Source organism: Leucoraja erinacea, chromosome 5, assembly GCF_028641065.1.
Source record: "Leucoraja erinacea ecotype New England chromosome 5, Leri_hhj_1, whole genome shotgun sequence".
Lineage (NCBI taxonomy): Eukaryota > Metazoa > Chordata > Chondrichthyes > Rajiformes > Rajidae > Leucoraja > Leucoraja erinaceus.
Genome location: NC_073381.1, coordinates 47,842,750 through 47,914,838, shown reverse-complemented (window position 1 = coordinate 47,914,838; position 72,089 = coordinate 47,842,750). Strand labels below are relative to the sequence as shown.

The 72,089-nt window shown below is 44.5% G+C and overlaps 2 protein-coding genes across 2 annotated transcripts; both read left to right on the top strand.

Annotated features, from left to right (window-relative positions):
* The first annotated feature begins 13,202 nt into the window (after nt 1-13,202).
* Nucleotides 13,203-18,292, top strand: mpg (N-methylpurine DNA glycosylase). Its single transcript, XM_055635537.1, has one exon. It carries the CDS (start codon nt 13,822-13,824, stop codon nt 14,761-14,763), a length of 942 nt encoding a protein of 313 aa, XP_055491512.1. The 5' UTR covers nt 13,203-13,821; the 3' UTR covers nt 14,764-18,292.
* A 19,010-nt stretch (nt 18,293-37,302) lies between these two features.
* fam167ab (family with sequence similarity 167 member Ab) lies at nt 37,303-51,696 on the top strand. Its single transcript, XM_055635533.1, has 3 exons — nt 37,303-37,559; nt 48,284-48,680; nt 49,815-51,696. The coding sequence occupies exons 2-3, from the start codon at nt 48,312-48,314 to the stop codon at nt 50,076-50,078; spliced, it is 633 nt and encodes a 210-aa protein (XP_055491508.1). The 5' UTR covers nt 37,303-37,559; nt 48,284-48,311; the 3' UTR covers nt 50,079-51,696.
* Nucleotides 51,697-72,089: the final 20,393 nt, after the last annotated feature.

Sequence of the window (72,089 nt, the reverse complement as noted above, 5' to 3'; positions counted from 1 at the left end):
ATCGATATCTGGCATCCCATACCGAACAATAATATCATTAAATACATCATGATTCAACATCCATTCTGTGTAGTCATTGAATTTGCATGACCTGGTGTCTACCACCATATTGAATCTGCCTGGCAAGTAGACAGCTGAAACCCAAATGTTTCTTTTAATGCACCAGTGCCAAATAAGGTTAGCCAATCTGTCAGAAGATTCCGACTTGATTCCACCCATGTGATTAACATACGCCAGTGCCGTGGTGTTGGCAATCTGAAGCTGAACATGGAAGTGATGCTTGGTGGTACAATAAGCCTTAAGTCCATAAAATGCTCCCTAAAGCTCTAAATAATTAATTCCATGTGATTAGAGGATAAATGCCTCATGCATATTCCATCTGCCTCCACAGCTAGAACGGTATCAGTAGCACCCCAACCTAGGGCACTAACATCAGTCTGTAAAACAACTGAAGGTGCTTCAATCAGAATTGTGCTGGAACAATTTGAAATGTTTCTTATCCACCACTGTACTTCAGCAATGGCTTCAGCTGGTAATTGCATGGGCCTGTTGAAATGACCTGCATGTATCCTGAGTGCCTGTACCTTTGCCCTCTGTAAATGTTGGTAATGCAAAGGTCCATACTGCACAGCTGGAAAAGCAAGCTGGCCACATGTCTAATTGAAGGTGATTGCTCCCCCATGAGCTTGATACAGCCTTCAATTAAATCTAATCTCTTGCCCTTGGGCAGAGTCACAGACATGTGAGTTGAATTAACTGTGAATCCCAAATAGTCAATTACTTTAACTGGTATTAATTTTGATTTAGCAGGATGAATGAGAAACCCCAATCTCTAAACCACGAGTTTAACAGCTGAAACAGATAACTCAGCTGCCTCCTGGGTTTTTCCAATTATTAAGATGTCATCCAAATAAGCCATTACAATATGACCGTGAACCCGGAGTAACCCCAGTACTGGTTATAGCAACTTTGTAAATACTCTAGGTGCTGAGGTTAACTCATTAGGCAGTGCTTTAAATAGCCATAATTGCCTCATCCAGCTAAATTTCAAATATCTCCGATGATCTTTATGAACAGGCACTGAGTAATATGCATCCTTTAGATCTATTCATGCCATATAACACCCTCTGGAAATCAATTGCTTGGCAGTAGCAAATGTTTCCATTTTGAAATGTTTGTACTGCACAAACGGATTAAGTCCTGTCAGGTCCAAAATAATCTGACTCCAACCATCTTTCTTTGGTCTAGGAAAAATATTAGATACGAATTGGTGAGTTTGATAAACTGTTCTCAATTACACCTTTTATATATAATTTTTCAATTTCAGCTTGAACCTCCAAATTCTCCTTTTGTGAGAAAATGAGTGCTCGCTTTGGTGTATGCTGTGTGGGTGGACACAAATTGGGAAAAAATTCAATTTGAAACCCTTGTATACTTTGCAGTATAAACAACTTTGATGTTATTCCATACCATTCTTTCAGAAACCAGTGTAATCTCCCCCCAACTGGTAGGTAATTCTCACTCAATATGTTTCGACAAGAACCAGACCCACCTACCTCCATGGTTACCGGTGGAATTCTTTGTCCCCTGGTTCTGGTGGGAAAAGGCATGTTTGCCCGTGCTCCTGGCCACTGGCGCGGGCTCTTGGAGAGGCCGGCGCTGACACAATTTCTCCTGCTGGAGTGTGTCTTGGTGGAGCATCCTCTCCATTAGGAGCTCCATCCTGGATAACCAACCAAACATGGTATCCATTCTCGGAGGGGAACCCTCCTGACCGGACTCGTCCGAGTCTATCGGCCGTGCAGACTTTCTGGTGGCTTTACGCCCCACCGGCGCAGCCACGGTGCCCTCAGACACCAAGTCTGCAGTCGCTGGTCTTACTATTAGCGACTCGGTAGATGAACTAGGTGACCGCCCGCTACCCGCACTCCCGCGGTCTTTAGTTACTTTCGCAACGGCTCGCCTTGCTCTCAACGATTTCTCCATGCTTGGACTTGCCCTCCTGTAACAAGATTTATCAAGCGCAGAAACGACCTCCGACTGAGTTTGACACTTATCTGAGGCTTTTAAAACTTACCGCTGGAGGAGCGCTGCACCTCCCAGCCGGTTGCTGCGCCATGCGTCAGACATCAGACATGCGGACTGGCGGGGTTCTTCACGGAATCACTCACGTGATTCCAAAGTAAAATCTATGTACCTCTGTTTTAAAATATCTAAACATGTGTTTCATTGCCCTCTAAAGCCGTTCCAATTATTCACAACTCATTCTTGCCTTAAGTGGGTGACTTATTATTTTTAAACAGTGATCCCCTAGTTCTAGATTTTCTTACAGGAGGAAATACTACCTGCCTGTCAACCATGGCAATACATTTCAGGATCTTAAATGTTATAATTAAATACACTCATCTAAACTCCAGTGGACAAAGTCTCATAATACAACCCTCCCATGCCAGTTACCAGTTTAGGTCACTTTATCTGAACTGCTTCCAACGGATGCCATATTTCTTGAATGTGGAGACTTATACTGCACATGGTACTCCAGATGTGGTTACAACAATTTGCTGTAATCCACGCATTATCGCTCTACTTTATATACTAATTCAATAGCAATACATACTATCAGTTCATTTTCTTAAATACTTGTTGTACCTTCATATTAGTCATTTGTGAATCACGCACTAGGAGCCCCAGAACACTCTATATCTCGTTCTGCATCTGTTGCCATTTATATAATATACTTTTTTAATTTTCATTCTAAAATAGACAATTACACATTTTCCAATATATCCATTTCCTAAATCAGCATCCATTTTTTAACCTATCTATAACCCTTTGGAGCTTCATCGTATCCTCCTCCTAACTCACTTACCTATTATTGATGTAGTTCTAACGGGAACACAGCTTTTATATTATAGTTTACAGTTAATCTTGGAATAAGACCAGACAGCAAATCACTTACAAGTGAAGAATATTAAGACTGCACAGGACATAGTAAAAAATAAATTGTTTAATTTAGAAGTGCAACAATACAGTGAAAAGTGCAATGATACAATGAAAAGTACAAATCCCACAATGATGGTCACTGTGTTTTAGTGAATATTCTATCTACAATAGAAAATTATATAATACCCACCACTTCCAACATGAGACAACTGGCACGTATGCCCATGTGAACATGGATTATGCATTTCAGTATAGGAGTAAAGAGGTTGTTCTGCTGTTGTATAGGGCTCTGGTAAGACCACATCTGGAGTATTGTGTACAGTTTTGATCTCCTAATTTGAGGAAGGACAGTAAAAGCCTCTTTAGATATGTTAAGGGAAAAAGAGTAGCAAAGTCAAATGTGGGTCCCTTGAAGGCAGACACGGGTGAAATTATTATGGCAACAAGGAAATGGCAGAAGAGTTGAATAGGTACTTCGGATCTTCGGTTTGTGGCTTCACTAAGGAAGACACAAACAATCTCCCAGATGTACTGGAGGACAGAGGATCTAAGGGGGTAGAGGATCTGAAATAAATTTTCATTAGGCGAGAAATAGTATTGGGTAGGCTAATGGGACTGAAGGATGATAAATCCCCTGGGCCTGATGGTCTGCATCCCAGGGTCCTCAGGGAGGTGGCTCTAGAAATAGTGGACGCATTGGTGATCATTTTCCAATGTTCAATAGAATCAGGATCAGTTCCTGTGGATTGGAGGATAGCTAATGTTATCCCACTTTTCAAGAAAGGAGCGAGAGAGAAAACGGGGAAATACAGACCAGTTAGCCTGACATGTGGTGGAAAAGATGCTGGAGTCAATTATTAAAGAGGTGATAATGGGGCATTTGGATAGCAGTAAAAGGATTAGTCCAAGTCAACATGGATTTATGGAAGGGAAATCATCCTTGCCTAATCTTCTGGAATTTTTTGAGGACGTGACAAGTAAAATGGATGAAGGGGTGCCAGTGGATGTAGTGTATCTAGACTTTCAGAAAGCCTTTGATAAGGTCCCGCATGGGAGACTGGTGACTAAAATTAGAGCACATGGTATTGGGGGTAGGGTGTTGATATGGATAGAAAATTGGTTGGCAGACCGGAAGCAAAGAGTAGGAGTGAACGGGTCCTTTTCAGAATGGCAGGCAGTGGCGAGTGGAGTGCCGCAAGGCTCGGTGTTGGGGCCGCAACTGGTTACCATATATATTAATGATTACAAGGATGACACAAAGCTGGGTGGCAGTGTGAACTGTGAAGAGGATGTTAGGAGGTTGCAGGGTGACCTGGACAGGTTGAGTGTGTAGATGGTTTATGCATGCAACCTATAATGTAGCTACCTCATCACCATACACACGCCCTCTCATATCAGTATAACTATGATCTCCTCCCTTCTCCTCCTCCCATTGTGTCCTGGTACGCCTGAAGGCTGGGTGCAGCCAGTGCTGGGACGTGTGTGCCATGTGCTATATTAAAGACTCTAGTAAAGGTTACAGTGTGTCAGACTAGACCCCTTTACATGGTGTCAGATAGTTAGTTAGACTCGCGCCTCCCGTTTACCGGTTTTGTTTTATATTTTGCCCAGTATTCCCTATCAGTTTCGATGGCCTCCTCGTGCAGGAAACCCTCTCCGCTTGTCTTTGATGCGGACATTGCGGAGCGATGGGCTACTTTTGTGATAGACTACACTCACTTCGTCAATATTGCGCACAGAAATGACCCTGCTGCGGTCCGTGCCTCCCTCCTGCTTAATCTAGCAGGTCCCGATGCCATGAAGAGAGCTCGGGCTTTCGTTTATGATCCAGCGGTCCTGGATGACAACGGCCGGCTCGTCGTGCCAGCTGAATCTGCCGACGACCCGGTATGTCTTTTGCGTAAATTTGCCGAGATTTGCGACCTGCCCTCCAACCGCATATTGGAGCGGGCTAGGTTTTTCTCGCGGAAGCAACAGCCAGAAGAACCTGTCGAGTGTTTCATCGCTGACCTGCGCTATCTTGCTCAGCGGTGCCGTTTCGAAAATATGTGTGACCAGCTCACCAGGGATATTCTAGTTACTGGCATGCTAGACCAGAAGTTATGTGCTGATTTGCTCCAACGACCTGACCTGACCCTGACTCAGGCAATGCATGCGTGTCGCATCGCCAAGGTGGTAGCCCCTGCACATGGGGTGAGGGGGTCTGACAGCCGCGCAGTCAATCTGACTGGTGTAACTGGTGTTACAGGGCCACGACGTTTGCAGGACCGCTCCCGCCCTACACCGCGGCCCGTCCGTCCATCTCGGCACCCGCGGGCACCTAGGTGTCCCAATTGTAACTATGCCCACCCCGTGCAGTCTCAGTGCCCGGCTTTCGGAAAATCCTGCAATTACTGTAAGAAAATGAATCATTTTGCTGCCGCATGCCGTTCCCGTGGGAAAGTTCCACCAGCTACTAGGCAAATCCTAAACAACCTTCAGCAACTTGATAGTGAGATGGACTCTCAGTCTACTGCAGACACTGCCCACGACTCGGCGATCGAATATTCCATGGGAGAGTCGAGTGTTTACACTCTCCTTCACAGCCAATCTAGCCTCCCCGATCCTTCTGTGCTCATTACGGTGAACAACAAGTCCTTCTCTGCGAAGCTGGATACGGGTGCAAAAGTGAATGTTATGTCAACATCACTGTTCAACAAGATAAGAAATAATGAGCTGTTGACTGCCAATCGCTCTGTTTTGCGTGCCTATGGGGGCGAGGAACTAACACCTGTGGGGAGGGCCACTTTCCACTGTGTGCTGCAGAAATCATCCTGTGACCTGTCGTTCTTTATTCTGGATTGCGACTGTGTCACTTTGCTGAGCAACCAGACCTGCCAGGATCTCGGTCTGGTGTCTTTCGACCGGACAGTTCACGAGGTTCAAGCTGTGATGGATCCGCTATCCGAGTATCCAGACCTTTTTGATGGTAAGCTGGGGAAGCTGCTGCTAGTGTACAAGATTGCAACTGACCGCTCCGTGGTGCCTGTAATTCGCCCGCCGCACAGAGTGTCGTTCACCATGAAGGGCAAGGTGGAGGCTATGCTAAAGGACATGGTCGATATGGGTGTTCTGGCGTCAGTCAGCAAGCCCACCGAGTGGGTCTCCACCATGGTCACCACAACGAAGAAAGGAAAGGATGAGATACGGGTGTGCATCAACCCCAAGGAATTGAACTTGGCAATCAAGCGGCCCCACTACCCAATGCGGACCGTTGAAGACATCGCTGCCCAAGTCGGACAAGCAACGGTGTTTTCCGTCCTCGACGCCAGGAGCTCATTTTGGCAAATACCCCTGGACAAACGCTCCTCTGACTTAACAACCTTCGGTACACCCTTCGGCAGGTTTAATTTCTTGCGGATGCCGTTCGGCATCAACTCCGCCAGTGAGGTATTCCAGCGCTCCATGGAGCAACTGTTTGCAGGTCTGCCCTGTGCGATTATTGTGGACGACATTCTGGTCTACGGCAGAGATGTGGCTGAGCATGACCGCAACCTCCGCAGAATCCTGGACCGCGCCAGGCAGGTAAATCTCAAGTTGAACCCGTCAAAATGCCGTTTCCGTGTACCTGAGGTCCCGTACGTTGGCCACATTTTCACGGCAAAAGGGTTGAAGCCCGACCCGCAAAAGACGAGCGCCATCTCTGAACTGCCTGCTCCCACTGATATTGCCGGTCTACAGCGCTTCCTGGGCATGCTCAACTACCTGGGCAAGTTCATTCCTGACCTCAGCGAGCTAAGCGCACCCCTGAGACAGTTTACTAAAAAAGACATTGTCTGGTCCTGGTTCCCACACCACCAGCAAGCTTTCGACCTATTGAAGAAAAAGCTGATCAGCACACCCACTCTCAGGTTTTTTCGATTTGCAGCGTCCGGTGGTGGTAACGTGTGACGCCTCACGTTTTGGTCTGGGTGCTGCTTGTCTGCAGCCGCACGATGATGGTTCTCTACAGCCGGTCTCCTATGCCTCTAGGACCATGACGGACAGGGAGCAGCGCTACGCGCAGATTGAGAAGGAGCTGCTGGCAGTTGTGTTCGCTGTTCAAAGTTTTGAGACTTCCTTTTTGGCAACAGTTTCACTGTCGAGACGGATCACCAACCTCTGGTGATGATCCTAAACAAACCCATCCACGTTGCTCCCGCAAGGCTGCAGCGGATGATGCTGCAGCTGCAGCGCTTTGACTTTAAAATCGTCTACAAAAAGGGCACCGAGATGCATGTGGCTGTCCCGGGCCCCCCGGACCTCACGCGACCAGCACCCCTTCGAACAGGATGACCTACAGGTTCTGAACATTAATTTCGTCCCTTCCAAGCAGCTCCAATGCCTGGCTGCACACACCGCCGACGACCCCGATCTACAGCAGCTTGCCGCTGTCATCAGGCGTGGATGGCCTGTCAAACGCACCTCTTTACCTGCTGGCGTTCACCCCTTCTTCCTGGTTCGTGATGAGCTGGTGCTCATCGATGGCATTATCATCAAGGGCCACAAAGTAGTCGTCCCTGCCTCACTATACGACCTGTACTTCAATGCTGCCCACATGGGGCATCCTGGGGCTGACGCCACCATCTCGCATGCCCAGGAACAGTACTATTGGCCTGGCATGGTGAAGTACATCAAGGCCAGAGTGACCTCTTGCCCAGACTGCAACTCTCTTGCCCCGCATCAGCAGCGTCAGCCGCTGCTACAACAGCCTGCCCCTGACATGCCATGGTCCTCACTGGCTGCCGACATTTTTGAATGGCGTGGAAAGCACTACCTCGTTTTGGTGGATTCTTACTCAAATTGGTTCGAGGTGGACCTTCTCCCTGCCATCACCTCGGAGATGGTCATCAGCAAGCTCCGTCGCCACTTCGCAACGTTTGGAGCTCCTGTCCGGTTACAGACTGACAACGGCCGCCAGTTCACCAGCGCTGAGTTCAAAGCCTTCGCTACAAAGTGGAACTTCGATCATTACAGCAGCAGTCCAGAGTACTCGCAGAGCAATGGCCTGGCTGAGCGCGCTGTGCGCAGTGCTAAGCACCTGCTTGAACAGTCCTATCTCTCTAATGGTGATTTCTACCAGGGGTTACTCAACCTTCGGAATATATCCAGGGACTGTACCATTAAATTGCCGGCCTAACGGCTCATGTCCCGCGTTATTCGCCCTCCGATGCCGATTGCCCAGCAGTCTCTGGTGCCCAGGGTCCTGCAGCCTTCTGCCGTCCAGCAGCGAATTGCTCAGAAGCACGAAATCCAACGCCGCTTGCACGACAAGTCCAGCCGTCCTCTCTCCCCACTACTGCCAGGCCAGGTCGTCCGTTTGCAGACGTCTACCGGTTTCTCCAGGCTCGCTACCGTGGTTGGGGTCGACGATTCGCCGCGTTCCTACTTAGTGGACTATGAGGGCACTATCTACCGTCGCAGCCGCCAGCACCTGTTGGCGGTCAGGGAGCCGAAACCTCCTCCTGCTGTTCCTTATTCTCCTCCGCCTGCGGTGCCCCCCTCCAGTAACATGCCCTCTGCCCGTAACATGCCTCGGTCGGTTCGCGTCCCTCGCCTTCCTCCCTCTGCCCTTCCCGGTCTCCGCTCTCCGGTCCGCTCGCCTCCTGCCCGTCTCTCTCTCTCTCCACCTGCCGTTCGTTCCTCCCCTTCTCTCTCTCCTGGTTCCCCGGTGCCTGCCGGTTCCCCCTTGCAGCTGGGGTCCCCGCTGGCCTTCTCCTTCTCCCCTGTTCCTGTTCCCGTTCTGCCCTCTCTTCTTTCGGGTGGGTAGGGTGAGGGTGCTGTGCGCACTCGCTCGGGTCAGATTGTCAAAGCTCCGGATCGCTACGGAGACTTCGCTTCGTTTTGCAGGTCCTGTATAATCAACCTGCTGTTCTTGCTACTTTGTTTAAATTGTATGGGAAAGGATGTAGGTGGTTTATGCATGCAACCTATAATGTAGCTACCTCATCACCATTAACACGCCCTCTCATATCAGTATAACTATGATCTCCTCCCTTCTCCTCCTCCCATTGTGTCCTGGTACGCCTGAAGGCTGGGTGCAGCCAGTACTGGGACGTGTGTGCCATGTGCTATATTAAAGACTCTAGAAAAGGTTACAGTGTGTCAGACTAGACTCCTTTACAGAATGAATGGGCAGATGCGTGACAGATGCAGTATAATATAGATAAATGTGAGGTTATCAACTTTGGCGGCAAAAACAAGGGGGCAGATTATTATCTCAGTGGGGTTAGGTTAGATAAAGGGGAGGTACAGCGAGACCTGGGTGTCCTTGTACACCGGTCACTGAAAGTTGGCATGCAGGTACAGCAGGCAGTGAAGAAAGCTAATGGAATGTTGGCCTTCATAACAAAAGAGGATTTCAATATAGGAGTAAAGAGGTTCTTCTGCAGTTGTATAGGGCTCTGGTGAGACCACATCTGGAGTATTGTGTACAGTTTTGGTCCCATAATTTGAGGAAGGACATCCTTGTGATTGAAGCAGTTCACCAGATTGATCCCTGGGATGGCGGGACTTTCATATGAGGAACGATTGATTGAAAAGACTATGCTTGTATTCACTGGAACATATAAAATTATACTGCCTCTCTGCCACAGAGGGTAGTTGAGGCCAGTTCATTGGCTATATTTAAGAGGGAGTTCGATGTGGCCCTTGTGGCTAAGGGGGTCAGACGGTATGGAGAGAAAGCAGGTACGGGATACTGAGTTGGATGATCAGCCATGATCATATTGAATGGCGGTGCAGGCTCGAAGGGCCGAATGGCCTACTCCTGCACCTAATTTCTATGTTTCTATAAAAGGACTGGACAAGCTAGATGCAGGAAAAATGTTCCCAATGTTGGGCGAGTCCAGAACCAGGGGCCACAGTCTTCGAATAAAGGGGAGGTCATTTAAGACTGAAGTGAGAAAAACATTTTCACCCAGAGAGTTGTGAATTTGTGGAATTCCCTGCCATATAGGTCAGTGGAGGCCAAATCACTGGATGAAGTTAAGAGATAGTTAGATAGAGCTCTAGGGGCTGGTGGAACAAGGGATATGGGTAGAAGGCAGGCATGGGTTATTGATTGGGGACGATCAGCCATGATCACAATGAATGGCGGTGCTGGGTCGAAGGGCCGAATGGCCTCCTCCTGCACCTATTTTCTATGTTTCTAATTTAAATCTAATTACTTTATCCCAAAATCATTTTGACACATATTTCCCCGATCTTTTTGTGCAAATGGCAATTGAAGTCAAATATTTTCGTAAAATGTATTAAAGCGCATGCCGTTTAACCTACAGTGACAAAGTGATTTTCCCAGAGTAGGAACACACTGAGTGCTGGAGTAGGTCAGAGGGGGGGAGACTCTGTGTCTTCTTTTGTAAACCAGTATCTGTTGTTTGTCTCTTCATTCCCAGAGCGGCTTCTTGTGTTAATCTCTAAAAGGGATACCAGTGTGTGAAAGATACACTGACCAAGTCCGCAAACACTGAACAAATGAAGAGTGAAGAAAAATGGAGATTACGACCCTGGGTAAATAGATCTATTTGATTTGGTAGATAATTTCGGCAAAGCCAAGTAAGCCTCAGTTGTTGGGATTGTTAGACTGCCTCCGAGTTTAGCGAGACACTGTCTTCTACAAAACTGTTTTGGATTTTTCGACTCACCGTTTATGGGTGTTTTAGCAACTTGTGCGAACCCGATTCCCACCATCACCGCTCCTCACCACCTCCATGCCCGGTTTCCGATGGACTAGCCCCAAAATCACCTCCTACTAAAATTAGCCAGGTGGTTCTGAAGATTCCCAACCCAGTGACACGTCGGTGTTTCATCAACATACCTAACCACTGCATTTCATTCTCATTGCCTGAAATTAAATACTCGCAAAACTACAAGCTGCACAAAATAAAAACAATCCTACTTTTACCAATGCCTTCAAAACGTGTTTTTTAATAAACATGACAAAAGTAGCATGGGTAGGAGTTGTTTTAATTAGATGCAGGAGAGACGCACAAATGTCAGTATTAAATGTAAACTATCAATGCATCCTCGTTTTCTGGTGAAAAGCTAAAAATAAACATATCCATTTATAGGCAGAAATACGATGCAGCGGCATGTAGCATAGACCTGGAAATGTGAACCATCTCCAAGCGTAGAACAACACTGATGAATGTACCAGGTCGCCAGGATAAAGATGCAATGTGTACTGCACTCTCTAGAGGAACGTGGTCGTGTATGGACGACCATTGTTCCAATATAGATTTATTAACAATCAGCCATCCTTTTCATTTTGGCGAATATCCCAATATACAAGAGAGATTATTACCGCAATTTACGAGTCATCATACTATCTTGGGGCAATGTATTTACACTAAATTACTGTCAGTGCTGTGACAAAGCAGCACTCTTTCCACAGTAACGTGTCAAACAGATTTTGCAATGTCTCGGCGCGGATTTGAATTCAGATTTATCAATGGCAGAAATGAAAGCGTTAGGACGAGCCGATTCAATCTCCCTGACTAAAAATGGATCATATCGACAGCGTTGTCCATTTCCAATCCTATCCTATCAATAATAGTTAATTTTACATGATATTGCATTATATATTTGAAGTAATGGTGACATGTTCAATCAAGAACACGTTTAATCTCCTCCTTGGTTCCAGCTTGCTATCACTATCCAACTGCGTGATGGAAATTCGACGTTGTGGTGATGCATGGGTTGCTGGCGACGGTGCCCGTTTCACCCGTCGCTCTGTAGACAGGCTGCCTCTGATGTGTCGGAAGGTGCTGCCACAATTGCTGCATGCCAAATATTTTGGCCCGTTTTATATGCAACAACTTTTTTAATGATTGACCCAGTGCACTTCTTCACTGGCATGTTGTAAATCCCGCTGTCCTTATAATAACTTACACCCATTGCAGTCACGTGTGGCATTAGATGCAAGGAATCGGTCCCAAACGTTTTCGTTTCCTTCGCGTATATAGAGCTACATTCAGGAGAGGCAGAAGAAGAAGGCGGTTAGTGGGTGGGTCTGGTGCAGTGTGGATAAGCGCCGCCTGCCGCCAAACACTGCCGTCTCTAATCTCGTGGTAGGTAAAAAGAAAAGGCCAAAGGTATTGATTTCAAACGTTCAGCAACTAAATTGTGAATTCCACATGCAGGGAAGTACGGATTTTGGGATGTTAATACCATCTAGCATGAAGTTGTTTCAGTTCACCTTTGTAATTCTTATGCCAGGTACTTACATTTACTGAAATCTATATCGGTAATCACCATAGCTGGAAATGACCTAGCAAGGAAACTTAAATCTGAAAACACAGACATCTCTCTTCTGGGATTTTCAAAATGCTTACGTTTTGAACTGTTTTTGCTTTAGTTCGTATCGATGAGGTGCAGATTGATCCAAGATTTGACATTGAATACTGACTTCTTGAGATGCTTCTAATATGTCTGAGTTCTACCTAGTGCCACTCCCAGGTGGCAGGCTTTACCCTTTGATTATGTCATTTGACTATATATTAATTTCTTGTTTAGCATTCGCACTGCAAAGGGGAAATACATCTCATCAATTTGTAATTCAAAAACCTTGTATCAGTGAAAAACAGATTCGAATTTTCCACACTATATAAATTTTAATTAATACAAATGCAGTCAAGTAATGTAATTCTCTGTGTTAATGTTTAGTAGTGGTGATAAAGTCTCAAAACCCTTAAACATAAATGTTATGTTTCCCACTGAAGCCCACATTAATTTTCCAACCAACGCGGCTCTCGGGTTTGGAAACTCTGAGCAGACGGATGTGAAAGAACACTGTCAGAAATTACCTGGTGTGAATTGACCAGATATCTCGGAAAAGGCTGGAGAGCAGCTTTGTGCTTGAGGGGGCATCTGGGTTTGAGTGTACTGACTTCAATGAGGAGAAATGAGTATCTTGTTCTGACAAAGAAGTGCAAAGTGTACAACATCATGAGAGGAATAGATCGGATAAACACAGAATTTATTGCCCAGAGTAGGGGAATCGAGAACCAGGGGACATAGGTTTAAACGAGGGAGGGGGGGGGGGGGGGGGGGGGGGGGGGGGGGGGAGGGGGAGGGTTATTAGGAACCTGTGGGGTAACTTTTTCACACAAAGGGTGGTGGATGTATGGAACGAGCTGCCAGAGGGTGTAGTTGAGGTAGGTACTATCGCACCGTTTAAGAAACCTGGATAGGACAGGTTTAGATGGACATTGCGAAACGCAGGCAGGTGGGACGAGTGTAGATGAGACACGAAGGTACACAAAAATGCTGGATAAACTCAGCGGGTGCAGCAGCATCTATGGAGCGAAGGAGATGAGACACGTTTGTCGGTCTAGGAAAGTTGGGCCGAAGAGACTGTTTCCACACATAATGACCTATGACTCTAAGAATATACGCGCCCCTTTTACATGTATCATGGCAAGAGAATATGAGTATTGGAGCTCTGTTTAGCTAGTCCAACAAAGAGCAGTTCAACATAACCGTCCCTACATTAATTATCACCCGGTGACACAGTTGGAATCTTGAGCAAAACACAACTGGTTGAGTAACTCAACGGGACAGGCGGCATCTGCGGAGGGAATGGAGAGATGGCGTTTCGGGTCGGAACTCTGGTTTTGGCTAAATCATCCGTCTGAATTGGGAAAACACCAGAAACGGTGCTTGGGAAACACAGAACCCAGCGCATTCTGGGTTTATCAAGCACCATTTTGGTTTCCCGCACTCCTACTTCCTGTTCCCGTGCCGCGGGTTAGTGTTGGGCGAGAGGAGCTCTTGGAGCTGAACTGCAAGCAGTGAGGAAACCGGAGCTACCCGTCCGTCGCAGCGCTGGACGCCAGGCTGCAGCCGGCTCTTGTTGAAATGGCATCGAGAAAGAGGAGGTTGCAACCTCCTGAGTACCCGGGGAGCTGCGGGACATCCAGCGAGCTGCAAGCTGCAGCAGAGAAGCTGGAGCGCGGTGCAGCGGCCGAGCCCCGGGTGTGGGACAACGGCGCAGCCACCGAGCTCCAGCCCCGGGTCCACGGTGCAGCGGCCGAGCTCCAGCCCCGGGTCCACGGTGCAGCGGCCGAGCCCCGGCATCAGGGAGCAGCGGCCGAACCCCGGCACCAGGACCACGGTGCAACCTGCACCGAGCGTTTCCACGCTTGCACGGCGTCTCCTCGCAGGCTCCTGTGGGATTTCTTCCGCCGGCCTTGCGTGGCCCTGGCCCGGGAGTGCCTGGGACAGGTGATGGTGCGGAGGCTTGCGGATGGCACCGAGCTGAGGGGCAGGATCGTGGAGACCGAAGCTTACCTGGGCGGTGAGGATTATGCCTCACACTCCCGCGGCGGCAGGCGGAGCCTCCGCAACGCCGCGATGTTTATGAGCCCAGGCACTCTGTACGTCTACCAGATCTACGGCCTTTACTTCTGTCTGAACTTGTCGAGCGAGGGCGACGGGGCGGCCGTGCTGGTCCGCTCGCTGGAGCCTCTGCAAGGGCTCGATACAATGAGGGGACTCCGCAGCAAGCGCAGGAAAGCAGGGGGCAAGCCGCTCAAAGACCACCAGCTCTGCAATGGCCCCTCCAAGCTGTGCCAAGCGCTGGACATCACCAAGAGCTTTGACCAGGAGCATCTGGCCACGACCACGGATCTCTGGATTGAACGAGGTCCCCAAGCCATTGCTGGAACAGAGATCATCTCCAGCAGCCGCATCGGGATAGGTTATGCGGGGGAGTGGGTTAGCAAACCTCTCCGCTTTTACATAAAAAACAACAAGTGTGTGAGCGTTATTGACAGGAAAGCCGAGGCGATGAACGACTAGTCGAACTGAAGATGCCGGTTTACACAAAAGGACACAAAGTGCTGAAATAACTCAGCAGGTCAGGCAGCATATCTGGAGAACATGCATAGTTTCGTTGACGTTTCGGGTCTAATTATCAATGCCCTCCTTATATTGTTAGTGGTTCTGTGGCTTCGTTTTGTTTTAGAAGCCCAAGTCGTTATTTCTTTTCTCCAGAGATGCTACAGCTTTTTGTGTCTATCTTCAGTCATTTTTTATGCTAAGCCTGTTCAAAATAGGGAGGTTTCACGCCAGTCGGGTCACGACCCATGACCCGTACTGTTGCTACGCTACTCCAAGTGGAGTACACGCGATGTACTGCTGGTAGGCACTTACCATTGTTTCCAGCGTAGCGGGCCCGTTAAAACCCGCTGAAATTGTCATTTTTTTGCGCTGTAAATAATTATGGAAATCGGGCTAAGCGTGAGAGACATTTAGCATACTTCAGAATTCCAAAAGTGAGGAGAAATGACGGTAGATAGAAACAAGAAGGGACAACAACAGCCAGAGGGCTTGGCGAACATTGGCCGTTTGCTCACTGCATTTCATCAACAGTAAGGCATTATTTGTGTATTACATGGTTCTCGTGGGTTTTTACATACAAAATGAAAACGCATCTGAAGAAAAAATTACAGCCAGATTTATCACTTCTGAGAATTTTTAGATGTCAAAGGAATCAAGAAAAAACACAAATAATGCCTTACCTGATGAAATGCAGTGAGCAAACGTGATAATTCCAAATATTTTCAATGTTTACCAAGCACTTTAGCTGCTGTAGTCCCTTCAGTTCTCGCTTCTCTATACATTCATTTCGCTTCACGTTTGGAATTCTAAAGTTGGGTACATGTCTCTCACAAAATTTTTTCCAGCGCAAAAATTCAACATTTTGGCGGTTTTTAACAGGTAGGAAAGTATGCGTTTCTAGCATTAATAACATATACCGGAAGTGACGGATGTCTTCCAGTTGGATTTAGCAGCTCCGTGCGTCGAGCCCTATGACCCAGCGACCTTTCGTGCAACCACCCTATATCATTTGATGTGATATTACGAGAAATGAGTAACCAATGACCTTGTAACAGTCATATTGAAATAATATTGACAAGAAAGGCCGTGTGGGCGAGTTGGGCAGAAGGACCTATTTCCACACTGTCACTCTAAAGGGAAAATAATTTAATATCCCTGAATTAAAACAATCACTTACAAAAATAAAGTTAAATCAGCATTAAGGCCTCACAGCTAGAGGAGACAGTCTAGCCAACATTTTAAAATTGCACTGGTCATCCAGTAGGGACAGGTAGGATTTTTAATACATTTCATGTATACTTCCATTAATTTTATAGTGTTCACTATTTATTTTAGTTATATTTATTATAAAGGGTAATAAAGGCTACGTAATATAGAGGCCATTCACCTATCAGGTCTGTACCAGGACTGTTAAAACAGTCCAACAGCTGATAATACCACAATTCTAGTCTTTCCACAAAATTTTACATCCGCCTTGATTGGCTAAGATGGGAGATTGTATTCCACATAATTGTATATATCTTTCCTCTGCTCTTACCCTTGGTGGTAATTTTGACATTTTGGTTGCTGACATCTCCAATTAAGAAATGTGTCCTTCACTATCAAAATGCTTTTTATCATTTTCAATACATCTCAATTTACCAGTTCCAGTATCTCAACTTTTTCACATAATTACAACTTTCTACTTCTACAGCCTCAGACAATGTGTCTAAAAGGAGTAGAGGAACATAGGGTTTAAGGGTATAGATATAAGATGATAAAACTTAGCAGAATTAGCCATCCAGCCCATCGAATCTCCACCATTCGAACGGATTTATTTTACCCCCTCAATCCCATTCTCCTACCTTCTACCCATGATCTTTGATGCCATTACTATGTGTCAATGCATGTTGTGGTACAATCACCCTATGACACAAATTCCTCAGTAATCAAGAGCAGAGAAGACCTAACTGCATACCAACCCTTCTCACCCAAATGCAATTTATAAGACATAGGAGTGGAATTAGTACTCTGCTGTTCGATCGTGGGTGATCTATTTTTTCCTCTCAACCCCATCCTCCTGCCTTCTCCCCATAACCTTTGATGCCCTTACTGTAAATGTGAGCAGTGCCAACTAATTCTAATTTGTTTGTGGTTTAGTGACCAAATTTTTAACCAAACTGGTGTCAAACCACCTGCAATGTAACATTTCAAAGAATTTCTCAATCCTTACGGCATTCTCTTCATACAATTATTCAACATTTCTCCAAAATGATGAATAGTTTGACAAATGCAAATGCCAGAGTTGGTTCATCAAAGTACTTCTCTAATTTTCCATTGAGTGGTTTTACTGTGCCTGCTCTGTTTGGTTTCTCTTTAAATTTGACATTTTCTGGAAATGCAGAACCACACAATTACTCTGGAAACAACAGCTGGGTTTTACTGACAAGCCCTGCAAGTGCTGTTTACAGTGAAAGATCTGGTGGAACTGCGCACTCATCTACTCTGCTTGTTCAAAAATAACAACCAACAATCATCAGGCTCTTGAAAACTACACAACATTAATCTCAACTATCAACTTCTATAGACTGTCTTTGGTTACACTCAGAAGGGGCAGAAGAGCATTGAGCCAAGAAAAACACACCATCCCTGTCCTGTCTATATCTGACTTACTATCTGATATCATGTTGTGGTGGAAGGGTGAATGAGCATAAAATATCTATGCTGCTGCTGCTAAGAAATTGGCCATTCACCTACACTTTTTTTAGTATTTCTATGTGGAGGAGGGGTAGGGTAAGGGGGAAACCGTTTCTCAGTCACTTCCTGGTGAGGATGTGACTATTCTCCGAGTCGCATCTTCGCCCCCACCCCCTCGCGGCCTCCCAACTGGATTGGCACGGCCTTTCCTGCCGGGGACCGGACCAAAGCTTCAGCAGCTGTGCAGCACTGGATTCACCGTGGAGCGGGCGATGCTTAACCTGGATCAGCGTTTGAAGCTCCGAAGTGTTGGGCCTGCTGCTTCAACATCGCGGAGCGGTGGTTTGCAGAGCTTCCAGCGCGGGCGGCGCTGACTTCAACATTGCGGAGTCCTGGGATCCCTTTGCTGAGGGCCGCCAGCGTGAATCTCCGCCCAGCTCGTCCTGCCGACTTCGGGAGCCGCGGTCTCCGGTAAGAAGTGGCCGATTCGGAAGTCCAAGCCGCTGAGAATGTTCTCCCGTTCTGACGTCGGAGTTCCATCATCCAGCGAGAGGGCCTGAATATCGGGCCGCCCATAGCGGCGACAGCGAGGGGTTCGGGAGCTCCCCGACCATGGGTGAACAACAGAGGAGGATGACTGAACTTTGGTGCCTTCCCTCACAGTGGGAAACTTTGATTCCGCTGTGTGGGGATGTCTATGTTAAAGACTATCGTGTTCTGTGTGCTTTTTTTTATACGTATAGCTGTATTGTGACCACAAATTTCACTGTACCAATTGGTACATGTGACAATAAATGTCTCTTGTCTTGTCTTATCTCTTGTCAATGCAGCTAAATGGGCATTCATACAATTAAAGTTTTTGTAGTTCAAGTATGGGGCATTCCTGCATGCTAGAACAAGGAACAGCAGGTTGGATTATGGGTAAACACTATCATTTGATGACATTCCAGGATTTCTCCCCTCTACAGTTCTGAAGAAGGATCCGGAGTCAAAATGTTTTCTGTCCATTTCCCTCCACAGATGTTGCCTGACCCATTGAGTTCCTCCACCAGTTTGATTTTTTCTCAAGATTCCAGCATCTGCAGCTTCTTGTTAACTGCATTATTCACAAATACAATATGTTCACAGCAGTATCACCATCCTACTTGAATGCAAACTGGGGATCCATCTACAGTATTGTGCAACACTTAGCATACCTCCCTTGAGAATCAGAGTTAGAAGATATTGATGGTGGAATTCTGGTTTACAGTACTGATACTTGGGTATTAGTTAATTTGTAGAACTCTAGTGCAGGCACATTGTCGCCCAAGACGTGTAGCGATTCTTACAACCTTACATAGTCCTATTTGTTAAAGAGCACAAGAACACAGGAAATGCAGGTTGGTGGTGGTGCGAGGGGAGGGGAGGGGGGCTTAGTGGGGCACAAGTGATGATCATACGGAAGAATATAAAATCAGAAGATTCATTCCACCCCACTTGTTTCACCAATTGTCACAATTGTGGCTGATCTTTTACCTTATCACCACTAATTCCTCACCTTTTGATTCTTCTAATATCAGAACACTTATCAATGTTACAATAGCCTCTACCACTTACCTGAGTAGAGGGTTTCAAAGACACAGCGACTCTCTTGACCAGGAGTATTCTTCTCCCTTCTGTCGTGAACGGTCCATCCGTCAGAAACAGTGATTTCTGGTTCTTGCCGCCCCCATCCAGGCATCAACTCCACGTCTGCCCTGTCACATGTTGTGCAATTCCCTCGGGTAAGATCACGCCCCATTCATTGAAACTCTTGATAGACCCAGTATCTTCTCGCATCACAAAACCACCGTCCCAGGAATCAATCAGGTGAACCGTTGCAGCACTGCCAGTTGGATATGTAGACCAGATCTGTGCACAATATTCAGTCTTTACATGACCCCATATGCTTAGAGCAAGTTATCTATTCTCAAGTTATCTTGGAACTGAAGGAAATTCACATTAGGGAATGGTGTTAGGTAAACTGTGGGGACTGAAGGCCGATAAATCTCCAGGGCCTGATGGTCTATGTTAGAGTACTCAAGGAAATGGCCCTAGAAATCGTGGATGCATTGGTGATCATTTTCCAATGTTCTATAGACTCTGGATCACTTCCTGTGGACTGGAGGGTAGCTAATGTAACCACATGTTTTAAGAAAGGAGTGAGAGAAAACTGAATTATAGACCAGTTAGCCTGACATCGGTAGTGGTGAAAATAGTTGAGTCGATTATTAAAGATGTAATAGTAGCGCATTTGGATCGGTCAAAGTCAGCATGGATTTATGAAGGAGAAATCCTGCTTGACTAATCTGGAATATTTTGAGGATGTAACAAGTAGAATGGACATGGGAGAGCCAGTGGATGTGGTGTATCTAAACTTTCAAAAAGCCTTTGACAAGGTCCCACACAAGAGATTAGTGTGCAAAATTAAAGCACATGGTATTGGGGGTAGGGTATTGACATGGATAGAGAACTGGTTGGCAGACAGGAAGCAAAGAGTAGGAATTAATGGGTCATTTTCAGAATAGCAGGCAGTGACTAGTGTGGTGCCACAAGGCTCGGGTGCTGGGACCCCAGTTAGTTACAATATATATTAACAATTTAGACGAAGGAATTAAATATAACATCAAGTTTGCGGATGACAAAGCTGAGTGGCAGTGTGAGCTGCGAGGAGGATGCTAGGAGGCTGCAGGGTGACTTGGATAGGTTGGGTGAGTGGGCAGATGGATGGCAGATGCAGTATAATGTGGACAAATGTGAGGTTATCCTCTGGTGGCAAGGACAAGAAAGCAGATTATTATCTGATTGGTGTCAGATTAGGGAAAGGGGAGGTGCAACGAGAGCTGTTTGTCCTTGTACATCAGTCATTAAAAGTAAGCATGCAGGTAGAGTGGCATGTTGGTCTTCACAGCGAGAGCATTTGAGTATAGGAGCAAGGAGGTCCTGCAGTCGCACAAGGCCCTGGTGAGACTGCACCTGAAGTATTGTGTGCAGTTTTGGTCTCCTAGTTTGAGGAAGAACATTCTTGTTATTGAGGGAGTGCAGCATAGGTGCACCAGGTTAATTCTCGGGATGGCGGGACTGACAAATGATGAAAGAATGGATCGACTGGGCTTATATTCACTGGAATTTAGAAGGATGAGGGGGAATATATAAAGTTCTTAAGGGATTGGGCAGGCTAGATGCAGGAAAAATGTTCCCGATGTTGGGGGAGCCCAGAACTAGGGGTCACAGTTGAGGAATAAGGGGTAGGCCATTTAGGACTGAGATGAGGAAAAAGATTTTCACCCAGAGAGTTGTGAATCTAGAATTCTTTATCACAGATGGCAATGGAGACCAGTTCACTGGATATTTTCAAGAGAGAGTTGGATATAGTTCTTTGGCTAAACATAATCAAGGGATATAGAGAGAAAACAGGAACGGGGTATTGATTCTGGATGATCAGCCATGATCATATTGAATGGCTGTGCTAGCTCGAATGGCCTACTGCACCTATTTTCTATGTTTCTATGCATAAGGGCCAACATACCATTTGCCTGGCTGATAGCTGGCAGAACCTGCAGTGAAAATTTATATTCTTCCTATGCAAGGACACGCAAATTCCTCCGAATACCTTTCAATATCTCACCACGTAAATATATTGTTTTTCTATTTCTGTCTCAAAGTGCATGATCTTACATTTTTGCTATATTTTCCATTACATCTTGGAGGCATTATATGAGCTCACACCAAGAACCGAAGATACAAAGAACAAGGATGCATCTTAAACTCTACACAGGCAGATGCTAACATATTAGCTAAACTGCACAGGCTGATAGAAGGATTTTACGTTGTTTAATTTCCAAGCTCCTTTAACATTATCCAATTATAAAATGATTGGATAATGTGGTTTCCAATTGAATTGGTATTTGAAAAATTATAGGTGTATTAAATGATAACAGTTTGAAAAGAGCATAAACTAAGAAATATAACGTTCGTATTGAAAGCATCATGTATAGACAGACACAAAAGGCTTATTTGATTTATTTTCCAATTCTTACTTCGCAATAACATTTTGTGTCAATGACCCATATTAAATTTAGCCAAACTTTTCCTTTTTTTATACCTAAAGAATCTTATGATCTGGTTTTATGTTTTCTCTCATCTTTCCTCATATTCCATACTATCCCACCTTTATCAAAGCTTTGAACATCTTTTACTGTATTCTTGAATTTTACTAATCTTACTGATTTTTTGGCAGTGTTATAATCCTTTCTGTTGATTCAACACTACCTTTGATATTTCTTCTTTGCCACAGTTGGAAACCGTGTTGTAATTCTTTATACATTTTGCATTGTTAGTTTACTGTAATACCTGGAGAAGGTGCTTGGGAAGCTGAAAGGGCTGAAGGTGGATGTCACCTGGACCAGATGGGCTGCACCCTAGGGTTCTGAAAGAGGTTGCTTTAGTGATTGTGGAGGCATTGACAGTAATATTTCAAGAATCACTAAAGACAGGAGAGGTCCCAGATGATTGGAAAATTGCCAATATTAACCCGCTGCACAAGAAGGGAGCAAAGGAGAATTATCGTATCACTCTTCTTAAATGCAGCATCAATCTTCTGAGCTACAATGCTATTACTTTTTGAGGGCATGTAGACAACTCCCACCAGTGTTTTCTGCCCTTTGCTTTTTTCAAGCTTCACCCAACATACTGATTTTCTGAGCTAGGACCTTTCCTTTCTATCCATTTATTTAAAAATCCAGTCCATACCATGTTTTTCCTTCCCATTTTTGGCCATCTCTGGAATATCATGCGCTATTTAATTATTTTAATTATTTATGGGGTTTTTTGCAACCATGAACCTGTAATACCTATTGGATAATATTCAATTATTTATGTTTGTGCCTGAAATTCCCCCACATTAAAAAAATTACACTCACATCCAGATAAATAAACTTGAGTATTGTGTATGTACTGTTTACTCCTGCTCTGACTCAAAATGGAGGTGTAGATGGAGAAAAAATGCCGACTGACATCACAATACATTCACACGCTCCGGGCGTTCCGGGCACTCCAGCATTCCAACCCGCTCGGCCCAGCTGGGATCCCTCGCCCTCTCCATCGCTACCCTCCCTCCCCCCACACTGCCCCCCTCTCTCTAACCCCCTCCCTCCCTGCCCCTCTCCCTCTCTACCCCCCTCACCTACCTCTCCCTCTCTACCCTCTCCCCCTCCAGCACTCAAACCAGCTCGGCCCCACACGTTCGGCTCCGCGCAAACAAGGAGAGCTCCAAGCATTGGATTCGGGACGAGGAGCCCATCGTGGAGAGTTACATCGGCTTCATTACTGTGACTCCTATGGCTCCAGAGGGGATTTGAAGGGTTTGTGGCGGTGGTGAACAAGGACATAGAAAATATGTGCAGGAGTAGGCCATTCGGCCCTTCGAGCCTGCACCGCCATTCAATATGATCATGGCTGAATATCCAACTCAGTATCCTGTACCTGCCTTCTCTTCCATACCCCCTGATCCCTTTTGCCACAAGGGCCACATCTAATTCCCTCTTACATATAGCCAATGAACTGGCCTCAACTACTTTCTGTGGCAGAGAATTCCACAGATTCGCCACTGTGACATTTTGTTTTCTCATCTAGGTCCTAAAAGACTTCCCCCTTATCCTTAAACTGTGACCCCTTGTCCTGGACTTCCCCAACATCGGGAACAAACTTCTTGCATCTAGCCTGTCCAACACCTTAAGAATTTTGTAAGTTTCTATAAGATCCCCCCTCAATCTTCTAAATTCTAGCGAGTACAAGCCAAGTCTATCCAGTCTTTCTTCATATGAAAGTCCTGCCATCCCAGGAATCAGTCTGGTGAACCTTCTCTGTACTCCCTCTAGGGCAAGAATGTCTTTCCTCAGATTAGGAGACCAAAACTGTGTGCAATACTCCTGGTGTGGTCTCATCAAGGCCCTGTACAACTGCAGTAGAACCTCCCTGCTCCTATACTCAAATCCTTTTGCTATGAATACGAGCATACCATTCGCTTTCTTCACTGCCTGCTGCACCTGCATGCCTACTTTCAATGACTGGTGTACCATGATACCCAGGTCTCGTTGCATCTCCCCTTTTCCTAATCGGCCACCATTCAGACAATAGTCTACTTTCCTGTTCTTGCCACCAAAGTGGATAACCTCACATTTATCCACATTATACTGCATCAGTCATGCATTTGCCCACTCACCCAACCTATCCAAGTCACCTTGCAGCCTCCTAGCATCCTCCTCACAGCTAACACTGCCCCCCAGCTTCGTGTCATCCGCAAATTTGGAGATGTTGCATTCAATTCCCTCGTCCAAATCATTAATATATATTGTAAATAGCTGGGATCCCAGCACTAAGCCTTGTGGTACCCCACTAGTCACCGCCTGCCATTCTGAAAAGGACCAGTTTACTCCTATTCTTTGCTTCCTGTCTGCCTGCCAGTTCTCTATCCACATCAATACTGAACCCCCAATACCGTATGCTTTAAGTTTGCATATTAATCTTTTATGTGGAACCTTGTTGAAAGCCTTCTGGAAGTCCAGATATAACACATCCACTGATTCTCCCTTACCCACTCTACTAGTTACATCCTCGAAAAATTCTATAGGATTCGTCAGACATGATTTACCTTTCATAAATCCATGCTGACTTTGTCCAATGATTTCACCACTTTCCAAATGTGCTGCTATCCCATCTTTAATAACTGACTAGCATTGTCCCCACTACCGATGTTAGACTAACTGGTCTGTAATTCCCCATTTTCTCTCCCTCCCTGTTTTTAAAAAGTGCGGTTACATTAGCTACCCTCCAATCCTCAGGAATTACTCCAGAATCTAAAGAGTTTTGAAAAATTATCACTAATGCATCCACTATTTCTGGGGCTACTTCCTTAAGCACTCTGGGATGCAGCCTATCTGGCCCTGGGGATTTATCGGACTTTAATCCATTCAATTTACCTAACACCACTTCTGGACTAACCTGTATTTCACTCAGCTCCTCCACCTTATTTGACCCCCGGTCCCCTGCTATTTCCGGCAGATTATTGATGTCTTCCTTTAGTGAAGACCGAACCAAAGTAGTTATTCAATTGGCCTGCCATGTCCTTGTTCCCCATGATCAATTCACATGTTTCTGACTGCAAGGGACCTACATTTGTTTTAACTAATCTTTTTCTCTTCACATACCTGTTAAAGCTTTTGCTGTCTGTCTTTATGTTCCCTGCCAGTTTTCTTTCATAATCTGTTTTCCCTTTCCTAATTAATCCCTTTGTCCTCCTCTGCTGGACTCTGAATTTCTCCCAGTCCTCTGGTAGGCTGCTTTTTCTGCTAATTTGTAAGCTTCATCTTTTGGTTTGATACTATCCCTAATTTCCCTTGTTATCCACAGATGCACTACCTTCCCTGATTTATTCTTTTGCCAAACTGGGATGAACAATTGCTGTAGTTCATCCATACGGTCTTTAAATGCCTTCCATTGCATATCCACCGTCAACCCTTTAAGAATCAATTGCCAATCTTGGCCAATTCACGTCACATACCCTCAAAGTTACCTTTTTTAAAAGTTCAGAACCCTTGTTTCTGAATTAACTATGTCACTCTCCATCCTAATGATGAACCCAAGGAGCCATGCACAACAAGACTACTAACTAACCCTTCCTCATTACTCAATACCCAGTCTAGAATAGCCTGCTCTCTCGTTGGTTCCACTACATGTTGGACATGAGTGCCAAGTTCACCCGGCTGGGGGCCTCTGCTGAGTGGCTGCCTGGCCCCAGCTACCCTGGCCCCAGCCCTATGAGAAGGACCGATTCATCAAGCCCGACCTCAACTCCCTCAACGTGCTCACCTTCGCTGGCAGCGGCATCCCAGCGGCATCAATATTCCCAACTACGACGACATCCGTCAGCCGAAGGGGTTTAAAAACATCTCTCTCTCTCTCTCTCTCTTTTTTTTTTTAATTGGTAAATTTAAATCGGCCAATTCCTTCACAAGAACATTTTCGTTCTTCGACCTGTCAGTGTGATTAATTATTTGTAGCAGCTTGCCAAATGTGTGCATAAACCGAACTTCCATACATAATGCCACAACCACAGCTAACGATACTTTACTGGCTCTGGAACATTTTGAGACATACTGGATTCAGAAATGGCTGACCCAAAGGGGTCTTGGTGAGACCACACCTGGAGTATTGCGTACAGGATAGACTCGGCTTGTACTTGCTAGAATTTAGAAGATTGAGGGGAGATCTTATAGAAACTTACAAAATTCTTAAAGGGTTGGACAGGCTAGATGCACGAAGATTGTTCCCGATGTTGGGGAAGTCCAGAACAAGGGTTCACAGTGAGGGGGAAGTCTTTTAGGACCGAGATGAGAAAGACATTTTTCACACACAGAGTGATGAATCTGTGGAATTCTCTGCCACAGAAGGTAGTTGAGGCCAGTTCATTGGCTATATTTAAGAGGGAGTTAGATGTGGCCCTTGTGGCTAAAGGGATCAGGGGCTATGGAGAGAAGGCAGGGATGGGATACTGAGTTGGATGATCAGCCATGATCACATAGAATGGCGGTGCGGGCTCGAAGGGCCGAATGGCCTACTCCTGCACCTATTTTCTATGTTTTTATGTTAATTCAAAAGAACCAATTAAAAAAAAACATGTAACCTTACAAGTAGATACATTGTTTTTAATAATTCAGGAGGCAATTTAAGAGATTTATTTTGAAACTGACAAAGCAAATCTCTTGTATTGAAATATGTAAAATAATTAATAAAACAATGTAACATCCATTGAAACCAATGAATAAATGTACATTTTAATTGACCCTCATTAAAATTGTTAGTTTCTAATTTAAGGATATATCAGTTTACAGACAGTTCTCAGGAACAGAACCCTTACATCAACCAAGAACTGCTTGTGACGTTTCCAATCCTCCTTTTAATATATTTTTGTAGATTACTTTTGTCATCACAATGTTGTACTGTCAACTAATAAACTGATCAGATGCAGAACTTCCAAATGCATTCAACTGTGGTAACGAATCTGCTTAAAACAATGGGCAATAATATAAAAAGTCAATTAGCACAATATAACTTGGATATTGTAGACAGTTAACATCAACACTAATGTAATGTTGAAACCTGAATTAATTTGTTTTTCTTTCCTAGCATGAATTTACCACCATGGAAATTAATGGTGAGGATATGTGTATATTGTATGTGTATGTTTTCATGCTGAATCGTAACCTTATCTTATTTAATATATTGTGACATGGAGATATATTGTAACATGGAGATATATTGTAACAAGATTTAATTTTGACTAAAAAATAGTTGTTCAACATCCTCATGGTGTCAGCATTTCTACAAATTGGAGTTTGTTGTCCTACTTTGTCTCAGATCTATCTGTTCATGCAACAACAGCTAAATCTTTTCAACACCAGACCTGTAACACTGGATTTGAGGTTGATGCAATAGCTTTCTGCAACTGTGATAATCTGCATCCTACACACATAGAATGTGTTGGACTGAAGAAAGGTATTGACTCAAAATGGTCACCCATCCTTTTTCTCCAGATGCTGCCTGACCCGCTGAATTACTCCAGCACTTTGTGTCTATCTTCGGTATAAACCAGCATCAGCAGTTCATAAGTTCAGGGGCAGAATTAGGCCATTCGGCCCAACAAGTCTACTCTGCCATTCAATCATGGCAGATCTATCTTTCTTTCTCGACTCCATTCTCCTGCCTTCGCCCCGTAACCCCCGACAACCCTAACTAATCAAGAATCTGTTAATCTCTGTCTTTTGATTGGCCTCCATAGCCGCCTGTGGCAATGAATTCCACAGATTCACCACCCACTAAAGAAATTTCTTCTCATCTCATTTCTAAAGGTACATCCTTTTATTCTGAGGCTATGGCCTCTGGTCCGAGACTCTCCTACTAGTGGAAACATCCTCTCCACATTCATGCTATCCAGGTCTTTCAGTATTTTGTTAGTTTGAATGAGGTTCCCCCTAATCCTTTTAAACTCCAGCGACCTAGTACCTTCAAACGCGCATCCTTTCCTTTCTACACAACTACACCTACATCTATAATTGGGTACTTGCACACTGATGTTGCACCAATAACCTCTTCTGCATTTGCTTATCTCTTGTTATAACATCAATGTGTGCTAAGTGGTAAATCAGAAACAAGGCAATTTCTGAGTATACATTTGATTGGTCTGCAGATTTGGAAGTTCACAGCCAATCTCTGCAATCACCCCTTCTCATTTACGAGATAGCTAATGCTGTGTTCTGAAGTGAGTGGGCTCACTGCAGAAAGCAACCCAGGGTAACGCTTTAAAGATAGGCTAACATAGGAGCAATAACTCCCACTTCTTGTAAGGAGTCACTAGGAGCAGCATGAATTAGACATTTGATCAAGTCAAGTCAAGTCAAGTCAAGTTTATTTGTCACATACACATACGAGATGTGCAGTGAAATGAAAGTGGCAATGCTCGCGGACTTTTGTGCAAAAGACAAACAACAAAACAACCAAACAATTTATAAACACAATCATAACACACATATTCTTTTACATAATAAATAATAGAAGGAAAAACGTTCTGTAGAGTTAGTCCCTGGTGAGATAGGAGTTTACAGTCCGAATGGCCTCTGGGAAGAAACTCCTTCTCAACCTCTCCGTTCTCACTGCATGGCAGCGGAGGCGTTTGCCTGACCGTAGCGGCTGGAACAGTCCGTTGCAGGGGTGGAAGGGGTCTCTCATGATTTTGTTTGCTCTGGAGTTGCACCTCCTGTTGTATAGTTCCTGCAGGGGGGTGAGTGAAGTTCCATAGTGCGTTCGGCTGAACGCACTACTCTCTGCAGAGCCTTCTTGTCCTTGGCAGAGCAATTCCCAAACCAGATGGTAATGTTCCTGGACAAGATGCTTTCCACCGCCACTGCATAGAAGCACTGGAGGATCCTCGGAGACACTCTGAATTTGGAAACCAAAACTGCACACAATACCCCAGGTGTGGTCTCACTAGATCCCTGTACATCTGCAGAAGGACCTCTACCTGGAAGGATCCAGGTAGGATTGCACATTTTAACAGCTGTTCGTTGAACAACTGCAGTAAATGTTTTATTCTTTAAAAAAAACATTGTACTGGGAAGAAAAACTTACAAGACAATTTTCCTTTAGAGTATTTAATAGAGTAATTCAGTATACCAAATGTCTCCGATGCCTGTCTTCCTTCCAGATACTGTTATTGCTAAATCATAAGGATATTTACAGCGATCCACCAATGTCTTCAGTATTCAGTATCCAGGAGTACCTTGTGGACATAGAAGAAAGTAGATGTTGGAATTTAGTTCGGACCAATATACTGAATTACTCTATTAAATACTCTAAAGGAAAATTGTCTTGTAAGTTTTTCTTCCCAGTACAATGTTTTTTTTAAAGAATAAAACATTTACTGCAGTTGTTCAACGAACAGCTGTTAAAATGTGCGATCCTACCTGGATCCTTCCAGGTAGAGGTCCTTCTGCAGATGTACAGGGATCTAGTGAGACCACACCTGGGGTATTGTGTGCAGTTTTGGTTTCCAAATTTGATGAAGGACATTATTTTTATTGAGGGAGTACAGTGTAGGTTCACGAGGTTAATTCCCGGGATGACGGGACTGTCATATGTTGATAAAATGAAGCGGCTGGGCTTGGATACGCTGGAATTTAGAAGGATGAGAGGGAATTTTATTTAAACATATAAGATTATTAAGGGTTTGGACACGCTAGAGGCAGGAAACCATGTTCCCGATGTTGGGGGAGTCCAGAACCATGGGCCACAGTTTAAGAATAAGGGGTAAGCCATTTAGAACGGAGATGAGGAAAAACGTGTTCACACAGAGGGTTGTGAATCTATGGAATTCTCTGTCTCAGAAGGCAGTGGAGGCCAATTCTCTGGATGCTTTCAAGAGCGATAGAGCTCGTAAAGATAGCGGAGTCATGGGATATGGCGAGAAGGCAGGAACGGGGTACTTACTGATTGTGGATGATCAGTCATGATCATATTGGATGGCAGTGGGGAGAAGGGAGAGGGGGAGAGGGAGAGGAAAGGGGGGGAAAGAGGGGGGGGGGAGAGGGGGGAGGGTGGCGAGGAGGAGGAGAGGAGGAGGGGGGGCAGGGGGGGGGGGGGGGAGGAGGGGGCAAGAGAGTAGAGGAGGTGGGGAGGGAGAGGAGGAGAGAGGGGAGGGGGGGAGGGGGGAGGGATGAGAGGGGAGAGAGAGGGGAGGGGGAGTTGGGAGAGATGGGGGGAAAGGGAGGAGGGGGGGGAAGGGGGGGGAGGGGGGAGGGAGGGGGGGGGGTTGGGCAGAGGAGAGGGGGTTGGAGGGGGGGAGGAGAGGGGGGTTGGTGGGGGAAAAGAGGAGAGGGGGGGTTGGCGGAGAGGAGAAGGAGGAGGGGGAAATGGGTGCGGCGGAGAGAGGGGAGGGGGACAGGGAGGGAGGGGGAGGGAGAGAGGGAGGGAGGAGAGGGGGAGGGGGGGGTGGAGGGGAGAGGATGGGGGGAATGAGGAGGGGGGGGGGGGGGAGGAGGAGGGAGGGAGGGGGGGCGGGGGGATGGGGAGGGGGGGAGGGGGAAGGGGGGAGGAGGGGGGGGGGGGGAAGGGGTGGAGAGAGGGGGGGGAGGGGGGAGAGGAGGGAGTGAGGGGGGGGGAAGGGAGGGGGGAGCGGGGAGAGGAGGGTGGGAGAGAGAGATGGGAGGAGGGAGGGGGGAGAGAGAGGGGAGGGGAGGGGGGAGGGGAGGGTGGGGGGCAAGGGGGTAGGGGTGTGGGAAAAAGGGGAGGCGAGGTGGTAGGGGGAGGGGGGAGAGGGGGTGGGAGGAGAAGGGGAGGGGAGGGAGGGGGGAGGAGGGAGAGGAGGGAGAGGAGGGAGGGGAGAGGAGGGGAGAGGGGGAGAGGGGGAGAGAGGGGGGAGAGGGGACGGAGGGAGGAGAGAAACAGGAGGGAGAGAGGCACGAGGAGAGAGGGGTGGAGGGGGAGAGAGGGGTGAGTAGAGGGGATAGGGAGGGTAGAGGGGGGGGGAGGAGGGGAGGAGGAGAGAGAATGGGGAGGGGAGGGAGCAGAGGGGAGGGTGGAGGGTAGGGGGAAGGAGAGTAGGAGGTGGAAGGTGGAGGGGGGGTAGAGGGGGAGAGGGGGCAGAGAGAGGAGGGCAGAGTGGGGGAGGGAGAGAGAGAGAGGAGAGAGGGGTGGTAGAGGTGGGGGGAGAGGGGAGGGGGGGGGGTAGGGAGAGATGGAGGGCGGAGAGAGGAGGAGAAGAGGAGGAGAGAGGATGGAGGGGGGGAGAGAAGGGGGGAGAAAAGAGGGGGAGGGTGGGGGAGGGGGGAGAGAAAAGGGGAGGGGGAGAGAGAAGGGGGGAGAGAAGGGGGGGGAGAGAGAAGGGGAGAGAAGGAATTTGAAGGGGGAGAGAGAAGGGGGAGAGTGAGAAGGGGGATGAGAGATCAAAGGTGATGGGAAGAGGGGGGAGAGGCAGGGATGGAAGGGAGTGATGGGGAGAGAGATAGTTGTGAGAGGGAGGGGAGAGAGTAGGAGGGTAGAGGGGAGAGAGAGAGTAGAGGGGGAGCAGAGAGAGAGTAGTAGGGGAAGAGAGAGAGAGAGAGAACGAGGGAGAGGGAGAGAGAGTAGAGGGGGAGAGAGAGCGAGAGAGTAGAGGAGCGAGTGTAGAGGGGGAGGGAGGGGATGAGAGAGGAGGGCATGAGTGAGGAGGAGGGAGGAGAGTGGAGGGAGAGAGAAGAGGGAGAGTTGGAGGGGGGAGAGAAGAGGAGGGGAGGTGGAGGGGGGAGAAGAGGAGGGGAGGGTGGAGAGGGGAGAGGATAGGTGGGGTAGTGGTGGAGGGGGAGGGGGAGTGGAGGGGGGGGGAGAGGGAGGAGGTAGATAGGGAGGAGGGTAGGACAACCTGCTCTATTTGATCTTATTTGATTGTGCTCGCCAGACCACGTGAAGGTTCCAACTCCCACACCTGTCCCATTGTGATGTCATATCATTATGTAAATGAAATCCATTGTGATTGGACATCTGTGAGATGGCCCTGTGACTCATGCAGCAGCTTGATTTTAATTTTTTAAAATGTTTTTTACTAAAAAAAGCAGGGAAATTAATAACCAAATTTTCTAATTTTCAAAACAATATGTGGAGGAGGAAAAATTCTACAGGTATATGTTAAACAAAATTCCATTACGGCAAAGGGTGGAGGAGTAAATTCACAAACAGCTTAAACGAATTTTCATGAAATAGAGCCCGTTACAAACCAACAAACAAGAGTTTTAATAGTTACTAGACCAAGTGGGGGGAGAGAAGTGGAAGAGAGGCCTCAAAAAGAGTATTAAGCTTCAGCGATAATAAGCGATAATTCAACCAGCCACCACTGGAGGGTGCTAAATCCCTATTGTGAATTATTTGTCGTCTCCTTGATTGATGTTCTTAAACCACTACTTGGTGGTAGTAAGATTGACAGGGTTTCCAGTGCGTTGTCAAGCTCTTTGACTCATCTTCACTTAAAATAAATATTCCTCCAATTAAACATTCAGAAAAACAAAGAATTAGGCTTCTACCCCACCAAAATGCTGCAATTATAGAAACATAGAAAATAGGTGCAGGAGTAGGCCATTCGGCCCTTCGAACCCGGACCGCCATTCAATATGATCATGGCTGATCATCCAACTCAGTATCCCATCCCTGACTTCTCTCCATACCCCCTGATCCCTTTAGCCACAAGGGGCACATCTAACTCACTTAAATATAGCCAATGAACTGGCCTCAACTACCTTCTGTGGCAGAGAATTCCACAGATTCACCACTCTCTGTGTAAAAAATGATTTTCTCATCTCGGTCCTAAAAGATTTCCCCTTTTATCCTTGAACTGTGACCCCTAGTTCTGGACTTCCCCAACATTGGGAATAATCTTCCTGCATCTAGCCTGTCCAACCCCTTAATAAGTTTGTAAGTTTCTATAAGATCCCCCCTCAATCTTCTAAATTCTTGCGTGCACAAGCCGAATGAGGCCCTTTATTGAGGCGCTTCTCTCTTCCAAGTATGTGCCTCAGTCAGTAATAGGTATTTAAACCTTCCATCCAGCCTTCGTTGACATTCCCATAATATTACAGAAATATGAAGTGCAGAAAGGGAATAGTCAGCCCAATGTCTGTGCCAGTCAAAAATGGACTGTGTTTTCATTAGCCTTTGGTTTATGGCTCTTCGAGTCTTCGATCAAGAACTTTTTAAATGTGGTGAGGATTAGTGCTTCCACTGCCATTTCAGACAGTGGGTTTCCATTGCCCTGTGCTGGTTGTAATATGTATGTCCCTTCCCAGCTACTAATTTCAGCACACCACTCATCTCTGCCCATGGTTCAGGGCATCTGCTGCTGAAAACTCATTCATGCCTTTATCACTCTCATATTCCTGAGGTCTCCTGATCAGGCACTGATCTTTTACGCGCGATGCTACCCATATCATCGCCCATTCCCATCATCTTGTCAGAAGTACGCAAACTTTTCACAGATAAGTTGTCCAACATTTGAAATTCCAGCTATTGATCTTTTGTTTAGTTATCTGGCCATTAATTTTTAGTCGTTCATCTGATGTGAAGGGTCTACTATAAACCTACTGACTCCCATAGTTATCTGGACTCCCTTCCCACAAAACCCACCGCTTCCCAGGTACTTTCCCCAGCAACCGCAGGAGATGTAACACCTGTCCCTAAATCTCTTCTCTCGCCTCCAGCCAGGGACCCCAGCAGAGGTTCACGTGCACCTCCTCTAACCTCATCTACAGCCCCCAGTGTTCTTGATGTGGCCTCCTGTACATCGGCGAGTCCAAACATAGACTCGATAACCACTTGCGATCAGTTCACCATGTCTATGGGATCTCCCAGTTGCTAACCCTTTTGCATATTATCTAACATCTGCAGTTCTTTGTTTCTACATATGAAGCATAGTTATGTGCAGTTATATATACCAATGCAGTTTGCAGTTTGATCATGAATTCCTGTAACTTGTACTGTTTTGGTTTGAGTTTTGGTTCTGGTTTGAACTTGCAAACCTGAAGGTTTTGGTTTGAACATGCAGACATGAACCTTAAGTACCTAATCCAGGCCATTATTGCAGTGTTACACTTCAAAGGTGCTGTCATAGAAACATAGAAAATAGGTGCAGGAGGAGGCCATTCGGCCCTTCGAGACAACACCACCATTCATTGTGATCATGGCTGATCGCCCCAATCAATAACCCATGCCTGCCTTCAGCAAAACAAATTAGAGGTCTATTAAAAATATGATTGAACTGAGAACAATTCTAACACTCATTATCATTAAGGACCCTCCTAAGCCCCCCTCCCCACACACACAAACAGAAGCAGTTAGATAGACAAAAACAGGTACAGGCTTTTTATCTGTTGCAATTACAACTAATATCTATAGATATTTATTTATTTACTAATCCTTAATTGAATTTTCATCTCCTCCACTGTTTTGAACATGCATTGAAAGGTTTTCCTGGAAAACACCTGGAACAAAAGTGTTCCAGATAAAAAAGGCATAATGAAACAAAACACTGACTAATTTCAGTTTCTATACAGCTAATGTATATGCGCTGAATGAATTCTCCTTCTTTTGAATGTGTCTGCCTCAGTACTTGATATGAGATAAGATATTGTTGGCAGCAAATGGGTTAGGATGAAGTTTACATAATATAAAAGATGAGCACTGCCCGAGAGAGCATTGTAATAGTCAAACGTGAAATGTTAGGACTCAGGATAATATTTCACAGCTGCATGTCACAAAGAATCTAGTGCTGATGGCAACCATAATGGGAAGGGTGAAATTCAGACAGGCTGATTGCTATATGCTGTATTTATTGTGGTTTCGATCACAGCCAGCCAAGATGAAGCACTATCATTTTGCAATTGACTGCAAGGTTCAAGCCCATGTCACCCATATTTAAAGATTGGAATCAATTAGTTGGAGAGATATAACATTTGTAATGCTGTGCCTGCCATGAAAGAGCAAGTTTTAAACTTGATGAGCAAGGATAAATTCAGTTAATTTCCTGGTATATAGTTGTTCCATTATTACCAATTCCATCCACTGGTAAATAAGTGCCTTCCGCAGCAATGGTAATAAATGACATTACAAAACCTTTGTCCATTAGCAACTGACATCAATGTGCAGTTTAGAAAAGGACAATACAAATGTTTTCATTACTGGAATTGGATGTGATGTGATTGACAAGTTAAGGAGCACTGTTTATATTACATAACATAGAAGATGAACACTGTCCAACAGAACATTGTCATAGTTAAGCTTGGAATTGATTGTCACGCAATTTCGATAGGGAACCAGAGAACCATTTTTAATTTAGTTTAAAGAGACAGTGCGGAAACAGGCCCTTCAGCTCACTGAGTCCACACCAACCAGCGATCCCTACACATTAACACTACCCTACACACACTAGCGATAATTTTACTTTTATATCAAGCAGATTCACCTGCAAACCTGTACATCTTTGGAGTGTGGGAGAAAATCAAAGATCTGGTAGAAAACCTGCACAGGTGACGGGGAGAATGTACAAACTCTGTACAGACTAGCACCCGTAGTCAAACTCGGGTCCCTACCACTGCCCCACCGTGTCACCCATAAAATTTACTTTTGAACAACAAGCAGAAAAAAAAGCTGTCATGGAAAAAAAAATCCTTGTTGGAAAAAAAATATCTTTACATGTAGCCTGCCTGCAGTAATTATCTGTGAGAACACAGCTGCTAGTTTCATGCTGGAGGCTCCTGAGATAGTTAATTAATCGCTTCCATTGATATGTTATTAAGCAATTGTGGGGCCGAGCATCAAAAATGTGTCTAGATATCAGTTTTCATGACCCAAGTCACGAAACTACATGAAATTTTCCACAGATTTAGATGAAATATAATTGAGAAGGATGTCATAACTCGTCATTGCCGAAAGTTGCACATTAATTAATTAAACTAATTAGAAAATGAGATCGGGAAAGTAAGCACCATCTAGTGGCCAATGTCCACATTACACGATGGGAAGCCTATTTCCGTGTTGCAGTCCATTTAAACTATATATTATTATACCTATATATATATATTAATGGCAGGGGAGACCATCCCCTGTGGAGGGTCAGGCAGAGGCTACAAAAAAAACCCCATCTCATAGTCATTAAGTCTGCATTGACTTCAATTCATAACATTTCAACCTCTTCTTAATGTTAATGAGAATAACACTTACTACCATAAACATCAGCCATTTCTTTCACCATTTCTCACTCCTCCAATGGCAGCCTATAAAGTGCAATGAATATTCCTCCGTTTTTCTCCCGTGGTCGGTTCCTGGAAACGGCCGCTACAGACGGCACTATGTACAGGCCCACCCCCCGCCCGCGGAAATGATCCGCGACTCCGCGTTCGCGAATCGGCCGCTTTTTAATTGAGACCGCGGCTTTCAGAGCTGGAGTAAAATAAAAATCCGCTTCAAATGCCATCAACGCCGACAACGGGACGGATCTCACGTACGGGACAGCTAAAGGTAAGATGTTTATTTTACATATAAACGTGCTTCTTAGGATTACATTAATCCAAATTTTACATTGCGAAAAGGTGATTTAGGCCCCATACGAACTGGCAGTATTTTTCCTGCCGATATGCGGTTTAAATTCACCGCAAACCGCAACGTTTCAAACGATCACGTTCCACAAAATCTCATTCACAAGATGATTTAAATGCCCATTAATTTACGGGAATTAAACACTAAATTCCTTCCATTTGGCCTATAAATTCATGATTTAAAAATCATGTTATATTGTGAATTATTGTGTGAATGTTATTTGGACACTTAGGCTATTTAAAAATGTTAATCTTTTCTTAAGACATGGATAGATGTAATTGAATTGAATGTTGTAATTAGCTACAATTAGGTAACTAACTAATTATATGCTTTGATTTCAGAACATCCAAATAAGATTGTTTCATATTTGTTTCAGAATGCTTCAATCTATAATAACTGAACATTTATTTCAGTTCTCTTAATTTTTAAGAAAGACAGAGTTTTGACTGTCCTCGATCACAGCTTTTGTGTTAAGTCAATTGGAAAGCAATAGGGAACAAGATGCTAATGTCCGAGTATGAAAATGGCCATAACTTTTTTAATACTGAAGATATGAAAGTGAATTAGGTGTCAAATTAAAATTCTTTTTATGCTTTATCTGATGGGATAAATTGAAGACTTGATTTTTTAAAATCTCAAAATGTTGTAACATTGCTACCCCATGGGGCTATTCTCGGCCTGTGTTATGTTGCCTTAATGTCAGGCAGAGCTGCACTTTAGTGATTCCATCTCATTCAGGTTCAACTTCGGTTGAGGTCAGGGCCGCGTTTCCATCTTCCTCTTTTTAAATTGCTGAAAGTGAAAACCAGAAGTGATTATTATAAATTGTTGCCGACAAAATATCCTCCATTTCACGTTCCGCTGATTTAAAGGGTTTCAATGCAGAACAGGTTGTCAAGTGCACACACGTATGGAGATAAATTGGAACCCAATCAGTAGAATGGAGACTCCGGTTAGTTTTTAACCATCGGGAACTAAAATCATCAAATTGTTAGCAAGTTATTGCAATAAAGAATATAAACTGCATTTTGCAAGTGCCTGCCGAAACCTGCCTAGAAATCCCCCTGGTGTGTAATGCCTGATTCCAACTGGCGCAGGTAGCAACGTGACGGCGCTAGGACCCGGCCAGCTGAGGCTGAATTGGCTGCCGGAGGCAGACAGATAGGAGTCTGCATCGCACACAACGCAGATAGGGAGCAGAGCAAAAAGCTGGCTGCTAAATACCCTCTGCGGTCTCCCAGCAACGGCCCTGACGCAGAAAGCCCTGTCTTTTCCCAGGGTGTCACCGAGAAGGAGCTCGCGTTGCGAATTGCAGGTAGCGAGCTGGGCTGATGGAATTAGCCAACTGCAGCATGGACACTGGGCTCCGCTCCGGACCTCAGTAAAGCCAGGTGAGTACAGCTTCTGCCTCGGTACAAACAGAAGGCCAATTGTTCGAAATGAAGCAGGAGGTGGACTTGTTTGCTTTTGTACATGTCTAAACTAAGCCTACGCAGTTTTACAAAATGTAGAGAGGAAGAGAGAGGGAATTGGCGGGGTATCACCCATGAAACTGTCATTTCCTAGCTTTCAACCAGAAATGAATCTGCGTCTCTTCTCATCAACGCCATTTGGGGGGATCGCCAAAATGGATCTCCCACCCCTTTTGTTTAAAAAAAAAAGTGTCTGCTATTGCAATAATAGGACCTGAATATCACCCATCACTCAAATAATTGAAAACAGATCTTAAAATATCTTTGCTACCATAATGCTATCGTTTAAAATATGTGATTATTAGATATTTCCATGTTAAGGATAACTCTGGACAGAGAACAAGGGTAATTTATGTTAGACGTAAAGGAAAGCTAATTATCTTGATCTATTATTTGTAAATAATTGTAATGGGCTATTTCTCGGTATTGAATTAGAATACAGTACATTTGGATTAGAACATTCTGTATTTTAAGATTAGAAGGAAATGGATGAGATGTTAAACAAACATTTTGTTTTCTTGCATACTGGAAGAAACAATGAAACATACCAAAAACAAACAAGAAAATCAAAGAACTAAACAGTGGAACGAGATAATTAACAGTGGCAAAGAATAAGGGGCTAATATCTAACAAATCCCATGGAAATTATTATTCAAAAAGTCAGTGAATGCTATTAGTGGTGATCTTCAAAAAAACGAGGTACTTTAATGATTCCTGTAATTGGAAAGCAGCAAAGATTGTCACGTAAATGCTGAGGAAAACATTACGCAACAGGTGTTCATAGTAGTCTCAGAAAATTTTAATATTTGACAAAGTCAACATATTTAACTATAGAAATTCAGCTTGTGTTTCACTATGTCGAGCAGGGTTAACAAGGGGGATCATCCTTTTTTGCATTAGACATTTCCTACAGTACTTTGTGACGGTGTACATGTATTTTACTAATTGGCTCATTTAGGTGAGAGGGGCATTTAAAGGGGATGTGTGGGGGAAGTTTGTGGGGGAAGTTTTTAGACAGTGATAGATGCCTGGAAAACACTGCCAGGGGTGGTGGTGCAGGCAGACGTGAACGTAGCATTTAAGAGGCTTTTAGATAGGCACAGGGAATGGAGGGATCTGGATCACTTACAGGCAGAGTGACCTAGCATCAAGTTCAGCACGGTTATTATGAGCCAAAGGGCCTGTTCCTGAGCTATACTGTTCCATGTTCAGTGTAAATAAGGGCTCACAATTGGGAATAATAAGATTGTGGATAAGTTGAAGGACAGAAAAGAAAAAGAATAAAAAGATCATCGTCAAGTCAGCCTGGCTTTGCCACAGGGATTAGCCCTCAGATATATCTTGTTTACATTAAGCAGAAAAAAGTTTGTGATGAAAGCCTGATGATAAAGGAAGCTTTGTGAAGGTCACAGAATATAGACTGGCTATTGTGTAGCAAGATGGTAAAGAAGGCGAGGGCAACTAAAATTGTTCATTTTGGAAAGAGAGCATTTTATAAATGACGAGAAACTAACAAAAAGTGGTTAGAGGAATCTGAGTGTTTGCTTGTGAAATACAGAATGTAGGTAAGCAAGCAGCTGGGAAGGTCTGTGGATTTTATTGCGATGGGGTTCGAATCTTGGTGTAATTGCACAAACCTTTACTGAGACCACACATGGTTTAACTGCATGCAGTTTTCATCTCTTGTCCATTGAAAGATATGATTGTGTTGTTGGCGACACAGTGTAGATTGATTCCTGAGAGAAAAGGGTGGCCCTGAGGAGAGGGACTGGGTAGTTTGGCTCATCACTCACTGGGAATGAGAAGAAGAAATGCTCTCTGTGAAAATTTTGAACAAATAGAATACAGAGAGATTTATAAGCAGGAAATTGTCTTCATGTATATGTTTCTGATGATAAATTATGAAATTGAAATTCCAGTTACTTTTAAATAAAAATGATGTAAAATGTTTCCCAGCCCTGAGGGATCTTCCAAGGCTCAAGTTAATGACGGCCATTTCAAAGGCATTAAAATAGTACTATTGAGTCTCTGGGAATATATTTAAAGTAATTAGTTCTGAGGTGTTTAAAATGTTATTCATAAAACTAAAGTACAGAACCCTCGGAAAGCATTTGGCTGTAATGGTGTACCTGGCCACATTCTCTAAACCGTGGACTAATGGATGGTGTTTTCATGGACAACATCAACCTCTCACTACAACAGTCTGAGAACCCCACCTGCTTTAAAAGAGCATCTGTAATACTGGTCACTCATGTTCATTGTGATGAAGTGTTTCGAGAGGTTGGTTATGATGCAAATCAACTCCCACCTCAGTAATGACCTGGACCCACTTCAATATGCCAGTAGCCACAAGAGATCAATAGTGGATGTGATCTTGCTGACTCTCATTGCCTTGAACCAATTGGACAATAAAAGCACTTGCATCAGGCTGTTGTCCAACAACTGCAGAACGGCGTTCAACGCCATCATCCCTTCCAAACACATCGTCAGATTCTTGCTATCAATGTGGGGCACCTGAAGCAGGCATGATGCAGGAAAAAAATGAAAAAAGAGGAAGAGAGATGGGGGGCTGGGGGGGCATTGCCCGCTGGTAGGATTCCAAGGGGCAACATCCCTGGTAGGGGTTAAAGGAGGCAGCGCCCCCTTTATGCAGATTTGTTTTGGTAATTATACCGTCCAATTACACTGTTTTCTTGCATGTTTACCCGCAATTTCTCGTAGGGTCTTCCCCCCGCAATTTCTCATAGGATCTTCCCCACTCACACTCACAGGGACCCCCTCACTGCTCACACTCACAGGGACCCCCTCACTGCTCACACTCTAGGGATCCCCTCGCTACTCACACTCACAGGGATCCCCCCACCTTTGCTCACTCACAGGGAGCTGCTCACACTCACAAGGACATCCCCTCACCTCACACTCACAGGGATCCCCCCACCTTTGCTCACTCACAGGGAGCTGCTCACACTCACAGGGGACATCCCCTCACCTTTACCACCCCCCCCCCCCCCCCCCCCCCCCCCTGCTCACCCAGGGCAGATTTAGATTTTTCTTTTAACGAAAGAAATCTGAAGGTCCGCAGAGAAATCTCATGCCTGCTGAAGGCTGTGTGTTCAGCCTCCTGCTCTGTTTTCTATACCCATGAATGTGCAGTCAAATGCAGCTCAAATGCCATCTTTACCCCTTTACTGTTGTTGAACGAATAATGGGTAACGATGAGTTCAGGAAGGAGATTGACAATCTGGCTCAGTGTTGCCAGAACAACAATCTCTCAGTGCTCAACAAGCTTCCTGTGTTAGTAAGGTCAAGGAATTTGGTGTTAACTTCGGATTGAGAAAGCCAAGGAAATTTGCTTTTTTAAAAAAAAAAAATCATTTTCAATAAATCACCACAAAAAAAGGGACATGTGACCAAGAAACACTCAAATAATACACAAAGGAAAAAGACAAAAATATACAGAAACAAAAGAAATAGAAATTTAAAAATATATAATGCAACCATACCATCAGTCACACACCCCACCCACCCCACCCTGGCTAATTAAGAGTGAAGAGTGCGCCTACACAAAACAAAATTGAACAAACCAGCCCTTATTCTGGCAGAACCAGCAAGCCTGTAAAGTATAATTAAAAAAAGGTTGCCATTTGTGAAAAAGTATTAATACATCCCCTCAATATATATTTAATTTTCTCAAGTTTAAGGGAAAAAACTGCTTCTTTGAGCCCCTGTGACACAGAGGGTGGGTTAGGAGATTTCCACTGTAGGAGTAGGCAACGTCTGGCTATTAAAGATGTAAAATTAATAATTTATTTTTGCACAGTTTAATCAACCCGACTCATCCGGGGCCCCAAAGATGGCAATCAATGGACTGGGCTGTAGAGGTATTCCCATTGCGGTAGACATTATATTAAAGTAGCCGGACCCACAATTATGTAATTGTGGACAAAGAAAAAACGTATGGTTCAGATGACAGTGTGGGCCCGAAACTTGCTTTTTAACCTCTGCCTGTCCAAATACTACTGACCACTTACAGTAAAACCTTATGGCTGCATTCAGTCAAAGCTGGATGGAAGTTTGGGATGAATAGGAGCAGTGGTTACTAGAGTGGTCATTGTTCGCTTGGGCAGCTTACAGCCCAGCAGAATGACTTTTGATTTATCTAATTTCGAGTAACCATCTCTCTCTATCCCTCCCCCACCCTAGTTATCCTGCTAGTTTCACTGTTCGTATCCCTTCGTTATCAACTCTTCCACAGCCAACAGCGAACTATTGTGGACTCCACCTTTCCTTGGTCAACAGTGTTGGCTCTAATTTGTTTTGACCTTTCTCTCAGTCTGAAGAAGTGTCTCCAGGCCAAACATCATCTATTCCTTTTTTCCAGTGATGCTGCCTGATCCGCTAAGTTATTACAGCATCTTGTGTCTATTTTCAGTGTAAACCAGCATCTGCAGTTCCTTCCTACACTCCTGACAATCAATTCAAAGCTCTGCTTTGCTGATCAGGAGAGAGAAATTCAAATCTCTCAGCTGTGGTGTTTCAATTCAGTCTGAATTTTATAAACTGAATTGAAATGTCACAGCTGAGAGATTTTATTAATTGTCTAAATGCTGGTGTCAATAATGATGGCCATCATATCATTAAAATCCCATCTGTGTTCCTGATGATAAGCAATACAAAGCAACAGTAATGTGGCTGTCCTTGCAAAGCCATTCAGTTCAAGGGCAAAAATGCTGACCTTGCCTGAAATCCTGTGAATACATAATTTAAAAGTTACAAGCAGCTGCTGTGAGTTATTGCACAGACATGGAAGATATCTGAACTATTGGATGTTACTGATAACCATACTACTTCTTCCATTTAATGGAGCATTACACGCGTTTCCCATTAGATACCCCTATCCCAGCTACTCAATATTTCATCTCCAGTTGACTCACCATTTTTTTATAAATATCAACAAGTCCCTTATTTTGCAACTATGCCCACCAGTGAAAACATCTCAACATCTAAACTGTCAAGCCCCCTCAGGATCTTATATGCTTAAATAAGATCATCCCTCATTCCTCTAAACTCCACCGTTAATAAGACAACCTTCTCAGGAATCTCCTTTAGTCTGGCCAATCTCCTTTGGACTGCCTCAAAGACGACAAAATCCGTTTTTAGGCCAGGGAACCAAAACTCTGCACTGAATTCCAGGTGTGGCGTCATCAATGCCCTGTACACAAAATCTTCCTTCACTAAAACTCCAACCCCTTTGCAACACAAGCACAAAAAGGGCTTTATTAAAGTTTGTTGGTTCTACAAAATTAGGGAGCATGAAGAAAGGAATTAAACCTGAGGACATAACTGAGCAAACGGGTGGTGGGTGTCATCCAATACACTGAAGTGTGAAATAGTTCATTTAGGAAACAGAATAGTGAAAAATTATACTCTAAAAGGTAATAAGGGTATAATTAGAGTATATACAAGAGTATAACATTATTAAAAGGTAATTGTGGTCAGGATAAATAAATCTAGGATACATATTTACAGATGGTAAAGGTCCCTGTTAAGGGCCACAGATTAAACTTTAAAATGCCACAAAACATGAACTATCATTATGTGTGCTCCACAACTTAATTCTTTAATCTGCATTCAGTATCCTCCCTCCGGGTGGAACCCAAATTTATAAACTCAGAAAAATCTCTGGTTTGAGCTGAATTTCCAGTAAACGGCCATCTGAAAACTGAACTGATGATAACAACATGAATATAAGAAGCAGAGTGGCTTTCTTTGACGATTGACAGATTGACAGCTGAATCTCCTGCAACTCCCATTTTAAATAACGGATACTATTATTGTGCAGAATGTGGGTTTGTGTTGCAATGCTTCCCATGGTCATCTGTTGGAAAGATAAATAAATCTGAATGATTGTTGTGTTGTCCAAAGAGCTCGAGCACAGCAGCCCCAATTCATCAGTTCTTCCTCCATACTGTAGCAAAATTCTGGGAGCTATTATCAGTGAAGAGTTAAAATTGAAGCAGCATAATCAGGCAGCAGTAGAACAGGTTTGAAAGATAATCAGATTGCCCTAGAAAATATCAGATCCTATTTTAGGGAGAGGCACAGTACCCACCCCTCATCGTCCACTGAAAACTGATGCTGATAGATACCCAAGCCCATTGTTTACTGCCAGTCATTTACAGATCAAACTACACTCTCACATTTGCTGAAGCTATACTCAAGAGATTCAACAGCAAGTCTTTGCTTGAGGTAAATCTTTTTTTCTAAACTTGCCGTTAAAACCCTTGTATTTTTCTCCCTTGCCTTAATTACCAGGGTGAGTGCATTGCTCCCAAAATTGATCTGGATATTAATCATAAATCACTGTGCAGCAGCACCCAACATCTAGAAGGTTAATATTAATGGTCATCTGTGGTTGCTGGGCTGTAACTCTGCTTTACCAGTCCTTGAGGCTTTTCCTCCCATCAAATTTAAAAAAAAGGCAAAACCTTCCAGCAGATGTGAAATAAGGTTTTTTAGCAATCTTGTATTGAGGTTAGACTAGTCCGTTAACAAAGCACCCTGATAAATGTAATTACTGTTATTAATTTATTCTTCCCTTCTAACATTAAATTAAAAACATGTTTACCCTCTGTATGTAGTCAGTGTTTACAATATTCCTCCTTTTGTCACTGGAAATCTCTTTGGTAACCAACTCAATTGACCAGCAAGGTCAGTGGGCACTCCAGATAGGCACTAATGTGAGTTTCAAAGATCTTTTGCCAAAATCATTATTCCTAATGGATGAGTGCTCAAGTAAATTCCCAGTATCCATCAATGCCTCCAGTGATTTTATTCTGATCTAATGCATTGAAGCTTCTGTACAGGAGTACTCAGTCAAACCCAAGACATTTGTCACTAACCAGTTTAGAGCCCAAATTCGCTATTGTAATTGTATAAATAACCATAGGTGGTAAACAAGTGTACCGAGTCAAAGAACAGAATATTCACCAATGCTAATTACTGTTGGGAATGCTACAATGATGAATGAATTCAGTCTATTGTGTTGTTTGTCATTTTGTTGGACAGGCAACCAGCCATTGAGTGTTTGAGCACAGAGTCTGCATCCGAAAGGAAGCAGACAGAAATGGGAGGCATCCATTGTAGCTATACACATTGTAGTACACAGGGCTTGAAATTAGCGGTTGCCCGGGTGCCAATGGCATTCTACAGTCCCGTTGGGCAACCTAAAAACCATGCCATTTTGCCCGGCTTGGCAAGCACCCGGGACACCTATCATTTAATTCTGAGCGGGCCACCTCTATATCTCTCTCTCTCTCTCTGTCCCTCTCCGTCTCCGCCCGCCATCCATGTCCGGCTCTCGACTCGGCACGGCAGGCCGCTTTACACACGCGCACTGCCACGGCCTGCACATCCTCCCCCTGCACATGCGCACAACCATGGCCAGCACATCATCGGCCGTGGTTGTGTGCATGTGCCGCCCTGCACATGCGCACTGCCATGGCAACTGGTTGGCGTCGGCCACTTTCTCCCTCCCTTTGCATTGTGGGAGATCTGGCTGCCATTGCTCTCCGATTGCCGCCTCACCGCGACTGCTGAAAACCAACACAGAATCACTGCCTGGAGCTGGAGTAACTCCCTGGCGTAACTCTTGCTTCTTGGTTTCCTGGCCCTCCCAAAATATTCCAAGTGGAATTTAAACTGGTGGACCCACCACCACCAAACTCCAAACTCTGAAAAAATAACAACTTATTGCATTTTATCTGTTTATTCATTGTGTATATATATTGTCTATGGTATATAGACACACTGAACTTTTATCTCCTGTTCTGTATTATTTTTACATATTCTGTTGTGCTGCAGCAAGCAAGAATTTCATTGCCCTATCTGGGACACATGACAATAAAACTCTCTTGACTCTTGACTTGGACTTAATCAAAAAAGAGTTCTTGGGGGAAAAAAAGAGCCATCTTAAATTTAGTTGGGTCTGTTTGGGTGCCTATGGTAGGGTGAAAATCTATTCCATGCTTTAATTGTGCGGGAGAGTCCATGGAGCAGCCAGCATCTCTGGATAGAAGAAATTGGGTAACGTTTCAGGTAGAGACCCTTCTTTAGATTTCCTCTGGTTTTAGTGTTTTTAGTTTAATTTAAAGATACAGCATGGAAACATGCCCTTTGGCCCACCATGTCCACGCCGACCACCGATCACCCGTACACTAGTTCTATCCCACACATTAGCGACGTAAGTCAAGAGTCAAGAGTGTGTTATTCTCTCACGTCCCAGTTAGAACAATGAAATCCTTACTTGCAGCAGCTCAACAGAATATGTAAATATAGTACTCTGTAATCAATGTTATAAACGAGAAAACAAAACTCCATACAGACAGCACCCAGGGGGGAAGGGGTGGGGGCGGGAAGAAAAAAGGAAGAGGCAGAGACAGTGGGCTGAGGGAGACCTGGGAAGCAGAGGAGAAAGCAGGGACTACCTGGAATTGGAAGTCAATGTTCATACAGCTGGGGTGTAAACTACCCAGACAAAATATGAGGTGCTGCTCCTCCAATTTACGGTGGGCCTCACTCTGGCCCAGGACAGAAAGGTTGGATTCGGAATGGGAGGGGGAGTTGAAGTGCTGAACCACCGGGAGATCAGGTTGGTTATTGTGAACAGAGCGGAGGTGTTGGGCAAAGCGATCGCCAAGCCTACGCTTGATCTCACTGATGTAGGGCAGCTGACACCTAGAGCAGCGGATGCAATAGATGAGGTTGGAGGAGGTGCAGGTGAACCTCTGCCGCACCTGGAAAGACTGCTTGGGTCCTTGAATGGAGTCAAGGGGGGAGGTGAAGCGACAAGTGTAGCATTTCCAGCAGTTGCAAGGGAAAGTGCCAGGAGAGGGGGTGGTTTGGGTGGGAAGGGCCGAATTGACCCGGGGGTTATGGAGGGAGCGATCTCTGCAGAAAGCCGACAGGGGAGGAGATGGGAAGATGTGGCCAGTGGTGGGATCCCGTTGGTAGACAAAGCCGGAGAAAATCAGTGGGTGAGGCAGCATCTATGGAGCGAAGGAATAGACGATGTTTCGGGTCAAAACCCTTCTTTAGACTGATGTCGGGCGGGGGGGGGGCGGGAAAAAGAAAGGAAGAGGCGGAGACAGTAGGCTGTGGGAGAGCTGGGAATGGGAGGGGAAGGAGGGAGAAAGCAAGGACTACCTGAAATTGGAGAAGCCAATGTTCATACCGCTGGGGTGTAAACTACCCAAGCAAAATATGAGGTGCTGCTCCTCCAATTTGCGGTGGGCCTAACTCTGGCCATGGAGGAGGCCCAGGACAGAAAGGTTGGATTCGTAATGGGAGGGGGTGTTGAAGTGCTGAGCCACTGGGCGATCAGGTTGGTTATTGCGAACTGAGTGGAGGTGTTGTGCAAAGCGATCGCCAAGCCTGCACTTGATCTCACCGAGGTTGATCATACGCTGAATAATCCAACCAGATTTTTGTTTGGAAGTGGAAAGAGATAATAGAAATTGCATTCATTGCAATGTGTAAAGAGTTGAGATACTATATTATAATTTTGCTGCATGTCATTGGGGTATATATCATGTCTTGATTGGTGAATATGTTTGTTTGCGACTTTATTTGAAGCAGAAATAATATGTCAATGCTTCATTGAGCATAATTCCGACTGGTAACTACGCACTTCGTCCGAGCACATTATCGCATGTGTCATGCAAGCCGTCTTAAATGACCACCTAAACTTTCATTTGGCAACTTAAAAAGCTGCCGAAGTTGCCCGGCTGGTAACAGGGAAAAAAAGTTAGGTGAGAGCCCTGTTTAGTGTGTTTTCAATACTGGTGATTAGCAGGTTATCAAATTTTTATAATTTAAAGAAATCTTTAAATGCAAGGATGTAGAGATATTTTATGGTGCCTTTACATTTTTGCAGATTTCTTTATATTCATTATATTTAAGAAAAAATCAAAATTAGTACTGCAATCTTCATTATTAATGCTGCATATAATTGTTCATTATATTGTGAGTAAAATTAGTTGTGCTGAGTGATGCTCTACCTAGAGCTTTTCAGCGTACTACATCCAGATCCAGTTACAGAGCTGTACAACACAGTAACAGGTCTTTCAGGCCTCCTGATCAACATAATGTGCTGGAGTAACGCAGCATTTCTGGAGAAAAGGGCTAGGTGATGTTTTGGCTCGGGACCCTTCTTCAGGTCTTCAAGCCACCTTGTCTGCCATACTGACCAAGTAGGCATATTGGGATAGTTCCATTTGCCTGCATCCAGCCCACAGCCCTCTAAACCCTTCCTAAGCATATACCTGTCCAAATTTCTGTTGTCATCATTGTACCCGCTTCAATAGATTCCAGTGACAACTCATTCCAAATGCATTATCCTCTGAGTGAGAACGTTGCCCGAGGAGCCTCTTGAATCTCTATCCTCTCAGCTTAAGCCTGTGCCCTCTAGTTTGAGAATCCTCTACTCCGGGGGGTGGGGCGGGGAAATTCAGCGTTCACAGTTCAGAAGGAGAATTCCTTTTCACTCCAATGAAGTCCCATTTATGGAGTAATTTTAGCATTGGAACGTTTGAAACCTTTCAAACTGAGTTAGTTTTCATAAAAGGATGTGTTCTCTATTACAGATAACAGCTACGGTGTAAATAAAACACAATGGCCACTTGGTCTGTGCCAAAACTTGAAGTCAATCTTTTTGAAGATGGAGCGGGCAGCCCAGAGAGTCAGAGTGCTGATCATCTAGGGAGTCTAAAGGCACTCACCCAGAAACTGAGACTTGAAACCAGAAGGCCCTCCTACCTGGAGTGGAAAGCCACACTGGAAGGGAAAGACTGGAAAAGTACAAAGCCGTCAGATGACCAAGAGTCTGTGGTTGTAAAGAAACCCAGTGAGGATCCCAGCAACCTCAAAAGAACACAAAAGCACCCAAGTGAGAGTCCTGCCAAGGATAGCAACTTGACCTCAGTGAAATTTAATGGCTTTGAAAATATTGACCAGGCATTGACCTGGCTCAGAAAAGAATTGGTAAGTCTAAACGCATTCTTTCATTATTAAAAAGATTTATGGGCCTGTCCCACTTACGGGACTTTTTCGGCGACTGCCGGCACCCATCATAGGTCGCCATAGCAGGTCGCCAAAAATGTTCAACCTGTTGAAAATCCAGCGTCGACCAGAAGGATGCTTCGACTCTTTGGGTGACTGAGGAGACTACTCACGACACGCCGGCGACCTGTCGCTGGGTGAAGCCTGTATGGTCGTGAGTAGTCGCCCAAAGAGTCATACCTTGTTCGGGTCGCCGCTGGATTTTCAACATGTTGAACATTTTCGTAAGTGGGACTGGCCCAATATTCTCCTTTTCTGTTCTACTAAAAGTTATTCATTAGTTAAAAATGGTTAATACTTATTCAAATCGCTATACTTTTTAAATAGGAACATTTAAATCTTGGCAGTATTATATTTTACCAAAATTATCTGTTTGCTGTTAGATCAGTTGTAAAACAGTCCCGTGTGTCTTGAGCAAATGCTCATGCATTAATCCAGCTAAGGATTCAATCCCTTCTTTAGATTGAAGTTCATTGTGCCCAACAGATAACATCAAAGGTGCCATTCCCACAGCATCAAAATGGCTGATCTTCTAGTAGAGCACCACTGCATACAACCCTCAGTCACCACCGGATCAGGAGCTGAGAACAACTGCAGGAATAAGTACATTTCTAACAGCAACTACTTGATCCAGGCAATGACTAGTAGTTTAAAACACATATTTTATCAAAGATAGACACAAAATGCTGGTGTAACTCAGCAGGACAAGCAGCATCTCTCGATAGAAGAATGAGTGACGTTTCAGGTCGACACCCTTCTTCAGTCCTGCCTGTCCCGCTGAGTTAATCCAGCATTTTGTGTCTGTCTTTGGTTTAAACCAGCATCTGCAGTTCCTTCCTATACAGACAACATTCCGGGTCAGGACCCTTTTAGGGACTGCTCCTGAAGCACTGAGTTCCTCCAGCAGTTTGGTTTTCACTCAAAATGTCAGCATCTGCAGTCTCTTGTTTCCAAGCCAGTAAATGTTTCTGTTTACTGACAGGCACATATTGATATGTTTTTGCTCCTTGTTACTATACTAATCCACAGAATTTTTTTCATTGAACAATTACACAGACAGAAATGCGTCTGCAAGACCAGCAGCTGGCAAGACAACTGATGAGGCTTCGCAACGACATCAACAAGCTGAAGATCGAGCAGACCTGCCACTTGCACCAGCGGATGCTTAATGATGCCACCTACGAGCTCGAGGAGCGCGATGAACTGTCCGACTTGCTCTGCGACTTCCCAGTGACCAATGCCTTCTCTCTGTCAGCACCTCTCAAACTCATCGGCGTGACTAAAATGAACATCAATACTAGACGGTTTTCTCTGTGTTAAAAGCACCAGGTTTTTGTAACAGTTTCTCTTTAGAAATGACCAGCGTTTTAGAACCGGGGCAGAGCAAGGCTGAATGGTTTCTTCAATCCCTTTACTCTTATTCCCGCTTTCCTCACCTTTCCTCTTCTGAAGTCAGCAATTCTTGGTGTGGTATTTCTCTGCAGGTAACAGGGATGACCTTGGCAGGGTGGGTATCAGCAGGCAACATGGTTCAATCCTCTCTTTATGATCGAAGTGCAGATCAGAAACAGGAGGCTTGGAAAGATTATTCACTCTCTTTAGCCATGGAATGATGCAGTAATCATGTCATTCAGCTAAGATCCCTTGATGAAACAATATTCTTGGTCTTCACAACTGAAGAAACTTCAGTGTGTATGTAATGTCAGAAAAAAGGAGTCTACTATCACTTTGCAATAAGAACATAGAAAATAGAACAGTAGAGCACAGGGACAACCCCTTTGGCCCACAGTGCCTGTGCTAATCACATCTGCCTGCACATGTTCCATATCCCTTCATATCCTGCATATCCATGTGCCTATCTAAAAGCCTCTTAAATGCCACCATCATACCCACCACCATCCAGCAGTGCATTTCAGGCTCTGTCTAAACAAAAAAAATATTTTGCTCTGCACATCTCCTTTAACCTTGGCCCTCTCACCGTAAAGACCAGCCTCTAGTCTTTGACATTTCTACCCTGTGAAAAAAGGTTCAGACAGGCTACCCTATCTATGCCTCTCAATGTTATATACTTCAATCATGTCTCCAGAATTGTGTATTTGTGGAATCCATCCAGCAACAAGGAAGCCACCAGGTAAGCCAATAATGGTTCACAAATCCAGTAAAGCAAGCAAACGAAATGCCTGGATGGAAAGGTGGGAAAAATGAGAAACGTTTCACAGAGATACGCTCATATAAGCCAGGGAGAAACTAATTTTAAGAATGGGATTCTTCAACGGCCAAAATGAGAAAATAATTTTGTAAAACAATTAGAATGTTTTCATATTAATCCTGAAAGAACAGGTTATCCTTTTTCTGACATTATTATTGCTGACTGTTCTGGCCCTCTGCATTTCCTCTACCAAGGATATAGCAGTTGTTATTGGAAAATTTAGTGAAGCATGTTCAGTCCCATTTTAGATCCTCCCTGCCACCCCTGAAGTTATTCTTGCTTCTAATAGCAGTCATTTAGGCCAGACTTAGTTCCAATGTTGCCAGCTGCCATTCAATACCTTACAGAAGGCTATATAGTGTCCATGAGCCTTAGCAGACAATTAGGCAATTTACGCCCCATTCTCTCACCTAATGACAATCAGAACCTTTAACCGAGGGATTATGTTTATTGGAGAATAATGAGACATATTAACAGAACTGTCCTGGTTTTCATCATTTGGTACCACACCACTGAACCACAGTAGAAGCCAAACTGAACAGATGCTGATTAATGCTCATCTTCTGCTTTAAATTTAGTTTTGTGCCTTTGCATTCTTTAATGTCATGATGAATGTGGACAGAAGCACAGGTAGTGTTTATCCAAGTTGGAATAAGCTGACCATAGCCTTATCTGTCACTGCCAAAGAGGATAAAGTACAAGTGAATAAAGCCAGCTGGATTTCTCCCACTCCATTGGAAGAGATGCCTTGTGTATATAACTATTCCTGGAGCTAGACTTGTGTGGGAGGGTCTTATTCTGAACTACAGATATGTAAAAAAAAATTACTCCAAAGGAACTCGTTAGTGCCGGTACTGCAGAATTAACACATAATTGAGTGATATTATATAGTTTTGACAGAAATGTCAAGAAATGCCCAGGATGTTACCAATAGCAAATGGTATCCGACTGACCTTGCCTTTATATCAAAATATAAACAGGCTGCTGGGTAAGAGCACACTTGAATACCACATTTGTTTTCAGCAGCAGCATTACAAGAGCCTTGTATTTGTTAGTGTGAAAAATAGATGCCCAGCAGCAATGTTTTGCATCTGCTTTAGTTTTACTGATGGCAGCCAGAACCATTGACTCCACATCAGAAATATTGTTGCACTCTGATGTGATTCTCAGTGAAGAATCTGAACGTTATAACTAAGGCAGAATATCTTCATATCCATAATTTCTGAATGGGAGCAGGATGCTGCTTTTGTCAGTAGCTTTGCTTTGTTCTGGCAACTTTAAAATTAATAAAAATTAATGGGGAAAACAGAAGAGTTGGCTTTATTGACTATACCACTGACGATGTGTTTTCCGTAACTGCAGGGGAGAAATTTGGTGATATCGGTGTTTAGCTGGCTGCTGTTGGAATCACCACTAGGCCTAGGCTAGAATCTGCATTTGCTCTTGGGGCATGTGTTTCTGCTGGAAATAACAGGAATATCCACAGGTAGCCCACCACACACCCCCAACACATTGAGCAGTCTGAAGAAGGGTCTCGACCCAAATCGTCACCCATTCCTTCTATCCAGAGATGCTGCCTGTCCCACTGAGTTACTCCAGCATTTTGTGTCTATCAACTGGAAGAATGATCTTCCAGGCTACAATTTCTTGGAAATGTTGTGATTTTTGGGTTCCAACTAAAATTCAAGATCCACCCTGCTTTAAGTACTCAATTCAAGACAGAGAGCTCTGCATTTTATTTTGCAAAATAAATAGGAGTGGGTCATTGGGCCCCAAGGCTGCCCTGTTGTGTAGAGACTAAAAGCTTTTGAAGATAGTTTTTTGAGGAGAGTAAGAGGTAGTTTCAGTAAAAATTGGAAAGAGCCCTGGTTTTCAAGAGAAATTGGACAACTTGTTCGGAAAAAGAGGGAGATTACAATAATTATAGGCAGCATTAAGTAAATGAGGTGCTTGAGGAGTATAAGGAATGTAAAAAGAATCTTAAGAAATAAATTAGAAAAGCTAAAAGAAGATGAGGTTGCTTTGGCAAGTACGGTGAAAGTAAATCCAAAAGGTTTCTACAGCTATATTAATAGCAAAAGGATAACGAGCGATAAAATTGGTCCATTGGAGAGACAGAGTGGACGGCTATCTGTAGAGCCAAAAGAGATGGGAAAGATATTGAACAATTTATTTTCTTCGGTATTCACCAAGGAGAAGGATATTGAATTATGTGAGGTAAGGGAAACTAGTAGAGTAGCTATGGATACTATGAGTTTCAAAGTAAAAGAAGTACTGACACTTGAAAAATATAAAAGTGGATAAGTCTCCAGGTCCTGGCAGGATATTCCCTAGGACATTGAGGGAAGTTAGTGTAGAAATAGCCGGGGCTATGACAGAAATATTTCAAATGTCATTAGAAACGGGAATAGTCCCCGAGGATTGGCGTACTGCGCATGTTGTTCCATTGTTTCTAAGAGTAAACCTAGCAATTATAGACCTGTTAGTTTGACTTCAGTGGTGGGCAAATTAATGGAAAAGATACTTAGAGATAATATATAAAATCATCTGGATAAACAGGGTCTGATTAGGAACAGTCAACATGGATTTGTGCCTGGAAGGTTATGTTTGACTAATCTTCTTGAATTTTTTGAAGAGGTTACTAGGGAAATTGACAAGGGTAAAGCAGTGGATGTTGTCTATATGGACTTTAGTTAGGCCTTTGACAAGGTTCCTCATGGAAGGTTGGTTAAGAAGGTTCAACTGTTGGGTATAAATGCAGGAGTAGCAAGATGGATTCAACAGTGGCTGAATGGGAGATGCCAGAGGGTAATGGTGGATGGCTGTTTGTCGGGTTGGAGGCAGGTGACTAGTGGGGTGCCTCAGGGATCTGTGTTGGGTCCTTTGTTGTTTGTCATGTACATCAATGATCTGGATGAAGGTGTGGTAAATTGGATTAGTAAGTATGCAGATGATACCAAGATAGGGGGTGTTGTGGATAATGAAGAGGATTTCCAAAGTCTACAGAGTGATTTAGGCTATTTGGAAGAATGGACTGAAAGATGGCAGATGGAGTTTAATGCTGATAAATGTGAGGTGCTACACCTTGGCAGGACAAATCAAAATAGGACGTAAATGGTAGGGAATTGAAGAATGCAGTTGAACAGAGGGATCTGGGAATAACCGTGCATAGTTCCTTGAAGGTGGAATCTCATATAGACAGGGTGGTAAAGAAAGCTTTTGGTATGCTAGCCTTTATAAATCAGAGCATTGAGTATAGAAGCTGGGATGTAATGTTAAAATTGTACAAGACATTGGTGAGACCAAACCTGGAGTATGGTGTACAATTTTGGTCGCCCAATTATAGGAAGGATGTCAACAAAATAGAGATAGTACAGAGGAGATTTACTAGAATGTTTACTGGGTTTCAACAACTAAGTTACAGAGAAAGGTTGAATAAGTTGGGTCTTTATTCTATGGAGCGCAGAAGGTTAAGGGGGGACTTGATAGAGGTCTTTAAAATGATGGGAGGGATAGACAGAGTTGATGTGGACAAGCTTTTCCCTTTGAGAATAGGGAAGATTTAGAATTAAGGGACAGAAGTTTAGGGGTAACATGAGGGGGATCTTCTTTACTCAGAGAGTGGTAGCGGTGTGGAATGAGCTTCCAGTGGAAGTGGTGGAGGCAGGTTCATTGGTATAATTTAAAAATAAATTGGATAAGCATATGAATGAGAAGGGAATGGAGGGTTATGGCATGAGTGCAGGCAGGTGGGGCTAAGGGAAAATAATTGTTCGGCATGGACTTGTAGGGCCGAGATGGCCTGTTTCCGTGCTGTAATTGTTATATGGTTATATATGGTTAGTTGGAGTTACAAAAACTCAATTTCTTTCAGAGCTCCAGGCCTAGGTTACTGAAGCTAGGTGTCAATAATGAACTGAAGGGCTTGGCAGAAAAGAATAGGAAGAGAATTTCTAAAGATTGGATGCATTTTTATCGGTCTGCCAAAACACTGTATGAAGAATTAGCCTACCACCAAAGAATTATGCAATTGGTAGTGTAATAGCTCTAATGAAGCCATCTAAAGGGATATCTTACATAGAAGATAGAAGTACAGCACAAGAACAGTCCCTTTGGGCCACATTGGCTGTGCTGAACATGATGCCAAGATAAACTGATCTAATCTGTTAAACCATTTCTTGCAAGCCATGTCAAGACAAGATCACCCCCCATTTTATTGTTGCCACCACCTCTTTAGTTCACAGCAACCAAAGGAGGATGCCAACCCTTAAAGACAGTCCACCCTAAAGCAAACAGGTAGTTTAAAAAAAGGGCTTATTCTGGGAACAAAAGACTCTACTCTTTACCGTGATGTTCAAATCCTTTTCGAAAGATCCTGCTTCAAAGCACCCTTGTGCTTTCCTGTCTCACACTCACTGCAATGATAATGCCGATTGGAGCAGGGAGATGCTGGAATGGTGAAGAAAATATTATGGTTCACCAAGGTGAATGAGATGCCAGGAAGAGGGAAATCATTGTACAATGGAACAATGCCAGAAAAAAATTGTTGCAAGATATGTCAAGGTGGTATGGTAAATACTGCTCAAATTACTCACATCACAGCCACACCCTCTACAAACATTGCCAGCCCTATCTTCCCTCACAAAGTACTGGAGTAATTCAGCAGGTCATGCAACATCTCTGGAGAAAAAGGATGGGCGATGTTTCAGCTGGAGATCCACTTTCAGTCTGAAGAAGGGTTCCAACCCCAAAACATCACCCATCCCGTTCCCTAATCCAGTTCATGAGCCAATCAAGGGCTTGGGTCTCAAAGTTTTCTTTATCTGAGATGTTCACAGCGATTAAAATAGGTTTTTATATAAAGTACATCTCTGCCTTTCCCCGTCACTCCATCTGCAGTGCTAATGCCTCTTGGTGTGGATCTAATTTGGGGGAATTTGAAAACGGGGACAGAAAGCTGGGCACTTTTGCTTTCCCCAATCCTGGCCCCATCCAAAGCTTTGATATATGTGTAATTAAAACAGAGGTATTAATCATCGTAATCGAATTGTAATACTTATAAGCCACAGAAAATTCTGGAAATACTCAGCAGGGCATGGCACACCAATGGAAAGAGAATCAGAGTTAACATTTCAGGTCGAAGACCCCTCACGAGAACTATGAAGAAGAGAAAAGCAATGAGTTAAACTGCAGAAAGGATGGGAGGTGGTGATGTCTCTGGTAGGGTTAAGCAAGGTAACCATGAGGATGAGCTGTAACCATGGACAAAAGAGTGTAGGGGTTGCAAAATGCAAAGCAGAGGGACAAGCTCAGCAGGTCGGGCTGGACATATCCACCACTCCCAGAGGGAAAATAAGGAAAAACAAATAAACTGAACTAGTCTAGGTATGAAGGTTCAGGCATGTCTCCAGTAGTTGCTCAGTGGGCTTGCCATGCCTAGGAATGACATTAGGACTCCCATCCATCAGCATCAACAAGTTTCTTCCATACTCTGTGTGTTAAAGCAAGAGAACACAGAAGCAGAGTCTTTTGCCCAGAGTAGGTGAATCGAGGACCAGGGGACATAGGTTTAAGGTGAAGGGGAAAAGATTTCATAGGAATCTGATGGGTAACTTTTTCACACAAAGGGTGGTGGGTGTATGGAACAAGCTGCCAGAGGAGGTAATTGAGGCTGGGACTATCCCAACATTTAAGGAACAGTTAGACGGGTACACGGATAGGGCAGGTTTGGAGGGATATGGACCAAGCGCAATGTTGGCCGTTATGGGCAAGTTGGGTTGAAGGGCCTGTTTCCACACTCTGTCACTCCATGACTGTAGCAGAAGCAGCTTGCTGGATATTTCCAGAGCCGCCATGACTGTCTGACAGTGGCTGTGATTTGACTAAATCGGAGCCTGTCTCTGGAAACTGGGGGGAATATATGCCGGTTACCAGGAATTCATTCCTTCAAATACTCTCCTTCACCTTTCCCGCAGCGAGTCTGTGATCTTATTTTAAAGAATTGTTAAAAAAGTTTTTTTTTTTAAATGGTGAGAGAAGTTAATAAACTGCAGATCCTGGAAATCTAAAATAAAAATTGAAAATGCTGAAATACTCAGGAGGACAGGTTGCATTTGTGGGAAGAAAAACAGAGGCAATGTTTTGGGTATAAGACCCTTCGCCAGAACTATTGCAAAACTACAGACACAAAACATATGTCAGTGCATCTTTTTTTATTGCCTTTCTCCCAAACCTCCATGAACAAAACATACATAGGGTGTGTATCGGACTTCAAGATAGTTGGCTTCTGGAAGGACATATGCATAGATCTCAATGTTACCAGGGATATTGTTTGCACTTACAACCATAACGTCTCACAAAACATGATTTGTTGGGTGATGTGTGGATGACGTGGGAAGGGGAGTCAATGTCCAGATTGCCTCTCACAATCTTCATACACATCCACATGTAAGTTAGTGACATTGAAATAATTAATTTTAAATAATTATAAACTAACAGCTATACCCTGAAAAAGCACTGCACTGGTGCACAGAATTAGCACTAAAGTTAATTCTAATGGAAAATTTAAAATCAAACGGAAAAAAAACAAATTTGGGACACCCCTGCTGCAAGAAAACTATTGTGAATTACGTGCTTACTGAGATGTTAAATTACAACCAGCATGTTTCGCAGTGGAGGCAGCCCAGGATAGAAAGGTCAGTAAGGGAATGGGAAGGTGAGTTAAAATGTTTGGCAACTGGGAGCTCGCGTAGGCAAAGGTGGACTAAACATAGGTGTTCAGCGAAACAGTCGTCCAGTCTGCGCCTGGTTTTGCCGATATATTGGAGTCTACACCTGGAACAGAAGATACAGTAGATGAGGTTGGAAGGGGTGCAAGTGAACCTCTGCCTCACCTGAAAGGGCTGTCGGGATCCTTGGATGGAGTTGGGGGAGGTATAGGGACAGGTGTTGCATCTCCTGCGGTTGCAAGGTAAAGTACCTGGGGAGGGGGAAGCCCATTCCTATACTAAACATTCCCTTCCCATTCTGACCTTTCTGTCCTTAGCTTCCTCCACTGTCAGTGTGATGCCACACGCAAATTGGAGGAACAGCACCTCATTTTTCGCTTCATCTTACAACCCAGTACTATTAGGTATGTTACAAAACTTACATTCAGCGGCACTGCAGTTCTGTCACTGGCCGTGTGCGCGACTTTGGCGCCTTTGAGGGGGGTGGGGGGAAGGGGCAGGATTAAAATGCTGTTTTCTGCTGCCTGTCCGAGATATATTTTCTCGGGCTTCTACCTGATGCTAAAAATTCGTTCCGACTGCCGTTCTCAGAATTTTTTATTTTTTTTTAAACGCGGGGCAATTTCAGCGCTGGAGTAAAATAAAAAGCTACTTCTAACGCCGTCAACGCAGGCAACAGAACGGATCTCATGTACGGAACAAAACAAGGTAAGTTGTTTATTTTACATATACACTTGCTTCTTAGGATTATTTTAATCAAAATTTCACGTGCGAAAATGTGATTTGGGCCCCATACGAACCGGCAGTGTTTTTCCTGCCGATATGGGGTTTAAATTCGTTGCAAACCGCAACGTTCCAATCGATTGCGTTCCACAAAAACCCACTCGCAAGATGATTAAAATGGCCATTAATTTACGGGAATTGAACACTAAATCCCTTCCATTTGGCCTATAAATTCATGACAATGAGATTTAAAAATCATATTATATTGTGAATTTTGTGTGAATGTTATTTGGACACTTAGGCTATTTAAAAATGTTAACGTTTTCGTAAGAAATGGATAGATGTTTAGTAATCTAGTAATTGAATTTTGTAATTAGCTACAATTAGGTTAACTAATTATATGCTTTAATTTCAGGTCATCCAAGTAAGATTGTTTCATATTTGTTTCAGAATGCTTCAATCTATAATAACTGAAAATGTCATTCAGTTCTCTTAATTTTTAAGAAAGTTATGGGCTTTTGACTGTCCTCGATCACAGCTTTTGAGTTAAGTCAATGGAAAAACAATAGGGAACAAGATGCTAATTTCAGAGTATGAAAATGGCCATAACTTTTTTTAATACTGAAAATATGAAAGTGAATTAGGTGTCAAATTCAACTTATTTTTATGCTTTAATCTGATGTGATAAATTGCAGACTTGATTGTTAAAATCTCAACATTTTGTAACATTGCTAGTAGTATGAATATTGATTTCCTCAACTTCAAGTAACCCTTGCTATTCCCTCTCTCTCCATCCCTCCCCCAGCCTAGTCATCTTGCTAGTTTCACTGTTCGTATCCCTTGGTTATCATCTTGTCCATAACCAACAATGGACCATTGTGGGCTCCACCTTTCTTGACTCCTGATTTGTTCTGTACCGTTTCATATCTCTGGAGTCCCTCTCTCCTGACACTCAGTCTGCAGAAGGGTTGGGACCTGAAACGTCACCTATTCCTATTCTCCTGAGATGCTGCCTGACCTGCTGAGGCATTCAGGCTCCACTCCAGCATTTTGTGGCTATCTTCAGTGTAAACCGGCATCTGCAGTTCCTTGCTACACAATCGAGAGATAGAGCAGGTGGAACATCAGCTGTGATCTGAAGAACCCAGTGTGTTTGGGGAGCCAACAGCTGACTCGTACTTCTATTTCTCATGTTAGCATGTTCTGTTTCGTCAGCTAGCCATAGATGGATCACTTATTGATATTTTATTCTTAATGGGAATATATAACCATTGAGAATAATGGATTATTTATCATATTGTGTAGGTTAGACTGACCTGTCAGGCCATTTGTCATACAACTATAACATGTTTATATTTACTGCCCTTGATTTAGAGAGCTACTGATGACATTCAAACCGATGACATTCTATTATATTATAAAAATGGCAAATGCTGGAGATTTTCAGCAGCTCAGGCAACATCTGTGGAGAGAGGAACAGAGAGTTAACATTTCTGGTCGCTAACTTTTCATCTGTAATTTATTTTTTACATATAACTCTTTAATATAATACTTTTTTGCCTCCTTTTCAAATATCGACAAAACAATTTCATTGCAATCATTGATTCAAATATTAATAGTAGTGCTGTGTTTAAGTTACTGGTCAAATTATGTGGACATTGTTCCAGTAAAGCAAGTCCGTATCCCACAATGGTAACTAAGAAATTTAAATTCAAACCATTAATAATAAATCTGGAGTTAAAATAAAGCTAGGTTCATTTTATAATAAACAAAGGTCAAGATTATTATTAGTTTGCCCTCGCCCTTCAAGGCAGGAAGCCTGTTATTCTGGATTATGCTAAATCAAGACTCTGAACTATGTCCACAGTTCAGTAGAAGGATGAATAATAACTGCTGGCATTACCAGGAATGTTCATAACTGGGGAACCAAACACCGTAAAAGTAAAGGGTTGAGACCCTTCTTCAGACTGAAAATGACAGGAAAGGGAACTGAGAGATATAGACAATGATGTAGGGTGATATAGAACAAATGAATGAAAGATATGCACAACTATCTCAACAATAGACAATAGGTGCAGGAGTAGGCCATTCGGCTCTTCGAGCCGGCACCGCCATTCAATTAGTCGGTGGGCCAGAGGGGCCAAACGTGCACCCCTACTATGATCCTACTTCTTGGGTGTCATTTTGTTCATTGGTATCTCTCCTTTTGGAAAAATGATGTTCCCAAGAAATGAAACTCGTCTGGACTATGTTTTTTTTAACCCTTATTTCAATATATGTCAAAATTGTGTTATTTCACACTTTGCCCTCTTTCTTGGGGTCTGTGAATTTGGTACTTGCAATTGAGTCTGTTTCTTAGTAAGGATACATTAAAAAATCCACTAAATTAGGACCATATCATCTTCAACTCTATGAAAATCACCAAGCTCTGCCAGAGGTTTCACAAATTTGTTACGCTGTTGCATCAGTTTGATTGGCTTGACTTTCCCGATTCCTGCATGTTGAGTCACAGCCTGAGAACGCATGCAGTCCAATGCTGTTTGCATAGTGAAGCAATATGAAAAATATATCGCTGTCTGGGCTTTTGACTTGTACGTTGTTATATCCTTGCTCTTTGCCATAGTTGCAGTATAGGATGACTCGCGAGTCTGTTTCTTCTTGGTTTGACTTGAGGGATTGAATCTCAGACTGCAGTGTCTCTTTCCCATTCTGAGAAGTAAGAAGTGTGGCCTCTCCTTCCTTAATGAAGATCATCTTCCTTCCATGTAGCCTCTTTGCCATGTCATGCTCACTCCACACATCAAGAAGAAGTTCAATGAGCTGTTTCTTGTTCTCATCATTGGTCAAGAACTGCTTTCAATCTCTTGGTGTTTTGGTCTTTCCTCCTTTGATTATTCTCTTCTGCGCACACCCACGCCGTGTCCGTTCACTTGACTTCACTGAATCTGGTTTGTACATATCGGTACTGAAGACTACATCATTAGATGACAATGCGTTGAAGATTTTGATGCCAATCTCTTTGAAGTTTGCAGGAATTTCTTTGAGATAGTAGAATGCAGCATTGCCATCTTCCACTATCAATGTCTTGTTACTGGCAGGAGGTTGTGAGTTGTCTACATCTACATCTTTCAATGTAGGCCCTTGGATGTATCAGTCTTTGCAAATAAGTTGTCTGATGTACCAATGGAGTAGGGTACAGGGGTCAGAGAGTACTTCATAATCTCCCGTAGATTGAGTTGACTGCCAGAACTTTGTGCTTTGACCATCAGTTGTAAAACAATATCTCCTTGTTGCTTGTACTCTATAATCTTTTGTTCAGATGTTTTCAGCTTCACTCTTTCCTTTGTTTCTACCATGGTTTTGAGCTTCAGATTCTTGATGGGTTCGGAGAATGCTGTCTTTTTCTCAAGTCGCTCTCTGATGTACTTCTCTTTCTGATCTTTCCCTGTGGTAAGTACCTTTATGACATCTTTCTCAACCTCAGCCGGAATGTGTGCACCAGAAGAGAGTACATACAACCCAGTCTTGGCATCTACGTCAAAAGGATTCAGGAAGCTCTTTACAGCATCAATGGCTTTCTTTACACATGCCTCACTTTTCCTTATCTCAGTTGATTGTTGATCTCTGTGTTTGCTTCCACGATTGGTACCAGACAGAAGTCATGCCTGTGATGCTGAGAGTTGCAGAGAGAAAGTGTGCCCTTTCTGTTGAAGTTCAAACCCATCTCTGATAAGCACTGTGATTCTCCAAGATGCCAGAGAGCCCAACACCACTACCACCACCTCGAGATTTGCCATGCTTCATGATCGTCTCCTCAATCATTTTGTCAACAGCACATCGGTTTCCTGGTATGACCTAGCGACACTGATGGTACGTCTTTCGAGGAAAGCCATGGCACCGGGATGTAGTGCCCTTCGATGTTTGCCAAGAACACAGCAAGGTAGGTCAGATAGCGGGAGTAATTGTGACCACCAAAGGTGAAGAAGAGATCGGGCATAAGAAACAGACAGTGCAAGTACAACGGAAAGTTGTTCTCTTTCACAGACCTAATCAATGAGAGAGCAATCCACACAGAATCCATGAACAACAACCAAAATTGTGCAGTCTTCCCGAGAGATCCTGTTCAAACATCAGCTTTAAAGCTCTTTTATGACTCCATCAATGTGTTAAGATCTGCATTGGCCATGACATCAGCAAGTGCCTGCTTTGTTGGCGATCGGATTAGCTCTTGAAAGATGCCCTTTGATTCCTCTGGTATACCGGACAGCATTGCATCTTTTCCAGCCATAGACAGGAATTCATCAAGAAGGAGCCTCTCCAAGCACTCCACCATCGCCTTGTGCCAGTGCAGACTTCTGTCGTAGTTCTTTCATGTCCTAACACCTTTCATCGAACCAGTAGACATGAGTCCCGATTCCATGAGGACATCCTGCAGTCCGGATCCTTCCATTTTCTATCCAAGAATTTTGAAGTATGCACAAATGATATGAAATGTGCCAATCAACACAATGTGTTTTTGTACTTTGCAGGATGACTCCACACGAGAGGATATGCCTTCATGCGGACACCCAAGTTGAATGTTGTAATGACATATTCTTGGCCAACCTCATGACTTGCTTCTTCAGAAGCTCTTAAACACTCTTGAACTGTACTAAATTCTGTGATGGGACGATTGATCACAGGATAGTAGTCAATTGTGGTCACATTTGAATGCACCTCACCTGTTGCTGAGACAAATCCAGCCCAAGGTGGAAGCTCTTGACCATTCACACTACTTGCTTTCCGGGAAAGCATCCATGCCAGATCTTTTCTTGTACACTGTTTGAATGCTTCATCCCCATTATCACGCTTTCAGTGCTGCGCACAATAATCTGGATTTGCTTTCCGGTTGACATAGGATGATGGAAGAGCAAAGTGTGAAAAAACTCAATTTTGACAGATTGAAATAAGGGGTTAAAAAACATAGTCCAAATGAATTTTTTTCCAACAAAAGAGATACCAATGAATAAAATGACACCCAAGAAGTAGGATCATAAGGGGGGTGTACGTTTGGCCCCTCTGGCCCACGGACTAAATGTGATCATGGTTGATCATCCACAATCAGTGCCCCGTTCCTGCCTTCTTTCCAAATCCCTTAACTCCGCTATCCCTAAGAGCTCTATCTAACTCTCTTGAAAGCATCCAGAGAACCAGCCTCCATCACCTTCTGAGGCAGAGAATTCCACACACTCACAACTGTGTGGAAAACATTTTTCCTCATCTCTGTTCTAAATGCTTTACTCCTTATTCCTAAACTATGGCCCCTGGTTTTGGACTCCCCCAACATTGGGAAAATGTATCCTGCCTCTAGCATGTGCAAACCCTTAATAATCTTATGTTTCAATAAGATAAGTAAGTAAGTAAGTACGTTTATTCAAGATTCAAGAGAGTTCATTGTCATGTAATAGGGCAATGAAATTCTTGCTTTGCTTCAGCACAACAGAACATAGTAGGCATTGACTACAAAACAGATCAGTGTGCCCATATACCATTATATAAATATATACACACATGAATAAACTGATAAAGTGCAAATAACAGATAATGGGCTATTAATGTTCAGAGTTTTGTCCGAGCCAAGTTTAATAGCCTGATGGCTGTGGGGAAGTAGCTATTCCTGAACCTGGTCATTGCAGTCTTCAGGCTCCTGTACCTTCTACCTGAAGGTAGCAGGGAGATGAATGTATGGCCAAGTATTCACTTGGCCACACTTGGCCAATATCATGAGATGATATTGGCCAAGTATTCACATACAAGGAATTTGCCTTGGTGTCCCGCCCACAAGTAACAACATGACATACAGTGAGAATTACGAATGACTCAGAAAACACTAAACATTAATAATAATAAAACATTAATGATAAAACACCATTGATCAAGCATGTGAACCAGCAAAATACCAGATCAAAGGGAGGCTGTGATGGTATTTCAGTCGGAGTCACAGAGGTCGATGTCAGGAATTCCTTCAGAGGGGTGAACCCTCGATAAGCGCCTGGACCTGATGGTATACCCTGTCATGTTCTAAAAACCTGTGTGGACCAACTGGCTGGAGTTTTTACGGACATTTTCAACCTGAGGTCTAAGGTCCCCACCTGCTTTAAAAGGGCATCAATTATACCAGTGCCCAAGAAGAGCAAGGTGACGTGCCTCAATGACTATCGACCAGTGGCACTAACGCCAGTGGTGATTGTGCTTTGAGAGGTTGATCATGGAGCAAATCAACTCCTACCTCGACAAAAACCTGGACCCACTGCAGTTCGTTTACCGCCACAACAGATCAACGGTGGATGCGATCTCGCTGGCCCTCCACTCCGCTCTGGACCACTTGGACAACAAAAACTCATATGTCAGGCTGTTATTCATCGATTACAGCTCGGCATTTAACACAATCACCCCCTCCAAGCTGGTTACCAAACTCGCAGAACTGGGTCTCTGCGCATCCCTCTGCAATTGGATCCTCGACTTCCTCATTCACAGACCACAGTCTGTTTGTATTGGTGGAAATGTATCAGCCTCAATAACAATCAGCACGGGAGCACCTCAAGGCTGCGTGCTCAGCCCCCTGCTGCACTCACTCTAAACTCATGACTGCATAGCCGGTCACAGTGCGAACTCCATCATCAAGTTCGCTGACGACATCACTGTTGTGGGACATATCACTGATGGGGATGAGTCAGAGTATAGAAGAGAGATCGAGCAACTGTCCATATGGTGCCAACACAATAACCTGGCCCTCAACACCAGCAAAACCAAGGAACTGATTGTGGACTTTGGAAGGAGTAGGATGGGGACCCACAGCTCCGTTTATATCAATGGGTCGATGGTTGAAAGGGTCAAGAGCTTCAAATTCCTGGGCGTGCACATCTCTGAAGATCTTTCCTGGTCCGAGAACACTAATGCAATTATCAAGAAAGGTCATCAGCGCCTCTACTTCCTGAGAAGATCACGGAGAGTCGGTTTGTCAAGGAGGACTCTCTAACTTCTACAGGTGCACAGTAGAGAGCATGCTGACCGGTTGCGTCGTGGCTTGCTTCGGCAACCTGAGCGCCCTGGAGAGGAAAAGATGACAAAAAGTAGTAAACGCTGCCCAGTCCATCATCGGCTCTGATCTTCCTTCCATCAAGGGGATTTATTGCAGTCGCTGCCTCAAAAAGGCTGGCAGTATCATCAAAGACCCACACCATCCTGGCCACACACTCATCTCCCTGCTACCTTGAGGTAGAAGGTACAGGAGCCTGAAGACTGCAACAACCAGGTTCAGGAATAGCTACTTCCCCACAGCCATCAGGCTATTAAACCTGGCTCGGACAAAACTCTGATTATTAATAACCAATTAGCTGTTATTTGCACTTGATCAGTTTATTTATTCATGTGTGTATATATTTATATTACGGTATATGGACACACTGATCTGTTTTGTAGTAAATGCCTACTATGTTGTGTACTGAAGCAAAGGAAGAATTTCATTGTCCTATACAGGGATACATGACAATAAACTCACTTGAACTTGAACTTAGCTACAGATTTTTGGCTGTTGAGTAGAGCAACTACTCATGGATAAAAACTGTTTTTATGTCCGGCTGTGGCAGCTTTGACAGTCCGGAGTCGCCTTCCAGAGGGAAGTGATTCAAAGAGTTTGTGACCAGGGTGAGAGGGGTCAGAGATGATCTTGCCCGCTTGCTTCCTGTCCCTTACAGTGTACAGTTCATCAATGGAGGGAAGGATGCAGCCAATAACCTTCTCTGCTGATCGGACTATTCGCTGCAGCCTCCAGGTGTCGTGCTTGGTGGCTGAGCCAAACCAGACCATGATGGAGAAGGTGAGAACAGACTCTACGATGGCCCTGTAGAATTGGACCATCATTGCCTGTGGCAGATTGTGCTTCCTCAGCTGCCATAGGAAGTACATCCTCTGTTGTGCCTTTTTGACTGTGGAGTCGATGGTTGCCCCCCACTTAAGGTCCTTGGAGATGATAGTTCCCAGGAACTTAAAAGACTCCACAGATGTGACTGTGGTGTTGTTGATGGTGAGTGGGGTGAGGGGAAGTGGAGCTCTCCTAAAGTCTATAATCAATTCCACTGTCTTAAGAGCATTGAGCTATAGGTTGTTGCGACAGCACCAGGACGCCAGCTGTGACACTTCCTGTCTGTAGGCAGATTCCTCTCCATCCTGGATCAGTCCAATCTGGACTGTGTCGTCCGCAAACTTGAGAAGCTTGATAGAGGTGTCTGTGGAGGTGCAGATCCTGTCTCATCCTTCTAAATTCCAGAGTATACAAGCCCAGCCGCTCCAATCTATCAACATATGACAGTCCCACCATCCTGGGAATTAACCATGTGAACCTACGCTTCACCCCCTCAAAAGCAAGAATGTCCTTCGTCAAGTTTGGAGACCAAAACTGCACACAATACCCCAGGTGTGGTCTCACTAGGGACCTGTACAACTGCAGGAGGACATCTTTGCTCCTATACTCAACTCTTCTTGTTTTGAAGGCCAACATGCCGTTCGGTTTCTTCACTGCCTACTGCATTTGCATGCTTACTTTCAGTGACTGATGAACAAGGACCCCCAGATTCCGTTGTACTTCTCCTTTTCCCAACTTGACACCATTTAGGTAATAATCTGCCTTCCTGTTTTTGCCACCAAAGTGAATAACCTCACATTTATCCACATTAAACTGCATCTGCCATGCATCTGCCCACTCACCCAACCTGTCCAAGTCACCCTGCATCCTCATAGCATCCTCCATACAGTTCACACTGCCACCCAGCTTTGCGTCATCTACAAATTTGCTAATGTTACTTTTAATCCCTTCATCCAAATTATTAATAGTAAGATTAAACGAGAATTTACCAGTTTGAAGTTTGATCTTTATTTTATGAGGAGTTACATCGAGGGACTACGTGAAGAAGGCCGTCCAGGCGCACGCGCGTCAAACTTCAAAGCAGCGGTGTGAAATCACAGATGATCTATTCCGAAGCATAATAGTAAGCTACGTGATACAAACTCAATTTACCTTTGATCTTTACTAGGGTGGGAGCGGAGGGCACGTAGTCCCTCGACGTAACACCTCATAAAATAAAGATCAAACTTCAAACTGGTAAGTTCTCGTTTAATCTTACTATTTTACTTCGGAGTCACGTGAGTGACTACGTGAAGATTTTAAAGCTTCTGTGATTTCAGGCCGTAGATTGAGTTCCGGCATATCACTGCATTTTGCTTGACTCTATGAGTGAAAACAGTCAATAACATGCAACCATCACATTTGTTTAATCAATTAATGGTTTATTTTATGATAAACAATATGTGTCCCATTTTAATCACTAGGGACATTTAATACTGAATCCAAAACAGTACCACCAAATACACCAGGGTCTGCAATTTCTTTGTGATAATACTTGTGAAACATCCTTTCATTTGCCCATCCTGCGGCCACGAGGATATGGTCTATTGGAACGTCCAAATCCTTGGCTGCCGCCCTGGTGGAATGAGATTTAAATTTGTCAGTATCAATTCCTGCATCCAATAGCACCTTTTTCAGCCATCTTGAAATTGTTTGTGTTGTCACTTTTTTCAGATTCAGATTCAATTTTAATTGCTTTTCATGGCTGATGAATAATGCAGATTCTACACCTTGAAGATGCTTGGTGGTCTCAATGTAGTGTTTCAAATATGTAACTACACAAAGTCTTTGATCTGAAGGATATGCTGAAAAAAACAATTTACACCCCGAGACTCCTGGTCTGCTCTGTTTTAGCAGGTCATAGACATAGAATGTAATTTCCTCTGTTGTCATTCCCATTCTGTCTACCCTTAACTTGTGTAATGTTTGTACTCTTTGGGCTGAGACTAAAACCATTGACATGACTACTTTCATCGTGATTTTGTCTAACGACAAATTTGAGATGGAATCCCAATCCCTAAGTAGTGTTGGTACATCCCTCACATTCCAGATTTCCGTATATCTTGGTCTGGGAGGTTTAGCATTAAATATGCCCTTCATGTATCTACAAATCAAAGGGTGTGATACTTGATGTTCCGATGGTCTCAAGTATGCCGACAAAGCACTCCTTACCGTGTTGATCGCACTATAACTTAAATTATCATCAAAATGTAATTTTGACAAGAATTCTACAACTTCTGAAGTGTGTGCAGTGTGGTAAGAAATATTTTGTGTTGAACAAAACTGCTCCCATTCCTTAATGTAAGAAATGTACTGCTTCTGGGTACTATCCCTCCATGATCCTGTAATTACATCCATAGAGCAATCTGATAGTCTTCTTCCAACATATTTTTAGAATCTGCAAATCAATAAGATCATGTAAAGGATAAAATTCACCAATTACAGGGTGCACAAGTAGGTTTTCTTGTCTTGAGACATGCATTATGGGTTCTGTCACCATTTTTAACACTAATGGATACAATGTTTCACAATTCTGTGGAAAATGTCACGATTTAACATCCATTCTGTATTGTCATTAAAATTTCTTGACCTAGTGTCTGCAATTATGTTGAATTTACCTGGTAGGTAAATTGCAGAAAGCCAAATGTCTTTCTCAAAGCACCAGTGCCAAATCATGTTTGCCAATCTGTCACATGCTTCTGACTTGATTCCACCCATGTGATTGACATATGCCACTGCCGTAGTGGTGTCAATCTGAACCTGTACATGCAAATGTTGTACCTTTTGGCAAAGGGCTTTCAGCCCATGCAATACACTTAGTAATTCAAGATAATTAATGCCATGTGTCTCGAGCAAAGGTTCTTTGTAGATGGCTAGTGCATGTGCCTTTAACATAGTGACCTCACCACCCTTAACCACTCCCCTTATTAGGTGTATAATTGCATGTTCCCTCCCTGGTGTCTCGCTCTCTAGCTCCGGTGACAGACCACGTACAGCTAGTATAGTAATGATGTGAACAGTCAATAAAACTACAGTTAAGACAATGTGTTGTTGAGACTTCTTTACATGGTGTCACAGCTGTGACCCCGCGCCTCCTGTTTGCCGGTTTTCTTTTATTTTATACCCCAGTACCCTTACCCTGATTCCTTCTCTTGTGCCATGGCCAACTCGTGCCGCAAGCCCGACCCGCTTGTATTTGACGATGACATTGCCCATCGCTGGGATGTCTTCCGACGTGATTTTCAGCATTATGTTACCATCGCCCACCCTGCTGCCACTGCTGAGACGCGAGCATCTCTGCTCCTCAACTTGGCCGGTCCCGACGCCCTGGAACGGTCCGAGTCGTTTGTGTTTGCTGCTGGTGAGGATGCCCTCGACCCGGTATGTCTCATTGCTAAGTTCACTGCCTTGTGTGACGTTCCCACCAACTGTATTTTGGAGCGTTTCAAAATGTTTAGCCGTCGGCAAAACGCTGACGAGTCCGTCAGTAACTACATCGCCGCGTTGAGGCACCTGGCTCGGCGCTGCCGCCTTGATGCCCTGACCCCCGAACAGGTGACTCGTGATATCCTTGTATACGGCCTCCGCGATGCTAAACTGAGAGCTGAACTTCTCAGAAAGCCCGAACTTTCTCTGGATGAGGCTCTACACGCCGCACTCATGGCTGAGGCTGTCGCCTCTACCTTGCCTCCCGAGGACCATCCTGTCAACTTCGCCTCTGCCGCCGGCCGGCGGCGGGACGTTGCCCCGCGGCGGCAACAGGGTCCACCCCCACCCAAGTCCGGCGTCGCCCGCCGCTGCCCCAACTGCAACTTTGCTACCCATCAATTCAACGTGTGCCCTGCCCTGGGGAAGACCTGCAATTTCTGCAGAAAGCTGAACCATTTTTCTGCAGCCTGCCGAGCCCGCGGGAACCAAGCCCCCCCTTTTCGGAGAGTGCCGGTCAACCTTGCTCAAGCTGATAGCGTGCCTGGCTCCGAGCACCTGCCTGATGATCTCACCCTCTCTGATATCAGTTCCTCCGAAGGGGAGGCCAGCGTGTTTTCGCTTCTAGACTCTCATGCTTTGGTTGCGAACCCCTCTGTCCGTGTGACCGTCAATGGTACGACCTTCTCAGCTAAGATAGACACAGGCGCTTTTACGAATGTTATGTCAACAAGCCTGTTTCGTCAGATAAGGTCTGGTGAGAAAGTGTCTGCTGCCCACTCCCGCCTGCATGCATATGGGGGAGCCGTACTCGTTCCCGTGGGAAAGACAACCCTGCACTGCAAGGTCCTGGAGGCCTCTCGGCCCCTCACTTTCTACCTGCTAGACTCCGACAACGTGACCCTGCTGGGCGCCCGAGCGTGCCAGGACCTCGGTTTAGTCTCCTTTCACCGTGACATCCATCAGGTGCAGACCCTCATGGACCCCCTACGTGAGTACCCCGACCGCTTCGATAACAGGCTGGGCAAGCTGCCCAGCTGCTACAAGATTGCTGTCGACTCCAGCATAGAGCCTGTGGTCCGCCCGCCACACCGCGTCTCCTTCGCCATGAAGGACAAGGTGAAGTCTGCGTTACTGAACATGGTCTCCAAGGGCATCCTGAAAGAGGTGAGCGAGCCCACCCGGTGGGTCTCCACCATGGTGGTGGCGGCGAAGAAGGACAAATCTGAGATTCGCATTTGTATTAACCCTAAGGACCTGAACCTGGCCATCAAACGCCCGCACTACCCGATGCGCACAGTAGAGGACGTCGCCGCACAGGTTGGCCCGGCCACTGTTTTTTCGGTCCTCGATGCCAAGAGCTCTTTCTGGCAGATACCGTTAGATGAACGTTCTTCCTACCTGACGACTTTCAGCACGCCTTTCGGAAGGTTTCGATTTTTGCGCATGCCATTCGGCATTAACTCTGCCAGTGAGGTGTTCCAGCGGACCATGGAGCAGCTGTTCGCCGGTCTGCCGTGTGCCATCATAGTTGACGACATCCTGGTCTATGGCAAGGACGTGGCTGAACACGACCTGAACCTCCGAAAGGTCCTGGATCGGGCCCGGGACATCAATCTGAAACTCAACCCGAAGAAATGCCGATTCCGCGTTAAAGAAGTCACTTACGTGGGCCACGTCTTCACTGCCTCGGGGCTGAAGCCCGACCCGGAGAAAACTGCTGCTCGTTAACGAGCCCCCACCTCCGCCTGCTGCTCCCTTCTCCCCTCCCTTGCCGGATTCCGCTCCTGCCGTTCCACGGATGCCCAGATCCCTCCCTTCACCGTTGATTAAGCCACCGTCACCGCCTCCCAGCCCTCGTTCTCCCTCCACCCCGCCGGCGGGTGGGTCCTCGCCCGCTCCTGTATCTTCGCCTGCCGCCTCTCCCCCTGTGTCCCCGGTTCGCTCGCCAGCCCCGGCCCCGGCCGCTCTTGTTCCTGCAGGGGGAGGAGGTGGCGAGCATCACACCCGGTCTGGCAGGCTGGTCAAGCCGCCTATTCGATACGGGGATTTCGTTTAGCTCTGTAATCATTGTATGCCTGCTTGTAGCGCATGAGACGTGGTCGCCCAGTCACTGTTATATTGCTTTGTTCCAAGAGGAAGGATGTAGATGGCTAGTGCATGTGCCTTTAACATAGTGACCTCACCACCCTTAACCACTCCCCTTATTAGGTGTATAATTGCATGTTCCCTCCCTGGTGTCTCGCTCTCTAGCTCCGGTGACAGACCACGTACAGCTAGTATAGTAATGATGTGAACAGTCA

Excerpts from the sequence above, each read along its gene's own strand:
- mpg (XM_055635537.1), top strand. The coding sequence starts at position 13,822 with ATGGCATCGAGAAAGAGGAGGTTGCAACCTCCTGAGTACCCGGGGAGC.
- fam167ab (XM_055635533.1), top strand. The coding sequence starts at position 48,312 with ATGGCCACTTGGTCTGTGCCAAAACTTGAAGTCAATCTTTTTGAAGAT. Across the intron at positions 48,681-49,814 it reads CCTGGCTCAGAAAAGAATTG|ACAGAAATGCGTCTGCAAGA; the intron begins GTAAGTCTAAAC and ends ACAATTACACAG.